This window comes from Melanotaenia boesemani, chromosome 15 (assembly GCF_017639745.1).
Source record: "Melanotaenia boesemani isolate fMelBoe1 chromosome 15, fMelBoe1.pri, whole genome shotgun sequence".
NCBI lineage: Eukaryota > Metazoa > Chordata > Actinopteri > Atheriniformes > Melanotaeniidae > Melanotaenia > Melanotaenia boesemani.
In genome coordinates, this window is record NC_055696.1 from 1,641,269 (window position 1) to 1,694,268 (window position 53,000).

At 39.6% G+C, this 53,000-nt stretch overlaps 2 protein-coding genes and 2 long non-coding RNA genes across 12 annotated transcripts; 3 read left to right on the plus strand and 1 right to left on the minus strand.

Annotated features, from left to right (window-relative positions):
* Positions 1-2,184: 2,184 nt before the first annotated feature.
* Positions 2,185-15,171, minus strand: mogat2 (monoacylglycerol O-acyltransferase 2). The gene is made up of 6 exons (XM_042009338.1): positions 15,045-15,171; positions 12,765-12,943; positions 3,598-3,802; positions 3,314-3,488; positions 2,867-3,066; positions 2,185-2,494 (listed from the first exon to the last, which is right to left on the minus strand). The coding sequence occupies exons 1-6, from the start codon at positions 15,145-15,147 to the stop codon at positions 2,340-2,342; spliced, it is 1,017 nt and encodes a 338-aa protein (XP_041865272.1). The 5' UTR covers positions 15,148-15,171; the 3' UTR covers positions 2,185-2,339.
* Positions 11,389-12,858, plus strand: LOC121654955. The gene is made up of 3 exons (XR_006013050.1): positions 11,389-11,459; positions 11,692-11,861; positions 12,773-12,858. It is a non-coding gene; the product is annotated as an uncharacterized LOC121654955 (long non-coding RNA).
* Positions 12,900-15,466, plus strand: LOC121654954. The gene is made up of 2 exons (XR_006013049.1): positions 12,900-12,967; positions 15,027-15,466. It is a non-coding gene; the product is annotated as an uncharacterized LOC121654954 (long non-coding RNA).
* Positions 15,467-31,729: 16,263 nt separating this feature from the next.
* On the plus strand, positions 31,730-49,253 carry map6a (microtubule-associated protein 6a). 9 transcript variants are annotated; one of them, XR_006013015.1, is made up of 5 exons: positions 31,730-32,906; positions 42,677-42,890; positions 43,036-43,213; positions 43,508-45,763; positions 46,110-47,575. XR_006013015.1 is itself a non-coding variant. In XM_042009120.1 (5 exons), exons 1-5 carry the CDS (start codon positions 32,191-32,193, stop codon positions 48,896-48,898), a joined length of 1,404 nt encoding a protein of 467 aa, XP_041865054.1. In that variant the 5' UTR covers positions 31,730-32,190; the 3' UTR covers positions 48,899-49,253. The 9 variants fall into 9 exon arrangements, 8 of the variants coding, with proteins under 8 accessions (XP_041865054.1, XP_041865056.1, XP_041865059.1 ...); XM_042009120.1 differs by lacking the exon at positions 43,508-45,763 and adding an exon at positions 48,751-49,253 and having other exon boundaries at positions 43,036-43,250; positions 47,487-47,597; XM_042009122.1 differs by lacking the exon at positions 43,508-45,763 and adding an exon at positions 47,698-48,970 and having other exon boundaries at positions 43,036-43,250; positions 47,487-47,597.
* The last annotated feature ends 3,747 nt before the right edge of the window (positions 49,254-53,000 follow it).

A 53,000-nucleotide genomic window follows, 5' to 3' on the forward strand; every position in this document is an offset into this window, starting at 1 on the left:
TTGGTTAGCTTCTTTTTTCCATCATTGCTTGCTCTAATTGAGATTAGTCAACTTTGTCCAGGAAATGTTATGTGTTTGAAATCACTTTGAAATATTACATTAAAGAATTTGATGTTGTGATGTGACTGAATAAGAAACATACTTCTGATCCCATAATTATGCCACAGTTTAAAAGAAATAGGCAAATGAAAAAATGTGGCATGGGCGTGTTGGGAGGGACCCATACTACGGGATTCCAGTTACAAAAGTAAAATAAAATGGTTGTGATATTTATAATGATTATTCATGCTCATCTTCCCATCTTATAGTATATTGACATGAATCCCAGTTAGTAAGATTATATGTAAGCAACATCTAATACACATTTACACACAATAGGAAAACCAGGATTGAGATTATTTGCCTCAGGAATTGTACAGTATTTATTCCTTTTCTTTCATAAAGATGACTGGGTGCATCCAATGCTAAGGGAGATAAACAAACAGGCACTAAAGCACATCTCCTTAGTAAACTGTGGCACCCATGACACTTGCATCCAGGCCATTTAATTTATTTAGAAACCTAAATATATCTTTGTATTTCTGATGTATTACCTCATTAGTTTGTCATTAGTCAGTCTTACCTTTTCACCTCCCAGATCTGCTTATTTAGCACTTTCCTCCTTGCCTCCATACTCAGGCCACTCACAGTTAAGCTCCATCTTCCAGAAACCAGTCCTGTTTCCTGGACAACTGCAGACTGTCTCCACAACTCAATGTGAACTGCCACCTAGTTCATGTAGTTCAGTCCAGACTCACAGGCCTTTAACTTACCTTAGAGAGCCATTTCAACAAGAAATACGACGTCACATTTGCAAACTTTTGACAGCAGTAAGAATATTTATATAATTTGGATCAATATGTTAATGAGCAATATTCAATTATAAGCCAAATTAATCAAAATAAGTAATAATACAGGATCTAATAAAGATAAAGTAATATAAAATAAAAATATTTAAGTAGAATACAAGTGCCTTGAGAATAAAAGGTCATGTGCTTCTTGGTAACATGAGAAGGAAAATGAGTTTAAATAGCACCCTGCGATGGACTGGTGACCTGTCCAGGTGTACCTGCCTCTCACCTGTTAATGCTGGGATAGACTCCAGCTTACCCGCGGCCCGTAATGGACTAAGCGGTTCAGAGAATGAATGAATGAATGAGTTTACATAGCATGTTGAATAATCTGAGACTATAGCTGCTTTTTGACAGCATGCATCTGATGTTGCAACCCAATTTCAGCCGGTTTTAGAAATCGCCAAGCCTTTCACAAAGTCCCAAACCCCATAAGATTGTTTGCAGGCAACGATTGACAATTTAACACACAGTCCTTTGGTAAATCAGCAGAAGGCTGTGTGAACCCACTGGCCTTAGTAAACAAGTTTCTGTTGCAGTTGCCTCTATTTTGTGCAAAAAATTTGTAGAATCACTGCATCTTGTCTCATCTTGTCTTGAATGTGTTGGTTAAATTGTTTTGTGGTTTTAAAAAAAACATTGTTTTGTTGTATTTCCAGACTTCCAAGCATGTTTTGTTTAAAAGTTACTCTCAAAACAGCTGAATTCTCATCAGATCCTCAAGATCATGATTGCAGCTGCAGTGATGGGGAAATAAATGCAACTTGGAAACTAGTTATATTTACATGTATTAGTTAGAAAATTATATATAGATTTCACACAAGGGAGATGATTGAGTTAAGTCTAAGGAAAGTCCATCTGATGTGTACTCACAGGGCTCACAGCTTTCAGCTCTGCAAATGCAAACAACTTCTTTAAAGTCAGCAGAGACAGTCTCACATGTTGTTGTTGTGAAATTAAGCTGTCCATGTGCAGTTAAAGTGGCAATTAAAACAATAAATGATGGACTAGAAAAACTTATTCTGAGGCTAACCTCTGAGGTTAAGAATGTCAGTGGGTAAATATATATTCAAATCAGTTATACAAGGCAAAAGTTTACACTACAGTTTATTTAAATTAAGCTGAAAACGTATTCGATGTTTAAAAAAATCTAAATGAACCAATCAAAAACAAAAGATAAAGTGAATTTCATGTGTGTTAAAAATTAACACAGCCAGCTACATATTTGATGTAAATTGGTTTATGGTTTATTTTTTACAGTGTAGTTGAATCCTGCTTTACATACAAAGATGCATCAAGCTTTAGTGTGTTGTTTATCTTTAACTGGGAGGCTCAATGAGAGCAAATTCAGGTGTGACAAGCTCATCTAAAGGTAGAATCATGTGGACCTGCAGCACCAGAGCTTTGCAAATAAATGTTCATTAAAATCCTCTCCCTCCCATGTCCGGCTTAGACAAAGTTCAGATATGTGTCCTTGTCCACTCCATAGTTGCATTTGTGTTCATCAAACAAATTGCTGAGTTCATCCATGTACAGCTGGTGGAGGGCATCAAGTTCTTCGGGTGTTGGCCTCTCTTTCTTCTCCACCTTAATTGGTCGGCCAACTGTGAAGAGGTTACAAATTCCAGGGCAGCGTGCTCAGTACCACTTCTTTATCTGTACTATGGTTTGCAAAACTGCCTAAAACTGTTAAAGGTTTGTTACTCTAATGCAGGATAACTCAATCCGGTCCTAAAAGAACTGCAATCCTACTCTCGTATGACCCGATAGAGTAACCCTCCTCTAATGCATTAAGGCTGCATATCTTCCAGCTACAGTATGTGTCAGTGTTACGTCAAACCAAGCTCTCAGACAGCTTTCTTCACTTCACTGAAAGTCATCAGTGCATTCCTAAATGTGCTAGAAGATACCCAAAGCAAGTCCAAGTCATCGGACCTGCTACACCTAGTGATGAATAAACAACCCTGCTTACTCACCTACTGTATTGATGGGTCTTCTATAAGGCATGAGACCAAAGGAGTACTGGAAAATGCCACGTGCATGGAAAAGAGGAAGGGATATGCCCATGACACTTTGCAGCCGCTCCTGTATCCATCGAAGCCAAGTTCCTCTTGGGTTTGTCACTTGGTCAAACAACTCATTTTCTCCAAAGGAGAAAACTGGCACCAGGTGAGCTCTAAAAAATTTCAGACATGAAATATAACTATATGAAACATAACTGGTAATCTTTTACATCACTTTCTCCTTCTAGATTAAACTTATAACAAACTATGTGCTTTTCCAGGGAATTACATGCAACTGACTTAAATAAAGCTCTGTTTCAAAATGTCAAGCTCAAGCTTCAAAAAACTTTAACAGAAAAGATTGACACAACCCGAACAGCAAGACTACAGAGAGTTATCTCCAAGGCTGTCTGCACTCACCCATGCTCCATGGCCAGTTTGATAAAGCCTTTCTTGTTGGCCAAGAGCACATTGAAGCTCCCAGGGTGGGCATCAAGGGCTTCTGGGGCCCCACCAACAGCTATTGCAACAGCACTGCCACCACGCCTGCACTGAAGCGGATAAGTAGCACTTTCCTTGTCTGAGGGAATCAGCCCTGCAAAGATGTGCAAGAAAATAAATGATACTTCGAGTCTGATGCACTTCAGAGACAGCTGAATGAAAGATTAGATTGGAAGTACGGCCCATATGTGTCCAGTCCACACCTGCACACATGATGTAGTCTCTGAAGAACGGGGCTCTGAACCAGAGAGGCAACATAAGCAGGTAGCTGGTAAGGCCTGGAAACAGCTGTTTGAAGCCTGTAGCGTAGGTGCAGAAGTTGGTGAAGGCTCCTGCCACTAGCACACCATGGGGGTGGAAGCCGAGGATGTAGTTGTGCCGAGGGTCCAAGTCAGCTGTCTTCACCAGCTGATGAAAAGAGAACAGTGTAAACATTAAACCATCAAAGGAATGACGGACGAGAACAAATCACATTACAGAGTCATTACTTATTTAACAAAAACAACCTGTCCGGTATTTTAGGGTTAGGTCAGGTTGAGGTTAGACTGAACCACTGCAGCACCTTGATTCATTTCTTTTTCAGCCATTCTGCTGCAGACAGTCTCCCATTTGACTCTACAAGACTTAGTTCATGGTCAACTTAATGATGAAAGGTGGCTGCAAAACATGCACAAGTCATCAGCCCTCCTCATACTCGTCATAGGTCGTTTGCTGTCTGGTTTTTCCCAAACATGCGGCTGTGGATTATGACAAAACATTCCCACTTTACTCTTCTCTGTCATTATTCTTGTGGTTTGTTCAGATACAACTTTGCAAACCTAAACTGTGCTGCTGTGTTCTTTGAGAGAGAGAACTATCACATTTATTTCAGTTATTTTCTAATTGTACTGTCATGTCTTTTAACATGCTAACTGAGGCGTGTAGCATCTGAGATGTAGCTTTTGGGTTTTTATAGTCTTCCTGGGCGTTGCATGGTTCGAGGGTAACTAACTGGAACATTCACACTTGAGGAGACTTGAAAGTTTTCTGTTTGGGAATTATATTTCTTTCTGCAAAATGATGACTTTTTTGGAAATGGTTAGAACCCTCCACAGACAAATGAGAAGCAACGATTATTTCTCTGAAATCATTGCTGATGTCTTTCCTCGTGTTTACATTTACCAGAATGCTACTGAACTGCAGACGTGGCCCCAACTGCTGATGGTTAATTCATCAAGTGTATTTGCACCTGGCTTCTTAATTCTTATGGAAGAGTTTTCTTAGTTTTTCATACACTGCTTCTTCATTTAGTTTTTGTTAAATAAATAATGACACTGCCTAATATCTCTTGTTTTATGTTCTACTTTCCTAATTTTAGATCTGGTATGGATTTTTATCCATCTGGTATGATTTATTCTTGCCATGCTGTATGCTCAAATCAGATCAGAGCTACAGGTTAATCGGTCTTGCAAAATATCTCATTGCATCCAATTTCTTTCAAAAGAGCTGACAGTAATATATTGCAGTAACTCAGCTGGCAGAAGTCCAAACATGTGCCTTCATACCCAAGTTTCAACACTGTACTTGACCAGCTGAAACCTCGATGAACTCCCCCGTCTGCCCAGCGAGTCCTTCAGTAGTCTACAGCGGGACATGACATTTGAACATTTTTGAGTTTCTCGTTTGCCATAATATAAAAAATACTGTTATTTAGTTTACAACCACAATAGTAGGTGAAGACATGTTAAATTATCAATTTTTTAACATGAATCCAATAAATATGAATATCAGGTGAATAGAAAGTGTGGAATTGTTTCAGTTGCGTTAAACTGTGTTGTGTTTGTTTTAGGTGTAACTTAATTATCTTAAGAAATCAATACTAGGTTAATAAAGTTTATTTTGACTAAACGCAGTTGTAGCCATGGCAGTGGACAATCCAAATTCAAATTTGATATTTCTGCTATGAAGCTTCAAATAAAATCATCCATTCATTGGAGCTTCATGGTGGGGACACAAGATTGGCCTCATCATGCCATGAAATATGATCTTTTTCTTTTCTGAGATATTTAGAATGGGAAACATATAGATGTATACACTGCCTGGCCAAAAAAGGTCACACACTCAAACATTTTGTTGGACCGTCTTAGGTTTTAATTACAGCACATATCCTCTGTTTCAGTAAGCTTCAGTAAGATTTATTTCCAGCCAGTGTTGCATTCATTTTTCTCCAAGCTCTTGTATTGATGATGGAGAGTCCGACCACCGTGCAAAGCCTTCTGCAGCACATGCCAAAGATCCTCACTAAAGTTCAGGTCTGGACTCTGTGGTGGCCAGTCCATGTGTGAAAATGACATCTCATGCTCCCAAACTGAAGCCGGGCACATCAGGGGAGAAAAAAGTCCACTGATGGAATAACCGTCAGTGGATTTCAGTTTTCAGGTACCAGCTGACCTCATTTGGACACATAATGTTGCCGAACCTAGACCTGAACCTAGACCTGACCAGCTGCAGCAACCCCAGATCATAGACAGACTTGTACAGTAACACTAGGCCAATGGCTGCATCCCTTCATCCTCCTTTCTTCTTACCCTGATGCTCCATCACTCTGGACCAGGGTAGACCTGGACCCATCAGATCACATGACCTTCTTCCATGGCTCCAGAGTCCAGTCTTTATGCCCTCTAGCAACCTGAAGCCTTTTTCTCTGGTTAACCTCACTGGTTAGTGGTTTTCTTCTGGCTCCACAGCTGTTCTGTCCCTTGAGTTCCTTCACCTTGTTTGTGTGGAAATTCTCTTACTTTCACTATTAAACATGGTCTACTGTTTATTTAATTCCACCAAACCTTTAAGTGATCGCTGATCACCATCATTCAGAATGTTTTTCTGTTCACATTTCTTCCTGGAAGACGACGGTTTCCTACTGTCCTTCCAGTTTTTAATAATGCGTTGGACAGTTCTGAACCCAGTTTTACTAGATTTTAGTAGTTTCCTCAGAAGTTTCCCCTGCGTGATGCATGCTGATAATTTAGCCCTTCTTAAACAAACTTGTTGCCATCTGAAGGAAAGGTTGACATTTACTAGTTGGTGCTCTATCAACTATTTGTCTGCAACCCCAGAAGCACATGAGATTTTAAAATAAGGCATCAGAGTTAAATAACGTATTGGTCATTTTACAGCTGCTTGTATTGTAAAACACACAATACAATAAACTCAGCGTATCAGAGTGGACTTTCAACCCATCCCGGAGTTTCCGTTGTTTCTGCGCCATGTGTGTGAATGTGCAGGGGACTTCTGAGTGCTGGCAAAGTTCCTGCGTATCAACTTCACCCACTTTGTTGGTCTGGGGGGGGGGCAGGACTGGTTCTCGGGGTGTGCGGCTGGGCGCTGGGGTGTGGGGCTGGCCTCTGGTGGTGGCCGTCTGGGCGGGCCGGGTCCCCCCGGGTGGCGCCCAGCACCAGACAGCAGCCAGACAATCATTCTGTTTGCAACGATGCTGGACAAGACAGGTTAAAAAAAAAAAAAAAAAAAAAAACTTCACCCACTTTTATTTCTGTAAAACCTGTTACAGTAACATTTCACATCTTCAGCATTATCACATCCACCATAAGCAGTTTAAAAAGGTCTCTGTTATTCAACCATGTTTTTCTTCTGTATTAAAACCCTTACTCTATAATCCCCTCAGTTTTTTTTTTTTTTGTTTTTTTTTTGTTTTAGTTTTAGGGGCGTTATAATGCCAAAAGCACACAACTATAACTCAGACTTTAGATTAGTTCAGAGAAACTTGTGTTGATTGATCACCTGCTCAGTATTTTATTAAAGTATCTGCTCTTTTACAGGAAGTATTTCTCAGGTTTGTCTGGCATCTCTTTATTATTTTCAGCAAGATTAATTTTCTCAACCACAAACTTTTCCTCAACGTGAACAAGTAATTTTGGTTTTAAACCTAATGTAGGAGCCATTTTACTGTAAGTTTCCTCCCAACCTGTAGGGGGCGGTAGTGAGTCTTGTATACTGTCTGTGTGCAGAGTAACCTGAAGTAATTATAATGATTGGTGTTCCTATGACTCAGGTGTTGCTAATGGAGAGAAGCAAACAGTTTTCTACGAGGGTCGAGAGTTCATGTTGTGAAGTATAAAGGATTGTTTAATGGATAAAATAATGAACTGTAAACCAGAATAAATGTGGACATGATTGTTACAACTATTCAAGAAGGAGTCATCATTGAGGCGACTGAGTGCCCGTAGTAACAACGCCAATCTGATTAGCAACCAGTAGCGCCTTATTGGTATAGACGCTACACCTAACCTAACTGTATGAAGCTAACCTTCCCCTGTCAGGTTAAACAGCCACGGCTCCACCCTCCACCATCCCCAGCAACCAGCCCAAACCCCTTTCCCCAAGGTCTCAGTTGTAAAGTTTAATGAACATGAAACATTGAGTAACAGAGTGAATAAAGGACAGGTGGTTGGAATATTGCCTCCAGTAACTTTTCCAAACTTTTGCAGGCGTCTTATGATCCATGATGATGTTTGCTGCATTTGCTGTTAGCATCTAATTGCTGCAGCATTGTTTATATCTTCTGTGTATACCTTTTGCCTGGTTCCAGATTTTAAAATCTAAATATCTACAGCAAAACTATTTAAAATGCAAGTAACTGGAATAGTTAAGCATCTGATTTACGTGCTGCAGCTATAGTTGTTCTCTGGACTTAGTCTCCAATATGATGAAGTACTTAAGAAACTTCAAATACTACAAAATCGAGCAGCACATGCAATACTTCAATGTAATTTACAATATACTATAACAATTTAAACTGGTTACTGGTTAAAGACAGGCTATTATACTCACTACATGCATGAGTTCACTAATAGACACGCAGCTGAAAATAATTTTATTTTACCCAAAGCCAAGACTAATTCAATGAAAAGGTTTTTTATAGAGGGACTTATGAGTGGAATCATTCACCAAATAGCATATCAACATGAAATGGCATTACTGAGTTTTAAAAATATTACGACAGCATTTATTAAAGTATGGAATGAAGTTTTAAATTTATAAAGGTGTATATTTTTATGAAGATATGCGTATAGATGTGAATATATGTGTATATGTATACATACAGTATACTTGTTTATATTAAATTGAACAAAGTCTTTCATGTTTTATATGTATGAATATGTGTGCATGTATATATGTGCAAGGATTATATTTTAAAGAAGAGTTTCTGGACTTTGTATGTAGGGATGCGATGTATTTCTGTGTATAGGTAAATGTTTTGCAACATGTCCATATATTTAGATTGTATTTAATAAAAGACGCCAGGAAGAAAAGCTGCAGCAGGTTGCTGCAAGCTAATGGGGATTCAAACAAATCAAAAGTCTGAGGATTGCTGCAGCCAAATCTTCTCTTTTCTTCAAGAGTGACTGACACGGCTCTGATGCTCGTTGGTTGTTTTAACTGATCACATGTTGGATGTAAAAATGTGTTTTTTGTTTGTACAGTGGGTAACTGGTGCTGGTGGCCCCCAGGTCACGTTGTTAATCATTGGCTTCAGTTCCTCTGATAAGTCTTCCTGTAAAACTTTGCATCACAACATAATCTCCATTGTTATTATCTCCACTGGTTCAAGGTCATTTTGAACCATTATCTGATTTGTTTTGTTGTTTTGGATTTATGTGTAAATCTGTTAGTTTCTTCAAATCTTAACTTTGATGGGCTTTTTTCATGTATGTGGAGCCTGTCTTTCTAATAATAATAATAATTATAATAATAATTATTATTATAATTATTATTGTTGTTGTTGTTGTTGTTGTAATTCATTGTAATTTCGTTTGTTGCAATGACAAATAAAGTTCTATTCTGTTCTATTCAGTTTGTTAATAATTCAACAGATTATATACTGTTGCTACTGTTTTATTTATTTTTTCATAAAGGATGTTTTAATGTAGTTAAAGCTCTTTCTGTGGCTGCCACTTGAATACCTCTGAGACGGGAACCCTCTGAAGCAGAAAAATCCATACCACTATGTAATATGGAAGCAATATACTGGAGACTATCCCAAGAAGCAGGATACACCATCCATCGCAGTGACGAGCAACCATGCATATTCACACTTAACGTGAATTTAGAATCCACTGTAAACGTAACATGCATGTTTTGTAACTTTGGGAGGAAGTCAGAGCACTCGGAGAGAATCCACACATGCACAAAGAGAACCAGAAACCATACATTTGCGTCACTGTCTTGTCTATACTCGTTTTTGTCCTCGAAATATGACGGCACATCAGCTGGGGAGTTTTTATTCCCAAGCAGATGATGACTTAATTAGAGATGGTGGGAAAAGGCACACCAATGCAACTAATTAGGCTCACTGCGTCTCTCTACCCTTGCATGGACTCTTTGTTTAAGACCTAATGTAGCATACAGTCAGATGATGCAGGACATGATTCACTTTTAACAGAATGCTTTAAAAAATTAATAAAGAAACAAAAGAGGGAATTTTAGAATTTTGTTCCCCTGAAATTAAACTTCTATTAATACACATTCACATGAGACCTTTAATGGGTAGAGGAACAGCTTGACATGCAAAGAGTTCGCAGTGAATAAACATACATTCACTGGCCACTTTATAAGGAACAGCATGCTAGTACCCGGTTGGATCTCCTGTTTACTTTCAGAAATGTCTTAATTCTTCATGGCATAGCTTCAATAAGATTTTGGAAACATTTTGATGACATTTTGACAAGACTTTGGTCCATGTTGACACATGATCGTATCATCCATGATGAGAATGTTCTAGAAAGCAGGTGGAGATGATCTGAGCTTTTTGACATGGTGCATTATCCTGCTGGAAGTAGCATCAGAAGATGCTCCACTGTGGTCATAAAGGGATGGACATGGTCAGCAACAATACTCAGGTAGGCTGTGCTGGTTAAACCAGGCCACGTTGGTACTAAGGGGCCCAAAGTGGACCAAGAAAATCTCCCCCCACCATTACACCAGCAGCAGCCTGAAGTGTTGATCCAAGGCATTTCAGTCTATTTAAAATTATTTATTAATTTATTTTTTTACTTTTAAGAAGCTAATGTTAAATCACTGAACATCACTTATGCAGATGTGATCTTAACTGTGTTGCACTGGTGTTTTTGTTAGTGAACTCCGTCTTATCAGCACAGTCCAAAGTCTTGCCCGGGGGGAAGGAAATATACCCATGTAATGTGGTGGATTCTGTGCTCTGCAAATACACAGATAAGATGCTCACATGGGTTTAACAAAAGGAAAAAAATCAACATGAAGCTGTTGTTGAATCTGGGCATAAATGTGGCAGATCAAATGTCAGGCATCTTTAATGCCTTACATGAAGTTATGGAGAAATACTGTTGATGCACGACCACAAGAGGGACACAACGGGCTGAAAGAGACTATATTTGTAACCCTTCAATCATAGTCTAGCAGGGTCGGCACCAGATTATAACATTTATTTGTCTGAGGCTGACTTGTCTCAAAAAGTTATAACTCCCACAGAAAACGATACGAATAAAACTAAGACGTTTCAGTGTGGTGATGAGATCACAGCTCCCACACATGGCTGTGACAAACCGATTATCCCCCCACAGTCACTAGAGGTCGAGTTGAACACAGCAAAAAAATAAATGAACACACACACAAGCTGGGTCGCTTAAATATCTGGAGATTCTTGGTTTAGAGTTAGATGATGAGATATCATGATGCTTAGGAGTTTAAATGATGGCAAATAACTTCTTTCCAAAACCCCCCCTGGAGTTCTAAAAGCATCATCAAAAACAGTACCCATCACACCTCACTGCCAGATTTCTCTTTAATCAGGAGCCTAGACTATATTTTAAGTAACTAATTCCTGGCTCCAGCTTCACATTCATCAATAGAGATCACTTCTAATTAAGAAGCAAAAGTAATAGTTCAGTGTTTGCCTCTGTGAGGACAAGTTACAAATGTTATGTAAGGCTGTTGACCTAATTAAACCTAATGAAGCTGCACAGCATGCTGATCTAGTTCTATGGTAGCACTAAAATATGACTTAAGGAAACCATGTCATGTTTAGTTTTCAGTGAGTATATTTTGGAATTACACATTAAGACAGTTAATTGAGATTTTTACATTGGAGTGGAAAATAAGCTATAAAGATTTCTTAATGAGTTGCTCAGTAGCCAGGATGCTAGGCTAGAGCTAAATGATCCTGTTTAATTTAAACAGGAGGCTAGCAAGACCAGTAATTAACTTAAAACTTAGGCATGAAAATGTTAAGAAATATAGCCTGTAACCAGTTTTATTTTGTATAGGAAGATGTAAGAATGAAAAGAAAGGGAGATATTTCTGATATTTTATAAAGAGAAAGGACACAGATCAGGCTGAGACAGACCACAGCCTCAGTGTCACAACCCCCGACCAACATGGAGCCAGCCTCACAAGTCATCAAACACCCCACACTGCACCCCCAAAAGACCGACAGGTAGAACCATATTATTTACCTTTAATGGACCTTTTTGAACTTGTTGCCATTATTTCCATTTGGTGATCCAGAATATTTACGTAAATATGTTTTATTTCTCATGTCTCTCTCAGTGTAAATTAGTGTCAATTAAATTGGAGTGTAGTGAGCAGAAATGTGCTAAATAAATCAAATCTGTTCTTGTTGCTTGACCACAGTCATCACATCATTGTATCTGAGCGTGTGTGTTTAGAGAGGAACACAATAATTTCCTTTCTAATTTCCTAGACTTTCTAATGACTGGTGCTTCCTCTCTATAATTCCTTTCCCGTCTGATTGCAGATCCAGTGTCAGTGTGCTGGTGTCTAACTCCTCCTGCTGTCCATCTCTGCTCCATGCTGCTATTTATACTGGCCTTCAGTCTAAACTCAACTTCAGACCACAGGCACAGCTAGTATTGTTCCAGCCTTTTAATTTTCTGTCTGTAAACCTGCTCTTGTATAATTCAGCCTGCCGCCAGCTGTTTCTGCTCCTCTGTGCATTCCTATCAGGCTGGACTGGATTATCCCAGGGATTTTTTTTTTTTTTTTTTTTTCTTAAAATCTTATCCCGGCATATTAAATAAACACAAACTTACTGCACTGAGTTCTACCTCTTAAGTAGGTAGGTTAGGTTTACTGCGATTTAGGGAAACTGCGTGAATGTAAAGTAACTTATTAAAAAAACAAGAGTGTCATCGATCAGCAGTCTTTTGGCTGCCAAGGACAAAGATAAGGGTTGTCGCTCCTGGGAGGCTGGAAATCAAAGTTTAGATCAAATGAACTGGCACAGATGTTCTGATGTCTGTCTGACCTGCAATCTCACTGACACGTGGACTTTAAAATGATGTGCAAGGTAGACATACACTCTCTCTCGCTCTCTCACCTTGATAGGGAAGTAATCCCTCATGCATTCCCAAAGTTTGAGGCCACACAGGAAGGGCGCCCTGCGGCCACCACGTGCAGGTGTGTCGTAGTCATAGTACCACCAGAGGGCGTACAACACACTGATCAGCCAGAAGCGAGTGAAGAGCAGGTAAAAGAACAAGAAGATGCAGGTGGGTGCTGAGGAGGAAGAACATTAGCGAGGTGAGTAGCAGCTGTGTAACACTCTGTAAGCACATTTGTTATATAACCACCCATTTTACTCTGACTATGACACACACAGCAGATATTATATGAATGCAGGGAGTATTTGAATGAATAGCATTCGTTTATATTGGTGATTACATACCTAGAGTCTTGCTATGGATGACTGCACTCATGCATAATGATTTAAAATTGTTGACACCCATAAATCTTGAGTACAAATTCAAAAATATTTTGGGAAATAAATGCACATGTCCGCATTCTATTGGTATATTTAATATATATTTATACATAAAAATATTTTGGCTAAATGTCCAAACTAACTGCAAAGCAGTTTATGCATCACTTTACTTGTCTGAAAGGACAAACAAGTCTGTGTGTGAAGTGAGTTGTTTGATAGGTGCTAGAGCATCGTTTGGGATAAGTAGCACCTTAAAAAGCACATAGAAGAAGACAGTACACATGTGCACAGTTTTAAAGTAGTTACCTTTAGTGCAGTCATCGCTGCACCTGAGGCCAGTCTACTCACAGATGAAAACATGTTTATGTCTTGAAGAATTTTGACCATCCATTCACAACTTGCTATGCTCATCTTTACCACTAAATGTCAGTAAGTCTCACACACATAAGTGGTAGAGTAAAAAAAAAAAACATACATAAATTGCAGAGCAGATGTAATTATTGACCAACTACCTTCGATGGGCTTAGTTTAACCAGTTAAATCAGGTCATATGAATCAGGCGTTTACTGCATTAAAAATAAGCCGATTGTTTCCGTCTGAACATCTTCAGAAACATTAGATATAAAAGCGATGAGAAAACGTGCAAAGAGGAAACTCAATGGAAAGAAAAATCTGAAATTTTGTCTCTGTTATTAGAAAAAAATGGCCACGTAAGATAACAAATGGTCCCAATAATAGGAGCTAATGAATTCAGTGATGCCTCTTTTTAGTGAAAGATTACAAAAGTTTTTCATAATCAAATATTTTATCCAGTGTCAGAAAACTAAGCTTTAGCCAAAGGGTTTGAGTCCTTTAAACACAAACAAAATGGCTAAAAACAAGAAAAGATGAACTAATAAAGGTATGCAGCTAAATCAGTTTGCACTCCGCTGAAGGACAACAAACTAGCATGAACTAAGGCGGAAGCTCACGGATTTTTCTTGAAGCTTTGACTCTGTCAAAGTCAAGATGGACACAGGATCAAGGCAGGCAATTACAGTCAACCTCAAATAACTTTTATTCCTTTAAGTAACCAACACTAACTGCTAACCTAAACCCTCCAAGCTTGAACCTTTTGTTGCAAATAGAACATTTTATCACAAATATCTACATTATGTAAACTGATATTCTAAACCTGATCATTGTGACTAGGATGGGACAATACTGGTTGATGCACAACATACTGGTTACAGTGTTCGGCTGCAACACACTTACTTAGAAAAAATACTTTAATGTAATGTAATGTACTTTAAACTCAAAAGGATACTACATCTATTGAAGTAGAGTAAGATAAAAATGATGACAAGCAAATTTGTTGCTATCTTTATTATCATTATTGTCTCAATGATTAATGAACAACCAGCTGAGACAGGCTGGCTTGACATGACACGCCTCCCGCCAACCAGGTGCTAAAAATGACAGAAAAGGTGTTGAATCCTCTGCTGGTTGTACACATGTAAATTTGATCAAAACTAGAGTAAAACATGCATTACAACCCCAGAAAAGTCTCTGACCTGGCAGCAGAGATATGTTAAATAATAATAATAATAATAAAAGACTGAGGACTACAAATATAGAACATCTTTCTTTTAAAGGTAAAGAAAAAAAAAAGCTATGTGCAGAATCATTTAGAAGGTGACTGAGATAAAATTCTCATTTTATTATATGCAATGAATTACATGCTGTCTACTCAGATTTTATCATAATGGCTTCTTCTTGTGGTTATTTCCATTCACTTTAAAGAATAAAAATCTGTAATATTAACTTGTATTGACAGCAGATGATTCTACAGGCAAAGTTGGTATTTGTGTACCTCTTCTGTTTTCTTTTGACTCACAGATAAGCACCAGCACTCACCCAAACCAAGGAAGGAGAAGACCCAGAACACCACTGTGGCGGTCTGCAGCCTCCTGCAGAAGGGCACGTCTAAAGGCGCAAAATCAATCTTCATCTTTTTCATAAAGAGAAGAGAAACAAACCGAAGCGCTGCCGTGGAGACCAAAATGAACAATCAGTGAAGTGGGTCCAAAGTCTGCACTTTTCACCTTTTCACCATCACCTCCTGTGGACGGGCTTATCTTAGCTCAATACAATCATTTCTCAGTCCATATCTACCACATCTGACTTTTGACCCTGCAAAGAAGCGGCTCCTCAAACACAGAGCTTTCAAACAACCTGGTGGGAGAAGGAGATGTCAAAGCTTTTTCTTTCTTGCTTTTACTTTGATTAACTCCCTGTAAGAGCATTAAAGGCAATCAGTGTTTAGTGTGATTATGCAATGCTGTGCTCTTTGTGGTTGTAAATGCAGCTCTGTCTGGTTGAGCAATCACTTAGCAGAACTTCAGTGCTGTTCATAGAGCAACAAAGGTCCTTTGCAGAGGTGTGACACATTTGTTATCACATAACGACTTTATCAGTGTTGCCCAAAACACTTTGAAATTATTTTAGTGTTACTCTAAGGAAGAGTGCTCTGTGTTTTCTACAGTAACAAACACATTGTAATTAATTTATAAATAATGTTGTGGGTCCTTGGTTTACTTTTATGTTCTGGGGTTCTGTCATGTTTTTCGTTTATGTTTTATGTGTTTAGGGTGATGTTCAGTTCTGTGTTGCTCTTGGTTTCTGCTCGGTAGTTCACTTGGTCTGATTGTTCATTCACTTCACCTGTGTCTAGTTTGTCCTTCTGTGTTTCAGTTCCTCCTGGCTAGTTCATTGCACTTTCTTTGCTCCTGTATGTTTGTTTCTCTTAGTTGTAGTCCACGTCATGCCAGAGTTTTTGCCGGAGTCTTTTGTTTCTGTAAGTTTAGTTATTCTTCATCAAAACCTTTTTACCTGCACCGGTCTGCCTCCTGCCTCCTCAAGCCTGCACTCGGGTCCTCATGTCCACGGTTCCTGACAAGTAATCCACATTAACCTCAGACTGAAGACAGTTCCCATGCAGTGAAAGACATCATGCCTTGTTCCAGTACATCCATTTTTCCAAAATGACCACAGACCATCTGTGCTCTCACACCTTACATCATGAAAGTCCATTAGCGACAGTTATTGGCTCATCTCAATAAGCAAGTGAATACCTTTCAGGAGCCATTACAGTTTGCATATCGTAATGGGCTTATACCTGCTTCAGCGAGCCCACTCTCATCTGAACAAATCAGATTGTTTTGAGGATGACGTTCTTTGATCTTTCAGCTGCTTTTATTACAGTCCAGCCTGCTCTGTTATGTGAGCGGATACTTCTACAACCACCTGGATTTATGACTATCTAACAAACAGACCACAGATTGTGAGACTGAAAGTTGTGATTCTGAGATGGAGGTCACTAGACGACTACCAGAGAAAGCTGAAATCCTTCAAAACACCAAGACGCTGCATATCTTATAAGTTGGCTGTGGAAAGTGTGATCGGGTTTGCAGCCATCTGCAGTGCCAGTGCCAGTAACTGGAGCTGCTTGGGCTGATGGTACAGAGAATAAAGCCACACAAGCTGCTGAGCGTAAGGGACAGTTCTTCACATCCTGTACACAACAGTGTGTTCAGTCAGAGCTTCTTCAGGCCCACCGAAAGACAGAAAGGAACATGAGGTTTTGCTTACCAGCAGTCATCACCCTCTGCAATATGATTTTAAAATGCTTTTTTAAGCCATCCCACAACATTATAATTCCTCAGGGAATAAAAATCACATTATTTCATTCATTAATTCATTCTCATCAAAAGGGTTATCCAGGGTGTTGGTGAAGGAAGATAAAGAGACCTTTAATTCATACGTTACATCACAAATCATCATGATGAGACTAACAAGAATAAGGTATATGCATTTTCTCTCAGATTCTTCCCTTTGATTACTTCTGTATAAATTATTCAGAGCCTACTCACTATAATTTTCTCATTATATCAGATTCCCAGTCAGTTAATGATGCTCTGCTTACATCAACTCATGGACAGGACAAGAATATGTTGAAATAAAAAACAATCATGTCTCAGAACCTAATAGCAATATTACTGCCTCTAAAATTAAGCTGCCAGAAATCATCATGAAAACTCATTTATTTAGACAATGTACATCTCTGGGATGTCCCAAAGGTTGAGTCCAATCTGAAACAGGCCCTTGGGGTGTGTAATGAGTTGACATTATTCATATATTATAAGACTTGCCGACAGAGTGGCAGGAAGGGGTAGTCTTTGTCACAAAGGAAATTTAGCATGGCTTAGGAACTCACTACACTAGTGCAGAAACACATACCTCAATACGAATATAACATCTCCCTTCCTTGGAAAATTCCTTCTTATAGGTAGGCTATACAAAAAATAAAATTAGGACAGTAAGGGCAAGTAGGAAATTTATGTTTGAATTATTTCTTTACTGTAACAACGCTTCTTGGCAATAAATCTTATACAACTGGAAAGCCTATTTCCCTTTTAAATGGTGCAACATCTGTTGGGAAAATGCATTTGTGGGATATGCAGCAAGGTTGAGTATGTGGGTTGTCACACAGCTTATTCTATTCTTTTCATTTCAATTTTCATTTTATTTATTTAACAGGACCAGCACATATTAAGAAACAAAGATAATCTCTAAAATTGCCCCCACTCAGCATGGCTTTGTGAGCAGCAGATCCACTGTTACAGCACTAATCCACCACCAGGGGCATGAAGCTCTCAACAACAGTCCCAAATTGGATGTGCATGCTGTCTTTGTAGATTTTTCCTACGCTTTTGACACAATAAACAATTGTCACCTACTCAAAGCCCTAGCTGAGATGCAGGTAAGACGCCTCCTGTGGTTCAGTGTGAAAGTTACCTGAGTGACAGAGAACAATCGGTGCAGTGGGGTTCCTGCATTTCATCTCCGTGTGTCATTCCAGCAGGTGTCCCCCAGGGGGGGCTATTATCACAGTTACTCTTTGTAATATGCATTAATAGTCCGGATTCGTGTCTTGCTTCTTCTGTTTTTAATGTCAAGTACGCAGATGACCTAACTCTGACTGAACTGTTGATGGGGTCCTTGCCTGGTGTGATGCAGAAGCTCCTGGACTCGGTGGATGAGCGGGGACAGGAGTTCTCACTAGCAGTCAATGGTGCAAAAACCAAAGACATGGTCATCAGTGCTAGAAGAGAGCCCAACATTCCCTGCCCTCCCTTACCAGCAGTTAATGGTGTAACGATCAGTAGAGTCTCCACATTCAAACTTCTGGGAGTTCAAATATCCTCTGATCTCACCTGGGATGCACATGTAAGATACATGCTCTCCAAAACTTGCCCCACCTGAGTGTGGCCAAGCCAGCTGGACTCCCACCTGAAGTTCTTATACAGATCTACCTGAGCTTCATCAGACCTGTTCTGGAGTATGCCAGCCCAGTGTGGGGAGGACTGACCAAAGGTCTGTCTGATGAACTGGAATGTGTGCAAAAGGGATGCTGTAAGATCGTTGGCATCCCAGCCTCCTCCCTTCCAACACTAAGTGAGAGACCGGATGAGGCCACACTGCGCACTCATCAATATTCTGAAGGACAGTTCCTCTCCTCTACACACCTTCATCACTCAGGCTTCCTCCTCTGGATATGAGTTGAGACACCAAAGACAATTTTTAGCAAATAAGAGCAAAACTAGGAAGCATGAACTGTCTTTTACTCCTCGTGCTGTAAGATTGTTTTATAGTTTACTTTTATAGTAATTTGTGATTTTAGTGTTCTATGTTGTATGTTGGTAGTCTTGTTTTTTTTTTTTTTTTTATCTAACTCTAATAATCAGTGTAAGTATGCCAGGGTTAGCCAAAAGGCTAATTTTCACCCATAGTCCCTGGTCAGATCTTACATTTTGGTGTTGTTAATTGGACTGGATGATTGAAGTCAGACGAAACAATTTATTCTCTCTGCAGTGAGAATTCCTCTAACAATCACTAGGTTTGTTTTCCAATGAGGAAGATGCCACCCCATACCATCACACTGACTCCACCACCACATTATCGTATCAGTGCAGCAATCAGCATAGCATTCTCTGAGTCTTCACCAACTTCCTATTATCCTAACTGACATCTATGGCAAGATCCACACTCACAGGTGATAACAATCAGGTGCCAATCACACTACTGATTGTTAGCACCTGGGGTACCCACAGACTGTTTATAAAAGATGGACAGAGCATCCGTGACATCACCCGTAGGTTTCTGAAGCACAAAAGTGAAGCTCGTTGGGGGCTTCCTGCCATTGCCATCTTGGCAGCGTCATGCCTGCCGTCGCTCCTGGAAAATACAAAAATGGGTAAAGTGGTGGAGCTGAGAGAGGGCTGTGAGCATGGGGGTGGATGATTGACTTCTATCAAACTCCAAGCTGCCTGTAGCTATGAGCTAGCTGAGCTAACATGAATCTAACGTGAACTAACCGGCTGTAACCGGTTTATATCTGCTGTGAAGTTGCTCTTTTTAACATGGGAGTCTATGGGGATTTGCTCTGTTTTGGAGCCCCTAGTGGATGAGGGGGGAACTGCAATTTTCTGCTCTTCCGCATAGGCTTTTTCCTTTTACTGGCGGAAGTTGCGACTTGGGGTTCAAAACAAGAGTCAATAGTAGAGTTTGTTTGTTTATTTAAGGTCCCCATTAGCTTTTGCATAGCAGCAGCTATTCTTCCTGGGGTCTGCACAATTTATATGGTGACTATACAAAAAAACACATTCACACTACTTATAACATAAATTACTTAACACAATATCATCAGTGGTGTATCCTCAAATGTAGAAAATGAGTCTTTGATACTGCCAATACATGTAAATTATTTGATGATAATATATCTGCAATTTTGGTTCATTTATTCCTGATACTGCATATGTTTATATGGGCTATTTAAGACCTTTCTTTGGCAATTTATGTGACATCTACAAAAACAAGTATTTTTCTTTTTGTTCCACTTTCATAGATACATTTCCGAAGCAACACCAATTACACTTAACAACTTTTAAACATGTACATATATATTCACTCATATACACGAAATCACACGTTATTTGTTGTATTATCACTCTAATTGTTATGATCACAGTACAAGTAAGCAAACCTCCTTTCTAGGTTCTTTCTCCTCTATTTAACTCAATGTCTCTAAAGCTGTTATCCAGTAAAACCAATATGCCTTTAGTCATTCAACAGCATAACACTTTAGCCTTCATACCTTTTAATTTACAACAAATAAAGTATAACCAAAAATTATTTTAACTCATGTTACAGTTTGGAAGTTTTCTAAATTTACAAAATTAGGCTACCTTTTAAATTATCATTCATTTTTCTGATTAAATAAATCATATTTAATTCTTTTTAGACTAAGAAATTATAATTTTCTTAACCCATCCCACAACATCTGTGATTTAAGCTGTAAATATCTTTAATTCCGGGTTAATTCTTAGTGCTCTGTTTACCCCTCGATAGCCCATCTCTTTATTATATCTATCTCTTTTACAAGTTTAATGCATTTTGCCCATTTCAGTTCATTTTTACAAACAGTTCTTTAATTTTAGCATAACATGATTCTCATCTCTGATCGCTCCTTCATTGTTTTGCAGCCTCTTCTCTTGTCTTTATCCGATTGACAATGACAGTCTATTTGTTTGATTGAAGAAGGTTTCTGCTTCTTTATGATCCTGAAAATATTTAGTTTCCTCGTTAAAAGCTACGCTGAGTGTTGCTGGATATATCAGACCGTGTTTTATTTTTGCCTGATGTCATTTCATCCTGAGATCCTTAAACTGCGCTCTTCTTTTGGACACCTCTGCTGTTAAATCAGGGGAAATTCTCACTTCCACGCCCCTGAAATTCAGCACTCTTTCTTTCTTTGCTGTTTGTAGAGCAGCGTTTTTGACCAGGTATCTCTGCATTCTGACGCTCTTCAACCAGATTTCGTTGTCTGCCCCCTCTATGCGCCATTTCCACTTCGAGTTGAGAAGAAAGATTTTTATCTTTAAATACCTCTTAAAAGAAAGATGCCATAAATCCTGTAGGATGTCCCTTTTCCACATCAAGGCCAAGGCCCAACACTGATGTGGAATCTTCCCTGAAATTATCCATCTTCTCCGTTTTTTCTGACTTCTTAGTTTTCATTCATGGAGCACGTTACAAACTTTCTCCATTCATTCCGCCTCGCGTGCTGGAGAGCGCCACCTCCATATCAGCTGTTTGTCTGCACTCCTTCAGTTCGACCTTTAAAAAATCCAGTTCAGGTTGCAATTTATCTGTTGCTTCATTTATTTCTTCTCTTATTATCGAACAGATTAATGCAGCAAATTCAGGTTGATGCTCCATTGTGTCGCGTCAGCTTCCATCCTGATTTTCTCAGGTGTGACAGGTGAGACACGTGGTGTGTCTTTTTTTCAGTTTTTTTAGGCATCAGAGATAAAACAACTTCAGTTCCACTAATAACATTTTGAGACAATTCTTGTAATCAGTTCGGTTCAGTTCATTTTGAAAAGATCCACATTATTTCTTCATCATATTTATTTTATGGAGTTCGGTGTCCTCACCACCCGCAACCGGACATGACGTATGTGTGTGTGTGTGTGTGTGTGTGTGTGTGGGTGGGTGGGTGGGTGGGGGGCTGATGATGATGAGGAGGGGGGGTGACATGGGCATGATGCCATGGCAATGCACGATGCCACACGTCATCCTTTTGGTTCAAAGGATGGGGGCGTGGCAAACCATAACCTTTGACGTCAAAGGGAGGGGCGTGTCTATAAAAAGGGACGTTCTATCCAAATTTACTCATTTAGCTTTGAAGCTTGAAGGGAAATTCACAGAAACGAAAACAAGCGTTGAAAACAAGGAAACATTGAGAGAAAATGGCAGTAATTATAAATACTAGACGTGGCAGTTATCGGGTGGAGGAATCCCAGGATTCAGGCAGTTTTGGAGATGTGTTTAGATGCACAAAAATGGACACACAAGAAGCTGTAGCCGTTAAAATAATAAAGGAACAATATCGTGATGTAGCCAAAGAAGAGTATAAAATGTTAAAGAAAATCCAACGGCTCGGTCCTGATAGAAACAATTTAGTCAAATTTCACGAAGGATTCAAATACAACAATCAAATCTGCTTTGCATTTGAACTACTGGACAAAAACCTATTTCAGCTTTTGGAGGAAACGGACTTTACACCACTGCCCGTCTCTGGCATCAAACTTATAGCTCAGCAGATGCTTGTATCTTTAAGAGCTCTAAAGAGAAAGAAAATTGTCCATACTGACATCAAAACTGACAACATAATGCTTGTAAATCATCAGTTACATCCGTTTAAAGTGAAACTGATAGATTTTGGCCTCGCTACAAAGAAATCCAAACTGCCAGTGGGAGAGGAACTTCAGCCTCTTGGCTGCAGGTCTCCAGAGGTCATTTTAGGCCTTCCACTCGATGAAGGAATCGATATGTGGACTCTTGGCTGCGTTTTGGCTGAATTGTTTACTTGTCAGGATACGTATTCTACAAGTTCTGAATATGAAATGTTGAGAACCATCGTGCAGCTGCAAGGAATGCTCCCAAATGATTTAATTGAAAATGGATTAAATAGAGACAAATATTTCACTCCCTCCCAAGATTCTACTGGTTGTCCTTGGCGGCTGAAGACACCAGAGGAATATTATGCCAACATGGAACGTGAAGAAAGTGATGACAACATTTGCGATGTCATAAGTTCTTTAGATGAGCTTTCAGAGTTGCACAAGATCCCTGATGACCCTGACGACACTTTGGCTTTTATCGACCTTCTCAAAAAGATGCTGGAAATAGATCCCAAGAAACGTATCACACCAAGTGAAGCCCTTAAGCATGCCTTTTTCACAAGGGATCCCTTACCTCCTGAATCTAATGACTTATGTGCCATACCTCCACAATCTAGCATAAGGAATTCCCAGGTGAGTTCTGCACAGAGAGAAACAGTAAATCCATCAGCAGACGTCATTTCATCTCAGCCAGAGGCTGTTCGCATCCAGTCAAATACAGAATCTAACAGACAAAATGACGCAGCTGCTGCTGTCTGTCAGGAATTGAGTCCCACACAAAGCTCAGAGAATTTATCCTCTTTTGCGAACATAGATCCATGGTGTTGTGCTGAATGGAATTGCAAAGATATGTTTTTTAAGCCAATTGGTAATTTTTTTTCAAGCATATTTGAGTGCTTCTCATGCTGTAGATCAAACACATGAAAACACAATGTTTTCTCCCACCAGACAGCAGCTGACCCACCACTGAAACTTTGCTTGGCATTGCAAGCACCTCTGCAGCTGCAAAGACAACAAATATTTTTATAAAGAAGGATCTCTCAGAATCCTGAGATCCCTAATTAATCACCAAAGCTCAATATTCAATACAGACAGATGTCCACACACAGCTAGAAGCTACCAGACCAGGATTTCTCTCTCTCTCATCAAAAGACTGGATACAACCATCACAGCAGGACTCAAGGTGCTTTACAGAATACAAGAAGCATCATTTAACATTCAAAGCAAAGAAAAAGGATGAAGAAAGAACCCTGGATAAAACAACATTAAAACACAATCAAGTTTCAAAAGTCAAGCTTAAAAAAACATGCAGATCTGGACTTACATCAACAAACCACAGCAACATTAACAAGATCATCGTTCCAGCAGCTTTACCAGGGTCAGTATTACTGAACTACTGGTATTCTTAACATTCAATAAAAAATAGGTGTTCTGGATTTGTTAACTAGTGTGTTGCAACATAAAAGAAAACACTTAGAAATGGTAAGTCCCATTATGTCAACCAGAATTTAAAAAAACCACATAAATAAACACTAACTTAAAAGTTAGCTGATACACAGTCCCTTACCTCATGGACCACATAAAAAAGAAGCTTTTTACAACAAGACAACTTAGTCCCTTGAACCTGAACTTTTTTGATAAGTATGTAGAGGGTAAAACATGTAGTTAAATAAGTAAGTAATAATAAGGTCAAATAAGCCCCATTCCGAAAAAAGAAATGTAAAATAATACTTTCAACTAACACAAAGACTTTCTGAATTAAGCATGAATAAGTATGAATTAAACAGAAAATGTATGGAAATAAAGCATTGTACAAACTCAACACTTTGCTGCTTTTTCAGTACAGAACACTGTTTTTAGTGGAATTAGAGGAAAGAATAGTATGCAGCAGTATGATGCAAGGTGAAAGATGAAATATTTAACTTTTAAACTAAATCATATAAAACATGTGCACATCTTTTTTGTTTTATAAAGATTTAAAAAAAATACTTGAGTCTTCTTAAGGGCAAAATCAGAACACCAGCATCAACATTTCACACACTCCCAAAATAAATCCTTCTGCCAAACAGTGAAAATCTAAATAGAAATGTTAGACAATTAGATCTTAAGAACCTAAATTTAACTAAAACATGTTTTCCAGGAACATAAAAACGAGGCTCTGAGGCCAATTTAAAAGAGGGTACACACCAATTTTACTGACATTTTTATACAGTAATTTTAAATAAAACACATCCTTCAAGAACAGTCAGGGACAAGTTGCATTCAAGCTTTTGGGGGTTGAGGAGGTTTGTTCTCACTAACATATGAAATTCCACTCAGAGGCCATGAGGTTCTTCAGCAGAGTGGAGACATGAGGGTTGACAGTGGCTGACTTCTTTTGAACAGTTTTCCCGGTTCTCTTGGAGATGATCTTGCCACAGCTGGCCTTGGTTCCTCTTTCAGGGTTGATACCAATAAAGCGCCTAAAAACAATTTGAGATTAGAGTTTGAACATCATATAATGGTTAAAAAAGTCTGGCTTTAAGATGTGCTTGGTAGGACAAGGGATGGGAACCAAACTTTACCTCTGAATGAATTCCAGTGTACAGACAGCTTCTTCTCGATATTGTAGATTGAAGATGTCGTACACTGAAAACAGTGCAGCAAGCCCCGTCACAAATGTTGGTTGAATGCCCTCAAATAGGACCTGGTTCTCAAGACTTATCATCCAGCGCCCAGCTGTCATATGGTCTTTTCCACCTGAAAAATTAAATTTAAAATAAATATAACAAGAATTATGACTTCTACAAATTACTTTCTGCATAATTTCTTAAACAACATCCATTGAAAGAAGAAATTATGTTACATGCAGCACACATAATATGAAAGCTTAGCTCATCTGCATGTTATTGTACAGAACTGTGCAAGAAGTCTTAAGCCACAATCACATTTGCTTTTCTTTGCCAAGTTATGGCCATCTTGACTCATTTTCCAGTTTAGCCTTCTTTTCTAAGATACTGACACTCAGGAATTATGACCTCAAACTTAAAAAAAAATAAGGGTTTCTACAGACAAAATGAATGTTGTCCTGACACCGAGTGATTGCTATTAGCACTCATCTTGAAACAGTTCATCTTGAACTGGATCTACATCCCTTGATTCTTTCAGTTCAGTTTTGTGAAGTGAACTGACATGACTGAACGTTGGCCTTATTTATTAGCTGGCTACCAATGAGCTCAACTATCACAAGATGTGCTTTATATGCTTGACAAGAAAAACAAACAAAACAAAAAAACAAACAAACAAAAAAACAAACAAAACAAAAAAACAAACAAACAAAAAAACAAAAGAAAAAAAAAACAACTCGAGATGGGATTTATGGCTCTTTGAAGGGAGCCGGATCTTGAGGAGCCGTTCCTTTTAAAGAGCCATTCAAAAGACTGGCTCATTCTCACAATATCTTACAAAATTTCACAAATTTTCACAATACATAAGAATGACAAACAATCAAAATATGTACCTATATAAAATCCATATATGTACACACACACACACACACACACACACACACACACACACACACACACACACACACACACACACACACACACACACACACACACACACACACACACACACACACTACAAGCCAGGCTTTATTTTGCTGTACACCTTATACCAAGTCGGGCAAACGATGGAAGGATTTTACCGAGGCTGTTACTTCTTGTTTGATATTAATGTCTTTGGCCAAACAACTATGATCAGTAGAGCTATGGTACTGAGAAGCCCATTTAGATTTTGTGTATTTCAGGGCTGAGTTAGTTCTTCATCAGTTTCCATAAAACAAACATTTAATGTTCACAAAAGCTATAATGGAACAATAAGCCTTTATGCTCTGCTGCTCCAGAATCAGCAGCGGCCGCTTGGTCTGAGTCCGACCCAGCAGCAAAGCTTCATCTCCAGCCGTCCAGCGGTGCCTTTGAGGGTGAGATGGACACTGGTTGGCTGTTTTGGTTTATTAGTGAACTGCTGAATTACTAAGACATTCATCAACCCATTAACTATTCCAGTTATATAATCAATAGTAAAATATAGGCTAAACTTAAGTGGCTGTCCTTGTTATTGACAGAACCAGGCTCATGTTCCCAAAGCAAGGCTGCTTCAGATAGTGTCATGGTTTGCTCTGATTGTGTGTTTTCTGAGTTTCCAGGTACGGCTGAGCCGGTTGCCATGGAGACTCAGGGCGGAGTCTGGAGCTACAGGTGGAACCACCTGCAGCTCATTGCCCTGCTGGTCACAAGCAGCTCTGCATCTGGACTTCTCTCTCTGCCAGCCTACCACCTGCTGTTAGTGCCTGCCTGCTCGCCCTGCCTTCCACCTGAACCCAGTCGCCACAATCGGAGATCTTTCCTCAGCTACCTCCTCCACCATCGGACTTCCTCTGGGATCCAAGTAAGCCACTGAGCTTGTGTTCACCACCCAACTTCACCATCTGGCCCGCACTAAACTTCTGCTCCCTCTCAGGAAGTTTTCCCTGGCCCAGGACCAAGCCTCCAACATAATGATTGTAAATAAACATTATTCATTTCAATCCTCTGCTCTCAGTGTATTCTGCTTTTGGGTCCACCTCTTTGCTTCGGTCCCTGACCGTGACAGATAGTGAAGAGAATTGTTTAAGGGACAAAAAAATAGGACACTTTGAGTTATTGTTTTTTGCACATCAGTGTGTGATTGTTCAGAATAAAATACCCACTACCTATTTGTTGAGTGGTTTATTGAAAATGTATTTGCAACCAGAGGTGTAATAACGTGGTTTAAGTAGTTATGGGTACCACAGCATGAAAATCGTGAAATGAAATTCTTTCTGGAGGCTCAGAATTCCTGGCAGTGCCCGGAGTACAGCTCCACAATGCAGAAAGCTGTTAGCTTTATTTTCTAACCCAAAACAACGAAGTTTAGACAGCAACTGTACTGAGTCTAGGAGAGAAAGAGTTTATGTAACTTTATGGGGAATCTGAGTCCAAAAAACGTACTACTTCGTTACTAACCTGCAATTTTGCAGGAATGCACAGAGAAGGCAAGGCGGATTTATTTGTATAGCACATTTCATCTACCAGATAATTCAAAGTGCTTTACATAAAACAAAAGCATTACAGTGGGTGCAGGAAGCAATAACAAGTGCATTAAAAACACACATTAAAGAAATAAAAATAAATTAAATAACAAAAGAAAAAGTCTAAATAAAATAGATAAAATTCAAGAAAGCTTAAAAGAACCAGATTCAGATCTGGACTCTAAATAAAAACTAATTCCATGCAGCAGGTCCAGGGGTGCCCAAAGTTGGTCCTCGAGGGACGCTGTCCTGCAGATTTTCCCATGTTTCCTGCTTCAACACACCTGACTCAAATGAAATAGATCCAACAGCCTATTACGTTTTGCACAATGACTCATCAGTTTGAATCAGGTGGATCTGGAGCAGGGACACATGAAAAACCTGCAGGATTGTGGCCCTCGAGGACCGGAGCTGGACACCGCTGTTAAAGTCTATCCTCTGACACGGATCGGCAACCAGTGTAAAGACCTCAGAGCTGGACTGATGTGGTCCACTTTCTTGGTCTTAGTGAGGACTGGAGCAGCAGAGTTCTGGATCAGCTGCAGGTTTTAGGTAGAACCTGTAAAAACTCTGTTACAATAATCAAGACGACTAAAGATGGAAGCTGGACTAGTTTTTCAGGTCCTGCTGAGACATCACATTTTTTACCCTTGATATGTTCTTTAGGTGACAGTAGGCTGACTTTGTGGTTCCCTTCATGTGTTTCTCTAAGTTAAGGTCCGAGTCCATCAATATGAGCTGTGGTCTGTTGGCAGGCTCTGGTCTGAGCACAGCCGCCACCATTACCAACACCTCAATAAGAAAAGTAGCTATTGGCTGTCCTAAAAGTCACTAAATGACATAATCTGTATTGCATCTGAGTTATAATTGATGCTACCATGGAGAAGAATGTTGTGGGAAAGGCAAAAATTGATGAAAAGAGTGTTCGCTTAATTAAAAGATCTATATAAACACCCTCCATGTAGCCTGCCTTAATCCACAGCCTTCGGAGAGTCCATGCTACCCACAAGAAGAAATAAGAGTTACAGCATCAAAATAAATAATAAATAAAATGACAATCTTATGTCAATATTTTGTCTTTTAGTTAAATTTTTATTAAAGTGTAACTACACACCCTACTTTTTGTGTAACTCCACCCACTGCTGAATTTGAAAAATGCCTGAAGCTGCAGGGGTTGGGGTGGGAGGCTGGTGTGGGCTCATATTCTTTAAGTCATAAAGATTTTGCTGTTGTAAATTAATGTTTGCACATCATTTCAGAGTTTGCATCTGGAAATCCAGCTTGTCACTCTGATAAATTTAAGTTTGCAAATGTGCAGAAAGGGTTTGCATGGTTGTAAAAAAGATTTGTGTTTGAACATAAAAATGATTTCTTTCGCGAAAACCCTGTTCACAGATGCAAAGCACATACCGCGTGTGAGACTCTGAAGTTGTGGTTGTTTACTCTTAACTGTGTTTGTTGGTGATAGAAAAGGTTTTACTGAGCTGGTAGCTGAGATTCTGGACTTTCTGTGGATACCACACATGTTTATAGTTACATCTACAGACCTGATGCTACACCCGTAAAACTGGATGTTAACCCTTAACTCCCGGTAGCGGAGGCTGCAGGTGCAGAGGTGAAGCTAAACAGTCAAGCTAAGAATGAAAGTTTAGAGAAATTATAGGCCAGAAACCTGGATAATGAAGCAGTGAAGGTGCATGGATGGAAGTTATTGTGCATATTGTGAATATTTCTCTCTCCTCACCATCTAGAAGCTGTGAGATTCTCATCCTGCTTTCTGTCTGTTCACCTGATGCTGATATTCATCACATATTGTTCCTTCTGTGTTTAGAAGGAAGCAGCTTCACAGCTTTAAATCCATCCTGCTGACTTTTTACCTTTTAGTTAGTAAATCCTGAACATTTCATCCTTCTTTCTCATAAATATGTGATTTTATATATGAAGAAATATTTTAACTGTTGCTGTTTAAAGAGAAAACTGCTGCTAAACCTGTTTATGTGTTTAGTGCAGGGGTCTGCAGCCTTTCCAATCCAAAGAGACATTTTTCCCTCAGCCAGCTAAATAAAACTCCTTTAGAGACGCAAATGTTACCAGACTTTTAGAAAAAAGACTGCTTATAATTTTTGATAAATATATATGACTGTTTGTCATTTTTGAAGAACCACATTTTTATTTCTATTTTTAAGTTTTAAAATAAAGAAAAACAAAACCTTTTCTTCTATGAGATGTAGATATTTGCAGAAAATGATGTATAAATAAATAAATAAATATTACTGGTACTTTAGTGTCAGTATGTTGTGGAAATTAAATGTAATTATTCCATGAAAAAAAAAAGAAATATTGTTTAAAAAAAAAAAAAAACAAAAAAAAAACTGCATGTTATTATATCTATATTTAAAAACATTAGCTGGCTATTTAGCATTTTTAGCTGTGTATTAAGAGCCACTGTGGCAGGTCCAGAGAGCCACTTGCTGCTCCGGACGTTGCAGATCCCGATTTAGTGCCTGTAAACCAAAATTTACTGCATTTTCTGCACATAGTAGCATGTCTTCTTTACAAGGAAAAGGCCATTTTTGCACATAAAAATGTCATCATTGCCCATGCAGCACTAATATATATAGTTAGCCTTGTAAGCACTTTGAGGACATAGGCCCTGGACACTTAGACTTTAAGGAAGTTTTAACCAAACTAACGCCATCCGTTTTATTTCTAACTGTTTTAAGGTAATTTCTATTGTTTTGTGTGTAATGTTGAAATTTTGTCAGTGTGATTTTTAACATGCTGTTTCCTCTGGGGCTGCAGACAGAAATAAGCATATTACTAAACCACGCATATTTATGACAGTACCTTGTACTTCAGTAATATAATTCATTATTATACCATGGTCTGGGCGAATACTTGATTCTGATTGGCTGGAGGGTGTCCATTAAAAAGTGATAATGGACACCTATAAAAGAAGTTCTATTCAAGTAGACTTATTGCCATAAATTATTGTGCTGACTAAACGGTAATTGGTAACCGTAGCAACAGAAATTCAGACGCCGGGCTGCAGACGCACCAGATCACGTCTATGAGGGCGCATTGATGTGAAAGCAGCTTGCAGACTTATTAGGTTCTGTCAGTCCAGGAGAGACGAGAATGGAGCAACATTTTGTCGTCCCTCAACATCCCAACCAGCAGCGGTCAGAGTCCACAGACGTTAAACCGGCAGCGGTCAGAGTCCACAAACGTTAAACCAGCAGCGGTCAGAGTCCACAGACGTTAAACCGGCAGCGGTCAGAGTCCACAAACGTTAAACCAGCAGCGGTCAGAGTCCACAGACGTTAAACCGGCAGCGGTCAGAGTCCACAAACGTTAAACCAGCAGCGGTCAGGGTCCACAAACGTTAAACCGGCAGCGGTCAGGGTCCACAGACGTTAAACCGGCAGCGGTCAGAGTCCACAGACGTTAAACCGGCAGAGGTCAGAGTCCACAGAGTTGAGTATTAGTTCATTTTGTTAGTATTACAATTGCATTGAGGGCCCTTCTGGGCCCCTGTTACTCTGGGCCCCTAAAATCCTTCCCCTTTACCCCCCCTTTTCGGCGCCCCATTGGCAGAGAAGATTTGGCAATCTTCTCTTGCATCCCACATACTCCCCACAAACTCGCATTTCACAAATGCATTTTCTTACAAATGTCCAACCTGATCTCACAGAAACAGCCATGACATCTCAAACAGGCTTTCCAGCAGTTTAACATGTAATACCAAGAGTAATATTACAACAAATAACTGCCAAAACACTAGTTTTCTTTTCTTTTCTTTCTTCTTCTTCTTCTTCTTCTTCTTCTTCTTCTTCTTCTTCTTCTTTTTTTTTTTTTTACCAAGTTATATATACGACATTATTATCATAAATTAGTTTCAAACTACTGACCTTTTTAACTAAACCATATGGTCATATTTCTTAACCCCTGTACTAAATTAATACCACTGAACGTATTAAATTGCCCTAGAAATTGTTTAAAACTTTATTGGACAAAATGTGTCTGTGTAATCTTATAAAACGAAATGAAAACGATCTTAGTGATAGACTTTCTCCCATAACACAACGTAGGCTACGTCAACGCACGCATTTTACGTAAAGATCCACGTATTTAGCAGCTTTTTCCTAAAGACTTGGTTTACTGTGGCTTTTCTCCAGGTCTGCAGGGTGTAACTTACAAGGCGCTTCTATGACCTTTTCCCTCAACGCCGCTATCCATTCATGCTTTTAGGCTGCAGGTTAAACCGGAAGTTAAACTCTCTAGCTTGATCCTTTTTTTTTATTTATTTATTTCCATCATCCGACTCTCCGGGATGCTGAGCGAGCGGGCGGGGCCGTTTTTCCTTGCAGTGCCCTGCTGTGGCGTGATGTAGCAGGACGAACAGAGAGGACACGGAGGGAAGGGAGCTACGGTTGTTGCTTCTAAGTAAACGTGTTCAAATCGTCATCAATCTGTAAGCACAATGGATTTAGGACCGAAAATTCAGTTTTAACCTCAACCGCATTGGAGCCGCCCGTACAAGCCCGACTGGTAGGGACATCTTCATTCTCCTCACTAAGGATACTGGCGTGTGGAGAAATATTTTCCTTTCGGAACCGGTGGAAATAGGTGTTGTGTCTCGTGGAAGTAAACACACCTCACCATGGCGTGGCCCTGTATCAGCAGGGCGTGCTGCATGGCCCGCTTCTGGAACCAGCTGGACAAAGCTGACATCGCCGTGCCTTTGGTCTTCACCAAGTACACGGACGTCTCTGAGATGCAGCATATCCAGCTGCAGCCGCCGCTCCACCCTCCCCAGGCCCGGGTCGCCATAGAAACGCAGCCGTCTCGCACAGGGACCCGCACCCCCATCGCGGTGCGCGGGCCGCGGAGGTGCGTCTCCGAGGAGCGCGTGTGCAGTTCAGTGATGCGCGAGGACTTTAAGCACTGGAAAGTGCGACCCGAACCGAGCTGTAAACCGAAGAACGAGTACCACGGACCGGAAACACCGTTTAATAGCGAGACTCAGTACCAGAAGGACTTCAAGCCCTGGCCCATTCCGAAAAGGTACGACCACCCCTGGATACCCAAACCACCACCGACCATCTCCGCCGGCAGCGACCGGCCACCGGACAGGTCCAGGCACGCGAAGCAGCACGCGGCGCTGGATGCGGAATGCGGTGTGGAGAAGAGCGCTATCGCCGACAAGGTGCAGGAGAAAGACCTCCTGCAGGGCCAAGAGAGGAAAAAGCGGCCCAAAAAGCAGGAGGGGGAGAAGAAGGTGGTCCTGAAGGTTGAAGGAGAGGGCAGAGGGAGGGCGGCAGTGGATGCACTGAACAGACAGATCAAAGAGGAGATCACAGCTGGCAGCTCGTACAAGTGAGTTCAGCCTTCACTGCCTGGATCTCATAGGCCTCAGGAGCCCATGAGGGGGTCAGAAGGGCCCAAACTGTTATTAAAAATAGCTCACCACTTATTAATACATTTACACCCATCAGTTGCTAAAACACTTCATCAGCAGCCAAAACAACTATAAAATTACTTTATCATGTAGCTAAAAACGTAATCGACACTGGAATGAAGTGTCAAAATCATATATTATTGCTCACATTCACATTTTTGCCCCATATTTTTGTTTTCTTAATTCAAATCAACTGTCCCTTTCCCTCCTGCATAATGTTCAAACTGCTCCTAATCAGTTGACAGCCCCTATTCCCTTAGTAAGGAGATCTTAACCTAGACTGACTAATACAACAGTTGTTTTACATAAAAGTTTTTCCATGCCATCTGAAAGCATTACATGTCTGTCGGTGTTGATTTTCACCACAGAATGTAATTAAATTAAATGGCAATGGTTGTAAAAAGCTGGGGATGTTTAGGTCCACAGGGCTAATCTCTGTTCTGTTATGTAATATTCCTGAGAATGATGGTGACTGCTCGACGGATGAACATCAAGTCACGCATGTCAGGGTTTCTGTACGCATGCCTGCTGCTTGTGGCTGTTCCTCCTATATATCCTGTTAATGTGTGAGACTGTGAGATTGTGTGATATATTTTTTGTGTTTTTTTTTTTTCATCATTCAGTTTCATTCTTTGACCTACGTTAAGAAAAATTTTATCATTTAATAATAATTTCTTTTTGTTTTTTTTGTTTATTTTGTATAAAGCAACGCTCAGCTGATAAATTTTGGCTCAGTTCTGCCTCAGAACTCAGGATTTGATGGTTAGAGGAAGCCAGGATGAGTGTGAGTCAGCTGGCAGAGGTGGTTGGTGCTGTGTGGGCTCAATGACTGAGTCCTGCAGCTGTTTGGTGCCTCTCGGGTTTGCCTGTGTTGTTGAGTAGTCAGCTGGGTGCAGCTCAAGGCTCTTCTCCCCCACATGGCATGGAATGACTGCATTGTGACAAACAGAAGCCCAGTCAGCTCTCTTGTCTTCTTCTAGCAGTGGAGCTTCAAAGCATGTCAGCTGTAGGTTAATGCTCCTCATAGTGTGCATGCCATAGCACACAAACACATTTTTATAGTCTTTTCATTGTTAAAATACAAAAAAAAATCACGACTGTTAGTGCAGTTGCAATAGTTGACCCGCGAAGCGCACAGTTGGTTAAATTTAATATCAGAATATTGAGGCATTTTGGACAACTTATGTAAAATGATAACACAGCTCCAGCTCTGGTGATTTTCTCCTAACTATAAATAAATAAGACTGCCTCAGCTGTAATATAGTATAATGATAAAAGACAGCAGACATGGTTACTGCTGATTAAAAACATCGTGCTGATGCCTAGTCATCTTCTCCACATCCACATATCAGCAGAGGTCCATATGGACTCCCTTCTGGACATCCCCCCTGCAGTTTTAAGAATTCAACATTGAGGATGCTCTGAAGGTGTGAAATTCCTGATGAAATCCTGTCTGTGTACTCTCTTCCTGCCCATCTTGGGCCAGATTTTCAGGAGTTTTGTCCCAAGAGCACCAGGGACTCAAAATGTCAAAAGTGAATTTAAATTTGAGGCGTATAACCTAGAATTGGGTTTTTTATAGTGGATACACACATCTGGCTGCTGTATGTGATCCCTGAAAGCAAGGCTGGAAGGCATCAACCCCCATAGGATGGAGATCCAGTCAGGTGGTGGAGTAGAGGTGGGATAAATTTGCTGGCACCAAGCTACTTACTTGTTTCTAGGACTAAGTTGTATTTCTGTAGAAGTGAAGTGTATTAATTCAAAATGGAAATCTTAGACACTGGATAATAATGTAAAAATATACAGTAGTTTGGTACTTTTAAGGCTTCTTTCTGAGTTGATTTGCTTTAACATGATGATACGATGCCATGAGACTGTTTATTGCAAGGCTTTGGTTGGATAAAGAAGGATGATGCGAGGGAATGAAGAGGTTGAAAGGTATCATCATAAGGTGTATAGAGATTCCCAGCTTCGCTGACCTGGTGATGAGAAGCTGTTCTGGCCGCTGATGAGCAGGAAGGAGGCATCATTGTTGTCACAAACAAACAGAGAGACCAGAGTGGACAGACGGGAAAAACAAAAGCAGCAAAAGACACAACAAGGGAGTTATGGTGTGGAGACCGTCACCTGGCATATTTCCCATTTATGTGACTACTGTGGCTGCGTGGGATGCACAAAACAATAGATATAGGAGCCAAAATACACGAGTCGCCCTGCAGTTTTTAAATAAGAAAAAATGGTCCACTGGAAACAGGTGGAGAAGCAAAGCTTAAGAAGTGGGAAGCAGACAGGATAATTTCACAAAAAAATTCATTTTATAAACATAAAACCAAGGTACTGCTAAGGTAGGTAACTTCAGAAACTAGCTCAAAACTAACAAAACCAAACCAAGGAAAAAACACAACAGATTGTCTGAAAAGATGATTCAACACTAAAAAACAGACGTACGGTTAAGTCGTCGGGCTCCATTTTAACCTTCGGTTTATAATCCAAAATTTAAACTGGTTGCTAGGCAACATATGCTGCTGCATTCAGCTTGTACTCAAAATGAATTCCTCCAACGTTTGAGTGACCTAAGGTAACCCCATCTGAACTTTATTTTCAGCGGACAGTCTGGAGGTCTGGTCCGAGGCAGTCGGGGCTCGGACGGCTTCTTTGGTTGTAGATGCTGTTGTGGCTTCTTCTTTCTTCACTTTAAGTTTATTCATCATTTGGTGTGGCGCTTTTTTTTCTGTGTGTAATGAACGTTGACAGCAAGCATTGCTCTGGCATTCCTTTTTAAAAAACTTTATTGAAACATCAGTAATGCAGCAGTCTACCTTTTGCCCACTGAGAGCTGTTGTTTTGGGATGTGTTGAGAACTAAATTATCATGTTTTGAACCAACTTTGTTTTTAGTGTGAACGAGTCAGTCGGTTCAAAATTAGGTTCAGGAACCGGCTCCTTTGGTCCCTGGCCAGTGTGAAAGTCCTAACAATGAATAAGGACCACTTAAAGGAATGGAACAAAATACAAATCATGAAACCAGAACCTGAACTCAAGAAATCCCCCTAAAAAACCAAAGAACAGACAAAGGAAATAACACAAAGCTAGAATCAGAAACAAGAACAGAACCAATACCCAGAGCTGAAAAGTTGCATTTTTTCTTTCATTCTGATGTTAAACACGAAGTTTTGCTTTTCTTTTCTGACAGTTTCAGGTTTTATGAAAAATGAGAATTTTAACGGATGGTTGACGGTTATTTGCATCCGAACCGGAAGCCGTGTCTTGGTGTGCATTTGCGGGTTAACACCTTTAATTGTGCTGTTTTTTCCCCCTCAGCTGTTTTTTGGTGAGGACTCTTGCAGTTTCTTTGAAAATTTATTTATATGCAGATACCTTCTTTATCACAAAGACACTCTTTCTGCAGAGCATCTGGGAAACTGCTAAAGGCATCTGTTCTGTTTAGCCAGCCACTGAATTGGTCCAGTTACAAGTCCCATCAAACCTAAATCTTACTTTGCCAACTCACTGCATTACGTTATTTATAAATTCATACTTGGTTTTAGTTTGTTATATGGAAATATAACAATAAAGACAATACAAAACATTAATAGTAAAAACGAGGTCTCGGTGCAGCTCTAGACCGGAGGTGTATTAGTTCAGCATCATCAGACAAAGTAAATGTATTTAAACTGAAGCATTTCTCATATTACTGTGTTTTCCAGATTAAAGTCATGAGACAGAATCTGGAAGAGATTTGCTGAAATATGTGTGAGTAATCAGGAGAAGAGCCACCAACTCATTGCATTATGTTTAAAATCCCAAATTTTGCATAAGAATAAGTAGTGAGGCTGTCTTGTGTTTGTTTTATGCATCCAGCTTTGCTGCAAGACAAAGACCATTCTTCTTCTTGACAGTGTTATTTTCTTCGTTATGAGACTTGTGCCACTTAAAGGGAAAAAAAAGGATCTCACAAATGAACCTAAATGTGACAGCAGGGCAGGTTCATTGGGTTCACAGAGACTGAGGCAACATGAATCTTTAATTCGTGTCACACACTGCATCCTATTTCAACATATATCTCAGAGCAGTGAAACCTTTGGAACTACATCGCTCACGATTTTCTTCTCATCCAGCCACATGAAGCCCTCACTCACACAGACAAAGATGCCTAATAAACTCCAAATGAATTTCTTTTCTGTGTCACGTTTACAGAACACAGCCAATGGATTCCTGCGGATTTAAAAATTGATCCTCTTAGAAAGTCTGTAAAGCCTTATGTTCCAGCTGACAGGCTGTGAAAGCAGAATCATCCATTCTGAAATCCAGAAGTCCCAAGACTTTTCTGTAAAACGGCTGATTCTTCTGCTTCCTGAAAGTAAAAGTGTGTTGTGGATGTTGCATCAGTTCAGAGCTTCCTTCTGAAGCTAGCAGTCTTATGTAACTTCTTTAATCTGTATCATATCTGAATACATTGATTTTACAAGATTTTTTATAACACAGTTAGATCTTCTGATGTAAACACTACCCATTGTCTTTATTTGAAGCCTGCCCCCTATGATCATCTTGCTGCGTCAGTAATTGTTGCTTTTAGATAAATAACCCTAAACTGGAATTGTTGCCACTGAGATGTAAATCTTGCATCATAGCCAACCCAGTCAGAGTAGTAGCATTATTTGGTGCTTTCACTGAGCATGAAAAGTCGTAGAGATTAAGAGCAGGACAAGTGGGGAGTGCTGGCCAGGAGCTGGGCGTAGCACAGGCTGACAAACCAGCAAACAGTGTCTGGAAATAAAGCTGTGGTCCTGTGTGGGGGGAAATCGATGCTCTGGATTACTGTTGGAGAGTCTGGCCAGTCATTTATCGCCGGCCAGCACTGGTGTAGAATTAGAGTGGGAATCAGTATCAGGGAAATTTGTCTTAGCAGTAAATCTCACAGCTTTACAGAGTTCATTGTAACAGAGCAACACATGTTCAGCCATGAGCATCCAGATCCTCAAATTCAAGACTCACTCAAGGATATATTCATTTTAAAGTGATGTGACAGAACTATACAGTATAGTTTTAACAGTACTTCTGGATGCATTGATGTCATGATGATGTGATGTCAACCCCAAGGGCTGCTGCCTTCTAATCAGGCAAAATCCATCAATCCTCTCCGTTTTCCCACAAGCTGCTTTTGTCAGTTTCAAAACTTCCCATCAGAGGTTTTGGTGGGTAAACAACTGCGATAAATGCAGAGTCAGTGGATGCAGCTGATGGGACTACATGGAAATAAACATTTTTTCACTGCACTCAAAATAAAGATTTTTCTTACCAACGGTAAAGGGGCTTATTTCACTGCACCACTTTAGAGGTATTGCCGCTATGGCAGCTTTGACCTTGCTTTTAATAGAGCAGAATTCACACATATGTTGGTAGTAATTGGTGACACACCATTTTCCGATTGAACATGCTAATGATTTTACCTTTTCCCTGTTTTATCTGCTCTATTCCAAAATATATATTTACCATTGTTTTGTGTGTCTTTGTATGACTATCTTATCAAAATATCACTGAGTAATTGTAAAGATGAATTATATTTATTTATTATCAGGTGCATGAACCTATGAGGCAAATGACTTTCCCTTTGAAAATTCTGCTGCAAACATCCCCGTCTTTATGTCAGAATTTACGCGTCTGTTTTTGTGGATTTCTCTCATGACTCTCCAACTGTGAGTGGTCCAGATTGTGCGATGTAAGTGCAGGGTTGCACAAAGCTCAGCAGTGCTATAACTTGGCGAGGCTCCACCTCGGTCGGTGCCAGCATTCAGTTGTAGTGGCGAGGCCTGTCAGCAGGGTCAGAACTCCAAAACAGCTTGGGTCACACAGTGTGGAATATGAGGCAGTAAGATGGTGCAGCCTGTCTGGTTCATAGAAATGAACTGCATTTAAATAGATGGTCATACTTAAATTAGGCAAATATACAATCTATTAATAATTTGAGGTAATTAAGAGTTGTAAAGAAATATCCTTGACCAATGCCACGAGACCTCATTAAATCCATCACCGCCAAAATGTAAAGAATATGACACCACAAGAAATTTGCAAAGAGGGCATTGACCTTCCTGCATGCTGCGCGAGCATGAAGCATGAAGGAGACTCCCAAACAAAAGGTCCTCTCGTCAGATGAATCTTTAAAAAATACTGAGGAAAATGCTGTCTCATCACCCTAAGTACAGCATCCCCACATCATTGAAGCATGGTGGTGGCAGCATCATGCTCTGGTCAGAACTGAGGAATAATAATAATAAATCGTTATTTGTAGAACACTTTTAAAAAACAAGGTTTGCAAAGTAAGATAATAAAATCAACAAAGAAAAGACACATGCATGAGTACATTTCAAAAATAAATAAAGTAAATAAAAAGGTTATTAAAAAGCCAGTCGATAAAAGTGTGTTTTAAGAAGTGACTTAAAAGATGAAACTGATGGTGCCAGCCTTATCTCCTCAGGCAGGTCGATCCAAAGTCGAGGGGCTCGGACCGAAAAAGCTCGGTCACCTCTGGTCTTGAGTTTCGACCCTGGAGAAAGTTGTGTCTTGTGCTAAAATACAGGGACACTCTTGAGGAAAACCTGTTTCAGTCTGTTTCTGAGGTTTTAGGCTGGGATGGGGGTTCACCTTTGAGCAGGACAGTGAATCCTAAGCATTTTGCCAAAGAAACGGTCAAGTGGTGTAAGGGGAAACATTTAAATGTGTCGGACTGGCTTAAAAATGGTTGCACTCCAGCAGAACCACCCCCAGCTTGATGGAGCAAAAATCCCAGTAGCTAGATGTGCCAAGAAAAGCCCTGAAAGACTTGCAGCTGGAATTGCTGCACAAGGTGGCTTTACAAAGTACTGCTGGGAGATTCGTATTAACACAATGTTTTTGCAAGCCACTGTTAAAAACTGCACCACCATTGTTTACGGTGTATGACGGGTATACTGCCGTACAGTGAGAGTATGCAAATGAATATACAATTTATGCTGTATTCGTAGACTGCTGTGTTTTCACTTGCACTGTAGCTTTTTGACACGTCAAACACTAAACCAAGAAATCTTTTTCAACAAGTACCAGGAACACACTGAACTCAGAGACACAGACTTTATTGTTACAGAGTCATATGTTCCTGAGTAGCAGTGATGCTACGGCGCAGGACGGTGTTTCACACTGCAAACCTTGTCTGCCTCCACAATCTGTCTTTTCTCACGAACACACACCCTGTAGTGTCATGTGGGCATGTTGGTCTTGGCTGTTGTTGTATAACCTTTCTTTGCATTAAGGCCTCTTGCATTGTAAGTGGACTTCAGCTTGTTATGTAATAGCTCTCTTTGTGATTTCCACCTCTCTGCACCATCACAGGAAGGGATTTCTGTGCTCAGCGGCCTTGGCCGTGTCACCAGGCTTTGCATAGCGTAGCTTGCTGGTCACTTTGTGGCAAAATGACATTTCTGTAGTTTTTGTTTAATACATGAACAGCTTAAATGTTAGAGCCTGACAGCTAATTTAACTTTATTTAATGAACAACACACTGACTTTAGCTTAAACATGTTAAGTGCTTGGTAAATGTCAAGCATCTTATTTTTGGTTAGGTGAAGTACTTGAGCAACTTTAATAACAAATTGATTGTAAAATAAAATTTTCTGTTTTTAATGTCAGTGTTGCTCAGTTTGTTGCTAAATTGTTATGAAAACCTTGGTTTAGTCTTTGAATGCTAATCGCCGAACTAGCACACTAGCATTGTTGTCATGAGGACATTAGCAGTTAGCGTAAAGTACCATCCTCATCCTTCCTGTCCTGGTTTGTTTGTCATATTATTCTTGCTCGGTTACTGTTAACAGTTTTGTTTTTTTAGTTTTAGTTTAGTTTTTAGTTTTTGTTTATCTGCTGTTGCAGCACCATTAGTCTCTTTTAGAATAAATCCTATTTCCTAAGTCTACATGACCCTCCCTCGTTGTCCTACATTGAGGTCCTACTCATCATCTCCTCTCTAACTCTGTCTTTTTTTCCTCTTTTTCAGTGCTCACATATATGGACAAATTCTCAAAACTGAAAAGCAGCCTGATAGGCAGTCTAATAAGAAGAAAACACGTCAACGTTGGTCACCATTAAAGCATTTCAGGACTGTTGCTCTGCTCTAATATAACTCTTATCTTGTAAACACACGTATGATGCTGCACATGTGCACTCGTGTGCTACTTCTTAGAGGCAAAACGGTGTTTTGTGTTAGAAGAGAGGCTTCATTCTTGTTAGGGAGCGTTTTAGATGAGAAATTCTCTGGATTTGTTAACCTCTGTTTTGATTTAAGAATCTTTTTGTTTTTTAAGGGTCTGAGACGTAGTGTTAATTTTATCAGACATTTTTAAATTTAGTCTCAGTTTTAGTCCAGTTTCAATCGTGCCTGTTAGTTTTTATCACATTTAGTCAACCTCATCCCGTTTTTATTTAGTCAAGTTTTAGTCGACTATAAGCCGAGCATTTTAGTCTTTATTTTAGTCCAAGAAAACATCATTTTATTTGTCTAGTTTTATTCAGGACAATCATTTTACCCTTTTACTGTTATTGTCATCAGATAATATTGAACATTGTTAGTAGTTAGTAGAACATTGTTAAATGTAGTTTAACATTGTTAAACTACATTTAACAATCAATTTAAAACTCATACGTAAAATATAACTATCCTATTTTTTCTCCTTTTATGCAGAAATAATTGCAGGCAGCCCAGCGCTGAAAAATGTGCGTTGACGAAAATATTTTCTAGTTTTCGCTAACGAAATTAACACTACTGAGACGTAGTTAAATCTGGTACGTTGCATTAAACTATGTGAAAAGTGTGAGTCCCAAAATTTTGTGTACCAAGGAGTCGGTATGATTAATAGATTTGGCCACAGATGGATGTTCTTTGAATATGAGCTGTTCAGGAAGTTTTTTGTTCTGGTAAAGCAGCACCACAGACTCAAAGTTGATTCATATCTGGATCTTATCACCAATAATAATAATAATAATAATAATAATAATAATAATATTAGATCACTGAATACAGATGGGTCATTGTGGCTCAGAGTATCGAACTACCTAATATTGTAGTTACAGGAGCATAGACTGTATATAAAAGAACTGCACAGGAGTCATTTCAGCTTGTTTTTAGTGGTTTGAAATCAATATAACAGTTTCAAGCTTACAGAAACGGTGATTTATACTATAATACAACAGTCCAATGTCAACTTTTAACCAATTCAACCAAACTTTGGAAACATTCAAAGCAAAATGGAAAATCTGCAATTGTTTAAATCTTTCTGGGTATGCTGGATATTTTCTGGATATCTTGTTTTACTGTTTTTAATTGTAAAGAAGATAAGTCTTATTTTTGTTAGCCAGAACAGTGTTTATGTGCAGCAGACCAGCCTGCTCGGCGGGACTGCCACACTGCTGACCTTCCTCTGAAGTGCTGTGTAATGACTGTACAATAACACCCATCAGTGAAGCAGAAGTCCTCCCACCCACAATACTTCAGACATTCTCTGCTCGTTAGTTGTAATGCACAACCCACTTGACTTTTGACTCCACGACTCGGTGGTAATAGAAGTAACACAGAACATGAAATCAGTATTTACATGACACCTCGACAGCTACTGATAAGCCTGAAGTAAGGTTTATTGATAGCTCTTGTTTTTTCCATATAGAACTGAGTTCAAGGCTTACAGAGACGTGAAGCCAGTAAAGATGATCCGCGCCAAGTCTCAGTACCTGCCGCCAGACGAGAAGACAAGCCTAGAGACCAGCTACAGCGCCACCTTCAAGGCACAAGCCCCGCTGCAGCCTGCTGACAACAAGGCCCAGGAGAGGAGGAGGATACGCAGCTTGTACAGCGAGCCTTACATGGACCCCAGCAAACAGGTGAGAGGGCATCTGTCTTACTTTTTAGTGTGATTTTAAGTCCGTCTGCTGGAGGTAATGTTGATTCACAAAGTTTTACAAATGACTAATCATAACTGAGGCCTTTCAGCTTAGGAATCTCTTTTCCGCTATCCACCATCCTTAGGTTGACAGGTATAGTGTCCCACGCTCTAAACCCAAAAGGTCTGGAGCCACAGCAGCAGGCCAGGGCAAGCCCGTGAAGAAAGCCAAAGACAAGCAGAGCTCCGCGCTGAGGGGCTCAAAGAAGAAAACCTCGGAAAACCAGCCCGAGAACCAGCCGGCGGTGGGGGACAAGGAGAAAAGTAAAGAGATCAACAACAAACTGGCTGAGGCAAAAGAGTAAAAATCATTTAGCACTACTTCTTCTTTTCTTTCTTTTTGGGGAAACAAACACAGAGGCTGCAAAATTAATCCCCAGGTTTTCGTCTTTGTTCTCATCTGTCTCTTCTTCTTCCCCTTAAGTCTCTCTCGCTTTGATTCATTCTTCTCTGTCCTCTGTCACTACCTCTTGGTTACATTTGTTCAATAATATTAAAATAATCTGTCAGGGTTTGAACATGACATGTCATCGCTCTTCCCGTCTCACTCTGTACTAGATCGCTATAGTAACGAGTGGGTGGAAGCATCTTCTTTCCTGTCCCCGCCATTTGATGCCACCCACCACTACCCCCACTCTGCTCGCCTCCATCTTCAGGTTGCCATGGCTACTGGCTGCCTGGCCAACCAATGGATGACTCTTGTTGCATGAGCCCAGTTACAAGCAACTCTGAAGGGTTGGCTTCGATCAGCTGAGCAGATTGCTTTGTTGAGTTTATCAAGGATTTCTTTCTTTCTTTCCTTTTTTGTTTTTTTGTTTTTTTTGTTTGTTTTTTGAGAAAAAATGATCAAATTGGCTCATTGGATAATATTTCTGCTCAAAAATGAATGAAAATCTAAAAATCTTTGATAAATGTTTTGCTTAGTTATTCGTGGTCCATTGCTTGTTCTGTACCTGCTCTGTTATCTTTGCTGCAGTTTTCTCGTCTGTCTTTGGCAACATCACCATCACATTATTGGTAAATGTGATTTTGTAATCAGTCCCTTTGAATTCTGTTGCAGATTACGCATGATTTTCTTTAATTCTTTGGAAGGAAAAAGCAAAGCTCGTTCATACCGTGGTAGTTTGTAACGCCCAGTTTGTTGCCAACAAACCATCTTGGTCACTTTAACCTGATGAGCAGCAGTCGTTTGCATAGTCGAGGAAGCTCTCGATGAATAAGTAACCTTTAACATTAAAGTTATGATATTTCTCATAATCAGGGCAGGATGAGCTCAGAGGAGCTTAAAAATGTTGTTTTAAGTGGCAGGTTTGTATCCCGTCTGCAGAGTACACAGCTGTCAGACTTTCTAGCCATAATTCAGTGTAATCATCTTCAGCCGTCTTCACTAACAAGACTGATCCTTCTCTGAGGAAGCATTGATGCGTTAGCATTAGTATGCACTCAGATACACACCTCCCTTTGGCTTTTCTTTGTTATGTAGTCTGCCGAGGGCGACCGTAGCCAATGTGATTAGACTACCATGGGGAGATAGCTCATATTGCAGCTTAATAGCACTTTTCATATCACCTTGGAAGAGGGGGGCCAGATGGATGAAACACTGATTTGTGTTCCAGGTAAATCACAAACAGCTCCCTCCCATGTGTCAGATTACCTTTATCTTCCGCTAATATCATTTTTATTCTGATGCAAACCCGTCGTGGTGCAGTGATGTGATGTCTGTGTGGCTTAGATTCTTCTGCTCATTACTCTGTTTCTGGATCCATGTTTGATATGTTTTGTTAGAATTTTAAGGTCAAGCAGGATGTTGATGCTGAAATGTTGGTTCTCTACTGGAATTGTGGTTTTTCTTCTGATGATTAAAATTCTTGATGGTACAAATGTTCTCAGAGAGAAAATAGAACAGGAAGTAAGTTGTGATGTAACTCTTGGTCCATTAACATGACTGTCGCTACAATCTCCCTTTGTTTCTGTCTTATGTTTGCTTATACAGGCTAACAGGATTACATGTCGGCTGGGTCCCACTCTTCACTTAGTTGAAAGCATCCACATAGGATGGATTTACTGCCTGGCCAAAAAGAAAAGAAAGAAAAAAGCCACCCCTTGGATTTAACTAAGCTAAAAGGTGAAAACCTCTGTTTCTCTGATGTAGAAGGTCAAACTATCACTCTGCATCAGGTGAACAAAATGACCAAAAGCAAAACACAGCAAAGCTGCACTTTGTGACAGGAATCTATAGAACTTGGTTATGAGGTCATGAGTAATGTGCAGACTTTAAAATGACAGTTCCTGTTAATCGTTGTGGGATTCAAATGTAAACTTGGATTCTTACTGCAAAGAAGCTTTTATGTGCCCGTGAACTACTAAAAACGAAGATGTGTAATATATTCACTGCTTTTCCCGTTTCGAAGGAAGCTTTTCTGCTGCTGCAGATTTGCTTCTTAGGTTCAGTTCCACAAGTTAATCCACAATAATTAGGTCTGTTTTGATTTGTTAAGGTAGGATTCACACGTACACATTTCAGGTATCCGTTATTTATTTCTCCTTCACTGTAAATGCAGCAGTGTCTCATGTTGCTGCATCATGCTGGGTCCGTTGCTTTGTCTTGCTAGCAAAGCTTTTTCAAGCAGCAGCGGCACCAACCTATCAAATCGTCTGAACAATCATGTCCAAACTCGTCTCTGCAATTCCAAACATCAGGCCCGCCCATTATCAAGCGTTAAAGCATCGAGTCTGTGTGAAATCTGCTCTTTTCTTTCATGTTGCTTGTTTTTTTATCAGGGATGATTGAAAATGACTAAGTTAGTACCTTAAGTTAGTACCTTAACCTAAGTTAGAGATTGCTAAATAGGGGGTGAAAAATGTTTGATACTTTATTAAAAGCTAGAAAAATATCTGGATATCAGTTTAACCAAAGAAAATCAGAAGCAGAACTCAGTAATGTTTAATCATGTCCATGTGCAGAATATAAGAAAGCTTGAGGTTTGGGGACTAAAGAGTTGTACTTATCAGTGAGGACAGTCACAAAAACTTGCTAAAAGACTGGTGTAAAGACCTGTATGGTAAAAGGTAATGTGGTCTGATAAGTCCAGATTTAGGTCCCAGAGAGGTGTCTCCTATCATGCCTAGTTCCTACTGTCCAAACCTGTGAGCACCGCAGAGTTATGGTCAGGGGTTGCATCAGTTGATCAGGTCTAGATTCAGCAAGATTATGTGACCAAAAGAACAAATATACTGAATGGAAAAGACTTCACACTGCAGTTAGACTCTGCCATCATCAGTACGAGACCTCAGTGAGATATTAATGCAGCTCTTAGTGGAAATAAATATAGTGACACTGCATAAGCTTATCGTGATGATGAAAAAATGAATGTGTGCTGGAATCATAGCTGAAGGTGGTGTTAAATTCCTGGAGTGTGGGGCTTTTTTTTTTTTTTTTTTTTTTTTGGCCACATGGAGAGAAATATCTTATTTCAGGTTAGAAATGCACTGTACAGTCTTATCACAGGTCAACCTGTCATGCTGCATCAAACACACACACACACCTAACTGTTTCCTCTGCTACTCAGCATCTTCCCCTCCATTCAGAATGAACAGCTGTTTTGTTTCTGCTTGGCATCTGTGAAAGCAGCAACCATCACCACCACCATAACAACCCAAGCTGACCCCATCAGGGATGAGGGCCTGACTCATTAGCATTTTGCAGCCTTTGATTGGTTGGGTGGGCGGGGTGGCAGGGAGGGCACTTGGTTATGTAATACAATGGGCACGGGAGGGCTTGTAGGGGGCAGTAAATGTAAACAGTGCGTAGCACACACACACCTGGTGCTATATTTGTGTTATTATTAGGCACATAAGGATAGAAAGTGTAGTAAAGAAAGCTCTGTCTTGGATGAGAAGAAAAAAAAATTGTGACGTGCTTGTGTTCTATCTGCTTGCTCATATTTAATGAAACATTACAAATAAATTTAAAAAAGTAGAAAAAGCAGTGTCTTCTTTGCTTCTTTTTTGTTAAAGAGGAATGGCTGAGAGTTAGCGGTTGCAGGTATCTGTCAGCGTTTCTCCTGTCCCAGTCTTCGTCTTTGTGACAGACAACATTTATTAATTCTATCCAAATGGAAGAGAATTTTGCTCTTGCAGCCTCTTTCTATGCTTATCTAAGATCACACCGCATTCTGGCATGAGCCATGACATCCTTTCCGGGCCCTGCATGTTTGCTCTCACGTGAGAACTGAAGAATATATTATTTTTGTGCATCGTGTCTAAATATATTCCAAGACCTCATCTGATTTATAGAGCAACATGCAGGGGAAAGGATGTCAGGAAACTTATTCCAGAATCAATATGTCATGTGCTTCTTTGGCTTTTATTAGCTTAAAAGCATTAAAAAGGCAACCTAAAACACATATGTATGATGCTACACTTGCTGAGGTCACCTTGTTATATGTGTTAGAATATGTGTAGAGGATTTCACATTTGGATGATGCTGTGTCCAGTCTGTCCTGTGCTAATGAGTGACATTCTGATTCATTTGAAGGGTTGTGCTTAAACAGTACCACTACATACAACTCTGCCAGCCAATCCGAGATATTGGCTGGGTGCAGACTCTAAAGCAACACCTGTGGGGCTGTGCACTCCCCAATCCCAGGTAATCACAAGAGCAAGACAGCCACATAGAGCCAGTAATGCCTCTCATTCTCATTCATACATGCTCATTGAGTTGTGATGTACTTTTTTTTCTATTACAGTGGCACTGTTTTGTTTTTCTGGTGAACCACCACATTATCTTTGGCCGACTGCCCCTATGTATTTCTCTTCCATATGGACGCTAGAATGGGAGGGAGGGGGTGAGAGAGGGGAGGGGCTGTCTGCCTGCCTGCTGTCACATCTTTACATTTTAAGGTTCCTTAAGGTGGCTTCTCTTAAGGAGGCCTGGGGTTTAGTCCAGTCATCTCCAACCATTCCTGAGCCAGCTGCTGGAATGCACCCACTCTCCATTGGTTTCAGCAAGTTGCATGACTGAACTGTCCCACTCTAAAGAGTAAACCCACTCATTGCAAGAGATGGATCTCAGGAAACTACAGCACTTTGCATCTTACAAGTTTCATATTATGTGAACACTGTAATTTTTTTTCTTTTTTTCATCCAGTCTGTTTTGAAAGCATGCCGGCACTGTTTTCTGTTGGACCTGCAATCTGAGTTTATGTTCTGAGAAATGAATCCAGGCTTTGCACTCTGAGTGTAAGCATGGATGTAAGATGAAGGGTGAGTATGAATGGAATGAGGGAAGCGCTGCTGCCTTGGAAAGACACATGTCAAAGGAAATTGTAAGTGCATGCTAATGATCTAACTGTACCTTTAATTAATTTATAGTCATTTAGATTTTTTCCATTTTACTGCATCCTGTAGCTGTACCTTCAAAGAACACCCCGAGACCCTCATTGCACTGCTGACTTTTTGTCGTTTGTTACAGCACCGTGACTGAGTAAGTGAAAGTTTAGATGGAAACCAGTGGAATGTATTGATCTAAATTCAAAATGCATCATTAGAAATATTCACACAGCACAACCAATTTAAAGATGGGTCTTCATCGTCACATTTAGCATAAATGGTTTCTTGTTTCTATAAGCTGTTTTCTCAGCCAGCTGCTGTATTTATGTCTCTCACTGAGCTTTCTCTTGAAATGAGCGGTCACGGGGTGCTCAGCTCAATCCACAAACTTGTGTTTCGCCTGAGAGAAATGCCTCATCATGTGTCTCTTTCTGTCTCCTCTGGTATCTTAACCATGTGCTGCCTCCTAGAGATGCTAAGGACGAGGTTCTCCGACCCAGTCATCATCATTCCCAGGGTGCTTCTGGAGGAGGACCACAACCACCTCTGGAGAGAGCCGAGCCTCGGAGGAGCGGCAGCATCGTACGTTTTGCCCTAGATGTGAACCAGACTGAGTAGTCCTACCTGTATGGATTCATCTTTATGCTGAGACTGCTGCTCTATTCTGTAAATATCTAGTGTTTAAGTTGAGAAAAAAAGAGGAGGATCCCAAGAAAGAAAAGTTCTACTGTCCAAGAGGAAGTGCACACATTTGAAGCATGCATGTTTGAAACAGCCTCTGGCTCAAAGGCCCAAGTTGTTTGACCCATGGCATTACCACAAAGGTGCTACATCATTTTCTGGTTTCATGCTGTTTATTTTAGGAGAATATGTCAGTATTAATAGTACAAATACCACACCATGAAGTGCTTAATAACAAAGAAATGTACTAGACATTGATCACTTTTAGTCTAAATAAATAAGGATAATTGCAGATTGCAGCTCTGTATCGTAATCTTTGTCATTTTTGGACAATGTCTGAGAAAACGTGGAGCAAAACCTCATGATTCTATATTTAGTTCAAATGAAACTTAAGTCGGTCAGTCCGAATGCACGACAAAAGCAAGATTTTAATTTATTATAAGGTAATTGTTTAGGGTTTATGGAAAATTTCTCATGCCTGCATAATTCCTGACATATTTTAACACTTAATAATACAGGCTGTTATTTACATCTCTAGTAATAAAACTCCAATTCCAAAGAAGTTAGGATGCTGTGTAAGATATACATAAAACAATGCAATGACTAGCAGAACATTTTCTTAACAACATAACAGAAACATCAAATTTTGATTATCTGACATTTAACGATTTTATAGGAAGTATGAGCTCATCTTGTCTCAAAACGTTGGGACAGTGGCCCGTTTACGATGGTGCAGCCTCACCTTGACTGAAGAGCGGAGCTACTCCAGCTGTTCCTGAGCCGTGGTTTCCACGACAGAGATCACAGGAATCCATGAATTCAGGCCATGACTGTCGTGCACAGTGATGCTTCTAGATTCTCAGAAATTTTTAATGTTATGTACTGTAGAAGACGCAATATTCAAATTCTTCTCAAATTTATGCCAAAAAAAGCAATGAAAAGTGATTCTTGCTTTTCAGTTACTTCTGAGAGACTCCGCCTCTCTAAGGGGCTCTTTTTATATTTAGCAATGTTATTGATCTGTTTCTAATCTGCTCCAACTTGTTTCTTCAGCTTTTGTTTATAGTATATTTTATTTTATTTATTTTTTTGTTTCTCATCCTAAATTCTGAGACGTCTCCACCAAAATAAAGTTGAGCAAATATTTTAAATGAAATAGTAAAATAACTCATTTTCAGCATAAGGTATGTTTAGTAAATTCTATTGTAAATAAAATACTGAATTCTGAGATTTTCAAATCATTGCATTGTGTTTTTATTAATGTTTTATACAGCATCCCAACTTTTTTAGATTTTCATTGGTCCTTTATGTGCAGTGCCAGTCAAAAGTTTAGGTTCATGTTCTCATTAAAAATGAGTGGACAGATGTGTCCAAACCTTTGACTGGTACGGTACAGTAGGGGTAAAAGGGAGCAAGGCGTGGAGAACTTGGGGAACAGTCCATTCTGGTATTTTTGTAACTTCAAGGTACTTAGATTAGAAACACATACATCATATTAAATGTGTCAGTCTTTTATCTTACTGTGATATGAAGGAGAAAAGTCTAATATAATACTGAATTCATTAACTTACAGCTACCACATTTTATACTCATAGTAAATTAATTTATAAATTAATCATTTTTTTGTTTGTTTGTTTTTCCTCCTCATGTGACAGAAGAAGCTCTTTATAAACAGCACATTCTACAAAGGTACGATTGTTTTCTGCCCCATAGCTCAGCTTTCCTGTCCTCATTCTGAATCATATCGTATGTGTGAAACAATGCAAATGTCATATTTATCTGCAGAATTTGGGAAGTTTATCTGTACATTCAATCTGCTTCCAACAGATGGATTTTATTGACTGCAAAGACAGACTTCAGAACTCATGTGCAAGAGATTCTACCTTCAATAATCAGGAAACACACCTTAATGTCTAACTGAGCTGTAGGTGGCAGCAATGCACTTTGAGTAATGTGTGCAAAAAGAAGAGAGAATATTCAGAATATCTTAGACAGTATTAGACAGTTTTGCATCCTTTTTGAGTGGTTCAGTTTATCCAACCATGTGGATCCCTGCTGGATAAAAACCTGGACTAAACTTGTTTTTTATACGCCTGTCAACAAAAACTGAAGAGATAGTTTTACCTTTTCTATTTACAATTTACATGAAGCAACTCATTTTTGCCCACTAGAGAGACTAATTAAATAAAACCTTGGTGGATCTTGTTTTAGTTAACATAGTGTCTCGTACGAAATCATTACTGCTATTTATGGGAATCATGACATCATGTGTGACAGTTTTCAAAAGCTCCACAGACTCAGATATTCAGACTGCATGTACAACAAACCTTAGCTCTCTGTTTTAAATGTGGTCTTTTAACTGCATCTCACACTTGTGCTGAATGTTTCTTCTATTTGAGTAATCGTGCTGTTTTTAATGAGTGTCGGGGGAGGGATGAAACTCAATCTGACAGTCTTAATCAGCATGTCAGTTATCCTGATGAGGAGTTTGAGAAGACAACAGAGGACAGCTAGTGGTCTTGTTAGTCTTTTACATTTCAGATGTTGCTGTTTTTGTTGTGAATGATGCTCCCTCGCCTGAAAACAAACAGCCAAGGTCTCAAATATTCATTTGCTTAATGCAAGGGTGTCAACTCTGGTCCTCGAGGGCTGCATGTCCTGCAGGTTTCTAGATGTTTCCCTGCTTCAACACACCTACCTGAAATGAATAGTTCATTGTGCAGAACTTGACAGCAAGCTGTTGAACCTATTTAATTAGAATTGGGTGAGTTGGCTCGGGGAATAATCTAAAACATGCAGGACAGTGAAGACTGGAGTTTGACATCCCTGGTCCAATGCATTGGGCTAAAATTCAGATACAGATGTCCACAAGATTTAGTGATGTAATTCACATTATTTCCACACATAAAACTGAAAGTGATCGTCACTGCTGGATGATTTTCATATAAGAGGATAATATTTCCAAAAAGTCCAGGATAAAGGAAAATACTAAAAAAGTATTAGTAATAAAATGCCAAAAAAATAGTCCCTCTAGAAGCCTAAAAGAGATCACAGATCATTTTATTGAAGGAAGGGGTCTTCAAATCAATATTTTCGCTGCAAATCACTGATTTTTTAATCTCCAAATTTCTCCTTAAACTTATTTTTTTCTTCTTTTTAGACGTTTTATATAAGATCACCAAGAAAAAGCAATAGTTTTTAATCTCCGTACATGCATCATATTTTAACATAATGTGGTGTGAAAACACTAAATAAACTCTTTCAGTACATGTAGCACAATGAAATACCAATATCTTGCTCTGAACTGCAGGTGGATTGCAATTATCTCATTATTATCTCTGCTCTTAACTGTCTCTCCGACATTAATAACCTAAACAAATAAAGGACAAACTTGGTTATATTCCACTTCTGAAATGCACAGATGCATTTGATTAACTCATAAAAGTTGGGTAGTTTATAGTCACCAAACAGCACAATCACACCTCCAGTGTTAAAAGCTTTCACTTCTGTTATAATTCTGCTGGTGCTTGGATGAGGTCCTGAGCTGCTTCATTAAAACACAGTTAGGATGTTTAATTAGTAATGACCCGTGTGAGAGAAAGCCTTTGGAGATCTCAACACAAGCAGACACAATAAAGCTTGATGATGGATTGTGTCCTGGAGCTGCCTAACCTGGATGTGCAGAGACAGTAAGGAAGGGAGGCGGGAAAACAGGAAGGACTGTGGAGACGTGGATCATGTTACATCTATTATGGAGGATGTTGCCCTGGTGCTTTCCAGTATATAGACCTACAGAATGATAATCTCTTCTAGTGCACAGTTTCAGTCCCAGGAGTCTGTCTCATAAAACCAGTAATCATTCCCAAGAGTCTTTTTTTTTCTTGACAATGGGGATTTGTGCCAGTTGTGATCATCAATGTAGTTCAATGGGTTATAAATAATCAAATGTCTGCTTTTTTAAAGCAGATTAATTCCAAGCTTTTACTATATAGAGATGCAAGCATAACAAAATTTCAATTCAATAGTTTTACATTAGTAA

Coding starts and splice junctions, on each gene's coding strand:
- mogat2 (XM_042009338.1), bottom strand. CDS start 15,147: ATGAAAAAGATGAAGATTGATTTTGCGCCTTTAGACGTGCCCTTCTGC. Junction 12,944..15,044: donor CTTCTCCTTCCTTGGTTTGG/GTGAGTGCTGGT, acceptor CTTCCTCCTCAG/CACCCACCTGCATCTTCTTG. Junction 2,495..2,866: donor AAGACCCATCAATACAGTAG/GTGAGTAAGCAG, acceptor ACCTCTTCACAG/TTGGCCGACCAATTAAGGTG.
- map6a (XM_042009120.1), top strand. CDS start 32,191: ATGGCGTGGCCCTGTATCAGCAGGGCGTGCTGCATGGCCCGCTTCTGG. Junction 32,907..42,676: donor ACAGCTGGCAGCTCGTACAA/GTGAGTTCAGCC, acceptor TTTTCCATATAG/AACTGAGTTCAAGGCTTACA. Junction 47,598..48,750: donor TGTGCACTCCCCAATCCCAG/GTAATCACAAGA, acceptor GCTGCCTCCTAG/AGATGCTAAGGACGAGGTTC.